General features: G+C 43.5%; 2 pseudogenes across 2 annotated transcripts; both read right to left on the reverse strand.

Annotated features, from left to right (window-relative positions):
- Positions 1-7,263: 7,263 nt before the first annotated feature.
- On the reverse strand, positions 7,264-28,559 carry LOC308164312 (putative ATP-dependent RNA helicase TDRD12; annotated as a pseudogene). Its single transcript has 15 exons — positions 28,518-28,559; positions 17,548-17,733; positions 17,091-17,244; positions 16,447-16,574; positions 15,516-15,707; positions 13,381-13,509; positions 11,585-11,702; positions 11,345-11,484; positions 9,791-10,006; positions 9,525-9,606; positions 9,162-9,340; positions 8,734-8,964; positions 8,250-8,325; positions 7,964-8,136; positions 7,264-7,765 (listed from the first exon to the last, which is right to left on the reverse strand). The product of its transcript is annotated as a putative ATP-dependent RNA helicase TDRD12 (transcript).
- Positions 28,560-28,577: 18 nt separating this feature from the next.
- LOC308164313 (non-structural maintenance of chromosomes element 4 homolog A-like) lies at positions 28,578-51,250 on the reverse strand (annotated as a pseudogene). Its single transcript has 16 exons — positions 51,055-51,250; positions 50,443-50,523; positions 49,456-49,586; positions 49,059-49,210; positions 48,571-48,670; positions 47,653-47,738; positions 47,440-47,534; positions 47,198-47,246; positions 46,568-46,650; positions 45,741-45,803; positions 34,610-34,767; positions 34,342-34,466; positions 34,029-34,036; positions 30,819-30,976; positions 30,551-30,675; positions 28,578-28,585 (listed from the first exon to the last, which is right to left on the reverse strand). The product of its transcript is annotated as a non-structural maintenance of chromosomes element 4 homolog A-like (transcript).
- Positions 51,251-61,679: the final 10,429 nt, after the last annotated feature.

Below are 61,679 nucleotides of genomic sequence, written 5' to 3' on the forward strand. Positions count from 1 at the left end.
TGTGCTCGACACACAATGTGTAAAAGAGAAATAGTAAGCGACATTATTCAGCTTTTCATCAATCAATTCTGATAATTTTCACTAAAGTCGCTATGAAGCTGATCAACTGCCTCCGCTATGACTGCCAGTGTTTCCCCCCGGGAGCTACAGTGAAGCGGATGTGCCGTGTGCCAGGATCAGCACCATGGCCAGCGGCACCACACTCAGCCTGACGTCCCTCCAGTCACCCTGCTTCCAGTGGCGGAGATGTGAACTGAGAGAAAAAGGGCCAATTTTTTTATTTTGTAGTCTGTTGGATACCCTGCAGCTATCCTTTGTGAGAATATGCCTCGTTAATGACCTCTTGCTTCTCGCTTAACTAAATGCTCATAGAACACACCATGCTATTGGACTGGGCTAAAAGATGCATTTATACTGTGCTTTGTGTTTTACAAAGCACAATGACACAGGGTTCCCTAACACTCCTAAACAAATAATTAAAGTTTCTTTAATATTTGATAGGCATAAACTGTGTGTGTGTAACCATTGGTCCCCATAGTGTTTAGTGTTCTCTAAAGCTAAAGGTAAACGGTTGCTTCGTCATGGCTGCAAATGCATTGTATAGGGATGTGGTTTTAATTGTATTTGTCTTTTTTCACGCTAGTCTTTGCTTTAGAACCTATATTGAATTGTCATTTGTGAAATGTTTTGGTGATGACATTGATAATAATAATAAGAAGAAGCTACAGTGGTATATCATGCAGATGGTGCGTCTACATGCGTCCTCTACAGCAACACAATCGAGTCTTTTATACTATCAGCAATTAAAAGTCAAAATAGCCCAAAAAGGCAATAATAGAATACAGCCGAGCCCAAGGGCAGTTTGCATGTGTTGCTACATTTGTTTCCTGTTTCACTGTATTGATTTCCCTCTGGCATGCGTCAACAGGACCGGTCGTAGATTCTGACTCTCCGTCTGATTTGTACATTTTCAATCACAAGATTGCTCAACACACTTCTCAGTGAGAAAATTGATTTTCAAGCACATGATTAAGTTTGTCTCCATGTCACCCGGAGACATTTCAAATAAATACACTTTACATTCAGTTGTATTGCATACAAATGCTCACTATTTTCAGATGAGAAAGACACATTGGCTGGCTGTTGATATTTCCATAATAGAAAACATGTTTTCATTGTTATAAGGGTGTAATAGTCCAATACAGTCAAATAGGTGTTTAGCATTGTTAAATGTTACAGCTCTGTTGGGAGACTATAACAAACAATGAGTAAACCATTTCCTCTATCTCTCTCTATATATGCCTCGTATAATATGATATAACAAAACAAATATACAAGAGCTCAAAGGTTGCTGCCTAATGTATGAATTCTTCTGACAGGTCATTATTTCAAGATCCATACGTGTCTACAGTGTGGCTCCATGCACATTGCGATGAAGTTAAAGGGGAGTGGGTGTCGTTTGGTTTAATATACTGTAGTCAGGTAACATACAGTAGCTGCATTGAAGGACGCGTGAACTTGAATGAATTGTGACTTGAGCAACCATTACAGACGCAGTTTAACTTCCGAAAAAGTGCGCCTCTACTGTACCTACAGTATGGGGACCATGTAGATACTTGTACTTGCGCCTCTTGTGGATCGTTTCCCTTCTCATATTTACAATTACCTTATCTGTCTAAATGGCTAACACCTGGCACACCTACCTGTGGGACTGTGCCCACCGCCCTGGCATACTCTTCTATCGTGTAGGTACCCAATTAATGCCCACCTAGAGTCTCATATCCAGGCGCATGTTGTATATTTAAAGAGCATTAAAGCGCAACAACTGTGATATGGTCAAAGCTGTCTTGGGAGATGTAAACGTAATTGGACGCACAGTCTCGATTACTACACAATTTATTTCGAGCATGGCAGAAACCATCTAGGCCAGGGGAACTATGAGGGTGAGTGTGCAGGGAAGTGTTAGGAAGGATTTCTTGTTCTGATGTACACTTCCATAACTGGGGCAATCATGTAAAAAAGGGGCAATCATATGGACTAAAGAGACATTATCCTACTGCGGCAGCATAATGACTGCATGCCAATTTCAAATAATATTATTTATAGATGTATGCTTCAATTAACTCTATAAAGATACAGTTACTATACAGTATGTTGCAATCTCTGGGCACTTAACTGTCATTTATCCAGCGGAAAGACTTGTTTTCACTTTAGAGTGCGCATAATGACTAGCCTCAGATCATTAGATGTTGTTGTTATGATGTTATCCAATAATGTTATGATACACAGACAGCATTTTAGGACCATGATGTTATGATGATCAGAGAATTGCACAGCTGCAACTTTAGGATGCAGTACACCTCCCCTCCGTCGGCTCAGACAATGGTCTGTACCAGCTCCGCTTGTCACAACTGAACTGGGCAATTTCAAGTTTTTGAAAATGCCAGCTGTAGATGCAGCTTCGCCTTTTATCTGAGCTTTCGTCTGGCTGGCGCCGCTGCTTTTTTCCAGTGAAGCTTCATCCTAGGATTGGCCGCTAATGGTCCCAGCTGTGTGAGTCCGGTTAGCTTGCAGAGACTGCGATCGTCATTGATCCATTGAAGGAGCCTACATACATTACAGGGATAAATCGTAAGTATGGGGCACTAATAGTCGGCGAATAGAATGCCTTTCATTGTTTCACTCCTTGCCTTGTCGACGACTGCATATCACGACCTGCTTCTGTAACACGCTCAAGGTGAATTAGAAACAGTGCCCTCCTCACATCCTCAACTTCTCCCAGATGTACATGATGATGCTGGAGTAAAAGGATGTGAATGAGTGCATTGGTTTACCCATATAGGCTCAGGGGTGAAAGTGGTTTGAGTTTCTTACAGGAACTATAGGCTACTACCCCAACCTTCATCGTTTCATATTGTTCTCCTCCCGCCACCAGCTTCATGCATCCCTGAACACACACATCGTGGTGTTGGTGTTGAAATTAGAAACACTTGACAATAATAATAATATAATGTTTAAATTATTTATTTAAACAGACATTATAACAGACTCATAACTCAGACTCTATAACGTAGACTCTCCTATGTGGACTATCATGTGTGATTGCAACTCTCCTTTTTGAGCAAAACATTTACCACACACTGAACAATTAAATTGTTTCTCTCCTGTGTGAACTATCATGTGTCTCTTCAAGTCTCCTTTTTGAACAGATTTTTTTTAAACACAAACTGGGTAACTCAAGTGTTTCTTCCCAATAACTGAGGTTCATTAATTTCCATCCAGGATCTAGGTCCCTGGGAAAGTGGGAACACTTAAACACTTTTCCACATTTTCCACAGAGGGCTGAAGTAGTTATCCTTGTCTTCTGTGTATTGGCGAGTCATGCAACTTGTTGAGTGGGCTGCTCTTCTTCCTTTGCCTAGCCAAGTCTTCACATAAGGCAGTGGATCCCACTGTCTGCATGGAGGTCCCACAGAGCTGATGAAGAGGAGATTTGCTGCATTTCTTGTTGTCAGTTTGCTCCTATACTCAGTTATGATGTTGTTCATTGTGCTGAACCCCCGTTCACAGTCAGCATTGCTTGCAGACAGTGTGTCAACTGCCATGAGCAACTTCTTCATCCTCTTAGGAATGGTTCTTCCTCCACTTGCTTTGTATTCAGTGAACCCAAGGTCGGCCTCTTGTCCATTCAGATGTAGGACATCACACAAAGCCCTCACCTCATTATCTCCAAATCGAGCATTGTCGTGGTCCCAGTTGTCAGGGTTGAGGACTGCCATTTGTTTGATAAGGTTATTGTACGCCTCTTTTCGGTTGGCTGCAACACTGGCCTGTGCTCTGTTTGCTGTGGTTGTGAAGAGTCTTTATTGTCTACCACTGCTTGGATGAACTGAGCAGAGTTAATGATGGGAGACCTGCCAACTCTTAACTCCTCTCCCTTGAATTCCATCACTTCCTCTGCTTGGCTGGCTTCAACTGCATGTTGTCCTGGGTAGCGATTGAGGCTTTCTATGCGTTTGATATAGATTGTCATGTTGTCATGGGCCTTTGGGAGCGTGGTCTGTCTGTCCTGAAGAATCTCTGACAAGTTCTTAAGTTCAGTCAGAACATCTGCCATCACTGCAAGACTTTTCAGGAAGTTGATGGAGCACAACTTAGAAAGCAGACCTTTGAATTTGGCCCTGTCTCTGTTGTCCCTTGTGTTATCCTCTGATGCTTCACGGAAATGTTGTGCCAAGGCTGGATAAGACTGCCAAACTGCAGAGACTGCCCTGCATGAAGAAGCTACCCAGCGAACACTGAACACTTTTCTGATCCTCCTGAGGGCAATGTCTAGGTTGTGAGCACATTCACTCAGCTCCCGCATGTTTTTGGGTGACTGGCTATATAATGAATATAGGCTGTCAAGGAATGCCTGGAAGTCCTTTGTTCCCCCCGTCACATCCAGGGCCTGGTCCACAGCAAGCTCCAGTCTGTGATTGAGGCAGTGCCATAGTAGGATGCCTGGGAAGTCATCCTGGAGCAACTTCCCAACACCTGACTTCACTCCCAGCATGACACTGGCCCCATCACTGCAAAATCCAATGAGGACTTCCCTCAGCAACTCAACAGTGAAGCCGTTCTTAAGCAAGCAACCCATAATCTGTTCCTTGATATGAGCAGCAGACATACTATCCAGCTCAACCAGGTCTAATGGAAAGGCAATGGGCTCCATGTCTCCATCAACACTAGCATTCAGAAACACAATGAGTGTTGATTTGTGCCCGACACTGGTCGACTCATCAGCCAATACTATGATTTTACAGTTGGCCTCTATTATCTTTTTCAGAAGTTCCTTTTTCATCTGTGATGACACATGCTCAATTATATCAACACAGACTGTTTTGCTGTGCAAAACACGCCCTAAGCTAACATCATTTACTTGCTGCAGGTCAATCAGACTCTCAAAGGCTGTGAAAGGCTTGTTATGCTTGGCCACATAGTATGCTGTCATGAATACTTTGGCAGTAGACTCAAATGCAGACTCCTGACTACTGGCGTTTAAGTTCAGAAGTATGTCTTTATTTGCTGTCTGAAGAATCTTGACAGCTTCAGTATGCGCTGTGGAGTTCCTGTGCTCATGGATCTTTTTCCGCAGTGATGAAAGCTGTACTTCCCTTGAATTACCACTTGGGGCTATCTTTCCCTCAGCCCACTGAGTAGCTATGTTGACCCCACGGGATGCCATGACACCCAGATCTTTTACATCATGGCATGGGCTACAGCCTAGCCTTCCATTTTCAGCATGCAGCCATTCATTTTTCTCCTTGCACTGTTTATACTGTTCTTCTTTCCATACATTAGGGTAAGCAGTAGGAGGGCTAGCAGCATCGCCTGTTCTTTCTTCTGAGTAGGGAGAGGGACCTGCTGCTTCTTGTTGAGTCTCCTCTTCCTCCCTCTGGCCTTCAACTGTTTTAAATTAGAATAACATTTACAACTAAATTCATCAAAAGACAGTCAAACAGTCTCTGTCTTTGAATTGTCAGAACAGTGGGCAGATACATTAATGAACAGATTATTAGTAAAATAAAATATCTCAAAATGTATCCTACAATGTGTAGGATACATACAAAATGTTGTACTGTATGCACACAGACTGTGTTCTGAGTAAGCCACTGTCTAGTTTGCTAGTAAGCTAACTTCATGTCCATTCTCTGGTAAGTTAGCATCATCACCTGTGTTTGCATCTGAGGGTGGGTTTTCATTTTGCAGAGGTTCTGCCTCCCCCCTCTGGCCCTCAATTTGCTCTCTCCTTCTAACTTTAGCCACATTATCTGCTTCTTTATCTCTCTCCTTTCTCTTAAACATTTGACTTATTGTTCGTTGCATGTTTCTTCTCCTCAGGCCCGTCACTATGGTGACGCCCACTCACGTGTGATTATGGCCCATTAGTCTGGAACGCACGTCGAACGTTCGAACGATTAGATTTTGATGGGCCGTTGATGGCCCGGTAAGATTTGTACACGATTTGGCATGACAGCGCCCCCCCCCAACTGGCGACCAGATATAACAAAATAATATATATATATATCATAATAATAATAATTATTATTATTATTAATCTTCTATATTTTATATTAAATGAAGACATTAAAATTGAGAAACAATAGTGTGTTTTTCATTTTGTTGGAAGGGATTCTAGTGACCAATCATTTGAAAAGAAGTTGAAATATTGCACGTTACTGCTTGAATATTAGGGCTACTACTAGCCTTGCTAGCCCCCCTACGGCTACTGTTCCTGTTGGATTAGTGGTGGAGCTGTCATGCCAAAACCTGGCAGCTGCCAAATCCTGGCAGGGCCATCAACGGCCTAATCGTTCGAACGCTCTTGCTAATCGTTTGCTAATCGTTCGAACGTTCGACGTGCGTTCCAGACTAGGGCCAAAATCTGACCGCCTGTGACGTCATTCTACTGCGCTTTGTTTACTACCGCAGCTGATTAATGTGTGTATCTTAAACTGCGAAGACAATTGTAATCTTCTTGCACTTGAATAGCATTAAGGTTGATGCAGGCTTACTAGTCAGCTATATCATATATAACATTTTATATGAAAACACCCGCTAGCATGCTAATTTCACACGTAATTCGCTCTGAGAATGAGAGCTTTATTGAATTGGTATGATTGTATACACGGCATGACTTTTCATACACCTAAACCAGTAGTAAGGCACATGACATGGGCATGAACATCACCGTAGGACCGGAACACCTAATCTTACAAGACTGTTAAAATAACGCACAGCAGACAGGAAACAGAACTAAATTATTATTCGGCTCATAATTCATAAAAATAAAAAAATGGCGCAGTCCCCCCAAAAAATAAAAAAGTGGCGCAGTCCCACTCTTACATTTAACTTCATTTCTACTGGATAGAGACAGTGGAGAGAGACAGTAACGAGGAGAGTAAGGAGGAGAGGGCATATCAGCTCTTTATTGGCTGGATTCGAATGCCAATATGGGCAGATGTGCACTGTAGGCCGTGGTGCGAGACCACTGGACCATCCAAGGCCACACAGAGGTGGTTTTAATCACATTATCACATGATTATTTAATCACATTAACAGGGCTGCATGGCTGCTCCAACCCATTAACATGGGCTGTATGGCTGCTCCAACCCATTAACATGGGCTGTATGGCTGCTCCAACCCATTAACATGGCAGCCAAAATGAAAATCACACGAGCCGCTGAGGTTGACGCAGCCAGTGAAATCGAGCCCTTAGTGTCAGTTTTTGACGCCCCTTCTCTCTGGGCAAGAAGAAGAAACAAACCTCAGTGTTTCAGTGGCGTTTTTCAGGTTGGCTATGAGGCTGTTCCACTGTTGCATCTTTGGTTGTGTTGCGACAGGTACTGGGGCCTCGCATGGCTCCGGGGAAGCCAGGACCTCTGTCAGGGCCTGGGCTGGTTCTGTCAGGACCTGGGGTGGGTCTGTCAGGACCTGGGTGGGTGGATCTGTCAGGACCTGGGATGGGTCTGTCAGGGCCTGGGTGGGTGGATCTGTCAGGACCTGGGGTGTGTCTGTCAGGACCTGGGTGGGTGAGTCTGTCAGGACCTGGGTGAGTGGGTCTGTTAGGGCCTGGGCTGGGTGTGTCAGGGCCTGGGTGGGTGGGTTTGTCAGGACCTCCTGGTGACAGTGCATGCTCTTTATGGCTGCTCTCATCCGGTGGGCCAGGGTCTCCTCGGCAGCCTGCATCCTGTCCTCCAGAGTCACCTCAGAGCCCTCCGGCCTAACATGACACACACACACACCCACACTATTAATGGGGAGCCAGTTAAGTGCTCTCAGCAACTATTGGGGAACTAGGTTGAGATTGAGAACGACAAATCTCTCTATCATATAGAAACGAAATGCCACGGGTCCCCTGACGTGTTAGGAGGTCATTAGGATGTCTGGTGTGTGTGGTGCTGGAAGCCTCATCGCTCACCCCAGGCTGTGAGTGACCTCCCCAGCGCCGGCGGGCACAGACCCCCGGCAGAGCTCCTTCAGCAGGTCTAGGTGGTGCAGGTTGCTGGTGCCCATCCCCGTGTTCAGGATCTCGGCGTGGACGTTGTACTCGTTTATGGATATCTTCAGGCCTGGCAGACGGGTGGTTCTCACCTACAGACATGCCACACAAGGGTTAGGCTAGGAGTTCAGTTGACTTTGAAATGAAGTAGAGATAACTCTGGGTTATCAAGTTGCTATAGTGCTAAGTGTAATGTAAAGCCTACCATGGGATCAACAAAGACGGTGTTTCCCAGACACAGAACGACCTTGGCTTGGTGATGCAGGCCTTTGATCTTCTGACTGAGGAGAGATGGTGAGCCCAGAGTGGGTAAGTTACACCCTTGGAATGTCATTGTATGATGTTCTTCTACAGCAGGGGTAGCCAACACGGTGCCCGCGGGCACCTGGTCGCCCACAAGGCCAACGCTGAAGAATATAACAATGTTTGCGCGACTGTGCAGGCGCAATGCGAGAGAGTTTTTGCAGGGTGAGATGTCTGCAGATGAAAGTAAGCAAGTTGAAAGGTTAGCAAATATAATTGCTGAGTGTTCTGACAGAGAACGTTGGTTCAAATTGGTCGTTATTATTGTGACTAGAAAGTGTCTGATTATAGTTCCATGGTGTGAATAGTGTCAAAGAACTAGCAAGCTAGCTAGCTGGTCTGCTCATCTCCGTCTCTTTTGTACATAGATTTGCGAATCGTGATACTCGAGTCCTGTGACTGTACTGACCTTGGGGTTCCAGTCCACCTCAGCGTCGACGGGCTTGGCCCGGCACACAACCATCTCCACGGCCTGGGGAGGCAGGCTGTGGAACTGAGCAGGCAGCTGCAGCAGCTGGTGGGCCTTCGTCTCCTGCTCGCGCCCCTCGTCCAGGAACGCCACCGTCACGCTGGAGAACAGACACCCGGCCGCCTCTGGCACCGAGGTCACCCGCACTCTGACAGAGACGAACGTCAGAGCGGGGAGACGGTTAGGTCTCTCAGAGGAGCCGCCTCTTTGTTGTCTAAGCACAGAAACACACTCAAACGGGACTTCTCTCTGAGTCACCCGATTGTTGACATTGAGAACATCGTTTCATAGCTGAAATTTGTTCATTTGTATTCATGTTGGGTTTGGTGGGGGGGGGGTTCTGACCTATGATAGGCTTCTTCTTCTTGTACTCCATAGAGGCCTCCCTCTAGCACCTCCTTGGCATACAGCTTCTCCTTGGCGTAGTGAGAGACCATCTCTGCAGCCAGGCTCTCATAACAGTCGTCTTTGTTGCTCACAATGCGGCCATAGAGGGAAGCGGTCTTGATGTGCAAGGGCAAAACCTTGGATGACAAATAGGTAAAAAAGGGAAATATTGCGAGTGTACATACACAGATAAGCATGTTACAGTTAGAGGTTCATCTCATTGTGGAAGATAGACAAGCACCCACTACCACCCAAATAATATACTCTGAATGACATTTGGACCATAGTCAAAAATGTGGTGAATCATAAACTATGATTCACCACTATAGTTCCTGAGTCTTGATGAAGTGGGCGGTCCTGTTTAGGGCTGATGCTGTGTCGATAAGGACAAACACTACTGTCCCTGCAACAGAAAGAAAGTAATTAAGCATTACAGAATTCAGTTCCACTTCACCTTTCTTCAGACGCATACCTACGAGCAAAATAGCCAAATCCAGGGTTCAGCTAATTACAGTTGCATCTTAGCAGATTATTAATGTCAAATCAAGTACATTTTAGGTCAATCCGTCCATATTCTAAACACTGACTTGCAGAAGCCGAAGCTCTTGGGGTAGCTGCAGAAGGGCCTGTCAGTCTTCTGCTCCTCCTGGGCCTGCAGGACCCCCTGGGCGAAGTGGAGCAGCTCGGGGGGCAGCGATGCCTCGGTGCGCTTCAGGTAGCGCATGACCCCGATGACGTGACGGGCGTTCCTCTCAGACAGCAGGAGGACTGACTTCAGGGGGTGGGGATGCACCCTTCTTGTCCTGTTGAAGAAAAGCCTTTGGTGAGTCCAGACAGCAATCTTGAGGTTGAGAAAGCATACCCAATACAATCATGGTGCTGGGAAATGGGGCACATTTCTCAGACGTTTGCAAAGCAACAGGTATAATACGCAAATTAAAAGACCTGTGAACTGGGGGGGCGCTAGTGAGTAGTGGATGGAGTAGACGTGCTTTCGAGAGCTCCTCTCCGTTCTGCCCTTATCTATGATGGGCCGTATCAACACGATCAAGATGGTATCGCCCCCTAGATTTTTTATATTTATTTCAGAATCTCCCAATCTTCCTCACTTCAGCATTTTTTAAGAAGTTGGACTCCATTATCTTTCCATTTGTTTGGGGATATAAAGCTCATCGCATATCGAAAGCACATCTGCAAAAGTCCAAAACTGAGGGAGGATTAGGCCTTCCTGTATTTCGTAACTATTTCTGGGCAGCCAACGCTAGGGCTTTGTCTTACTGGCAATGGGGTTTCCCAGGTGAGGCCCATCTGTATCCACTGACCATCTGAGCGAAGCCTGGTCCTTAATATCGAGGTGACTGACGACAAACAAGGTTTAGCTAGAATCCAATCTTGATCAATTAATGTCAGGTACAAATTGATCCAATTCAAAGTCATCCATAGACTCCACTATTCAAAGACATTACACCGAATTTATCCATCGGTTTCTCCACTGTGTGACAGATGCAAAAATGCAGATGGGTCTCTAGCGCATCTTTTCTGTCTCGGTCCTCATTTGCAAAAAATCTGGTGGTTTTCCAGGGTCTATGGAAGGGACATTCCCCCTGATCCTGAACTGGCACTCTTTGGATGTTCAGAGACTGCTTCCAACTATACGGCTGAGGAACGGTCGGAATGAATGACTGGTATTGTTGCTGCTAAGAAAATTATTCTATTGGATTGGAAATCACCTCCACCTCCCTGCTTCCAGAAATGGCTCTACGGATTAATCAGTATCATGCAGATGGAGAGAATACGCTTCTACAACTCTAAAGTTCCCAATAGATATTTGAACATATGGGGTCCAATTATTGACTCTCAAAGTGTATTCAAATGTTTGATTATATCCTGTAGTGATGCAAGCCTGTACACTTTTTTATTTTTACTTTTACATTTTACTCTTTACTTGTACCCTTGTAATACCTGACGATGTTGCATTTTGGGAATTGCTTTGAACCAAATCATACTAGACATGTATGCCTGGCAGTTTGTTGTTTGTTAGTTCGTTTGTTTGTTTGTCTTGTGTATAAAATAAAATAAAAAAATGACCTGTGAACTCAGTATGCTTGTGAAAGGAGTGGAGGGTAGCTGGTCTGTCCTACCTTGTCAGAGAGGTTCTGGAAGTTGTCAGACATGCAGAACAGACGGCTGCCAAACAGTTTAGGGGAGCTTGGGAAGCCGTAATGCACGACACACGTAGCATCCCTGATGCCCAGGGCCTTCAGACACTCATTGGTGGTGACTGGAATACAGGGGAAATACAGGGAGACATTTGTTGAATGTTATCAATAATATGAAATTGACAAGATTTAAATGTCAAATAATTAATTGATTTAATTTACCCAGAATGACATGAGTGCCAAGTCCAATGTCCTTCCTCCACTGCTCAATCACAAAGTCAAACTGGTATGTTAAACCCTCATGAGCTTTCAGGGAGAATGCAGATGTGCTGGTCACACCCTGAATGACAGATACAAGGAGGGAAGATCAAATAGATGTAGTTAAAAACATGTATTAATGTTTGGTGACAGTGTTATGTAGGAGAAATTGTCCAATAGAGTTATTCTGTGATATTGTTATTACCGTATTTTCCGGACTATAAGTCGCACCCGAGTATAAGTCGCAGCAGGCCAAAAATGGGTCACGAAGAGGAAAAAACCACATATAAGTCGCACTGGACTATAAGTCGCATGGTTCAAGGGAACGGGCTTGGCGGAATCAGCGGGGAAAGAAGACCCTGTTGAGCTTGACTCTAGTCTGGCACTGTGAAGAGACATGAGAGGATTTGTAAGCCCAGGAAGGACATAATTCACATTAAAACTTCTTCTGAAAGGTTAGAAATACTTAAATTATCGAGTGTAAAGCCAGGGCTAGCTAGCGCGTTGCTACAAAATGGCGTCGCGGGAGCAAGCAAACAGGATGGAACAGCCTCTGAAAGGTAATAAATGACTTTAATATCGTGTATAACGTTCATAATAGCGTGTATAACATTCATAATATAGTGCTTAATGTCCACATTGTCGAGTGTAACGACTATTTATCGTGTATAAGGCCATGACAAAGATAGCTTGGTGAAAAACGGAAGTAGTTAGGATGAAGGGCGGCCTACAAACAATGCAACATTGAACAGCCTCTGAAAGGTAATAAATGACTTTAATATCGTGTATAACGTTCATAATATCGTGTATAAGGTCCATAATATCATGTTTAATGTCCACATTGTCGTGTTTAATGTCCACATTGTCGAGTATAATGGCTATTCTATCGCGTATGTGGCGCTAGCGGAAGTAGCAAAATAGCCTCGCGGGGGTAATTTAGCAACATAGAACAGTCTCTGGAAGGAATAAATGACTTTAATATCGTTTATAACTTCCATAACATTGTGTATAAGGTCCATAACATCATGTTTAATGTCCACATTGTCGTGTTTAATGTCCACATTGTCAAGTATAATGGCTATTCTATCGTGTATGAGGCGCTAGCGGAAGTTACTCCTTGGTTCATGTCAGTCAGAGATTACCGTATGTCAGTTCATGTCAGTCAGAGATTATGAATTATTGATATATAAGTCGCACCTGACTATAAGTCGCAGGACCAGCCAAAGTATGAAAAAAACCGCGACTTATAGTCCGGAAAATACGGTATTTTATACTACAGTTGTATGAGTCGAGAAATGTGTTGACCAAATGTGACAATATGAAAAATCCAATAAAATACAGATTATATAAAAATAAAAAAAAACATGTATTAATTAATGACCAATTATTATTTATGTATTTATTATACTTCTACAGTACTTTTTCTCCAAGATAGTGATTTATATTTTGCATGACAAGATACACGTTTACAAAGGTAAATGCTAAACTAAAATGGCACAAACTAATTGTTACAATATTCAGGAGACGTGTAGACATCGGCACAGTGAGCAGACATACGAAATGGCACAACAATCACTGGTCAAATGGCTGAAAAAAATGCCTTTTCAATGGTAGGCATAACAAAGCCATAACTAGGCAACTGGTGATACATCAATAACAACAATGGTCTTTTGGTTCTTCCACTACCCCTGCAAAAGACAGTCTCCCAATATAAGGTTGCAAAAATGAAAAAAACCTCTTCACACAGGAGAGTGTTGTACCTTAAAGACATGCTCGACCTCCTCTGCAGAGTTAGCGATAATGAGGGTCTTCTGGACCACCTCAGGGTTGAAGTCTAACGAACCAAGCAGCACTGAGATCTTTGTGCATTCCAGACACAACAGGATCATCTGTGGGGAGAAAGATGAGGGAAACATAATCTCAAGTGATCGAAGACTGTAAGATTTAACCAGGAATAGCAGATTTTTGGGGGGATCTGTACACCAATTGATTATGCCAAATAAAGTCTGTTTATGACAACACTAGGACACATGGGGTTTGATAGTTGTACCCAACTGTCTTGTGGAGACCCTCTACCCCCATAACCCTTTGATACCAGGACCCAGTTTGCCTTGCATGAAATGAAACTGTGATTAGGACTTCCCAAGGGATAACATGTCTGTCTTTTTTGTACAGATATAGGCAGTTAATACCCACATGTGTTTTAATTCAGCCTTTGAGCCACAAAAACATTATTTTACATGAAGGCCTAAGCATAAATGTGTGATTTATAGTCCTTAACACCCGATGTTGCGCATAGGCAACATTAGCATTTCAAGTGGTTATACCTTTGACAAAACATTTAAATAATAAAAAATGTATACGGGCAACTCTATGAGCATTTTGCATCCATTGAATTTCACAAACGCACTCTTTTGTGTTTACAGACTTGCGATGTCCACCATTTTTCAGAGAAAACTTGATGTAATCATAACAATCGGCCACAAAAAGGTGGTAGAACATTTTATTAGGATCTCTTGCTCAAGAAAATAATTTACTTTTGTGAATTGATCGTGTACAGACATGTCATCAAGTGTTTAAAGTAGGGCTGTCAATGTTAACGTGTTAACACTCCCGATTAATCCGTAAACTTTAGAAAAATGTAACGCAAATTAATCATACTTCATATTACCAAATTCTACTAAGATGCGTAGCATCGATCCTGCTACCTCGCGCATGCTAAGCGAGCGCTCTACCATTCCTCTCACAAGGCCAAAGTGATCTCAAGAGCAAAAGGTATACTTTAACCTGTGTCCTTCTTAGTTTATGTAGGAGCTATAAAAGTATACTGTATTCTGTGATAGCAATTCGAGAATGAAAATAACAGTGATGGGTTTGAAGAAAAAAACTGTCTGAAAGCAAGAAGCAGACTTCTTCTAGTCTTCGGAGACTACGTCTCCGCGTGCTGAAGTACTAAAAGTCGGAACAGCGCCACAAAACGAACTAGTGGTCGAAGACATAAGAGTTTCAGAGTAACTCTTCCCGACTCCGGAGGTCTCTGGTTCGAGACCGGGCGGGAACAACGTTTTTTCCTTTCACCTCTGAGGCGGAGCAGTTACTTACGATAGGGCTTGAGTCAACCGACTAGAATTCAGGCGAGAACAGACGGGTGCAGTCTGAGGTTTGGCAGTTAAGTGCAATTCTGACTGCATAGCTTGAGACTCTTTTACTCTGCACATTTAAGAGATTCTAATCTTATTTAGAAATCATCAAAACTAAGAAATGTTATAATAAAGTAAAACAAATAACAGATTCCTCTAACCAGTATGCCATGCAGTTGTTTTTGTTTTATGCTTTATCTCCCCCAAAAAATACAAGTAAATACTAGTATTTTAAACATGTGATTAATCACAGCCTATTATTGTGATTAACTTGATTAAAATGTTTAATCGATTGACAGCATTAGTTTAAAGACATGGTTGCCTATACAGGGTATATACAGGAATCTTGAGGTTAATTTCAATACCTTTCTAAGACTTTTTAAAGACCGTGTCAATATCCAGACCTCACCGCCACTTGGAGCTGTAACCGTTTACATCAGTGACACCTTTAACTTAACAGTTTTAGTTGTAATAGACACTAGACCACTATCATACAACACCATTTCCGGTTCATCTTTGTTTTTTAATAGAACTAATAAATTCCCAAACTTTTACTAAAAGTTTTTAGGACTCAAACTCTTTGGACAGAGTCTAATTCAGAAAAATATCTACAAGATTCAAGACCTCATAAAATCGTGATAAGACTTAATACTTATTAAGGGTCTTGATTTTCCCAAAATTGATTTATCAACTTTTAATACTTTTCAAGACACCGCGGATACCCTGCTATATGCAACCTCAAAGGTTAAGCTGACCTGGTGCACGTTGCCGTAAAGTGCTGCCTCCTCGGTCACTGTGATGATGATGCAGGGGTTGATCATGTGGTCTGCCAGGAGCCCCACCATCTGGCTGTTCCAGCGTTTGCCCACGGCGATGATCTGCCTGGGGCAGGAAGCCCGCTCGCTTCTGTCGGTCACCTTCTGGAAGTGCTGCAGAATGGTGGCCATCTGAGAAGGAACAATGCAGTCAGAGAACACTCATAGGGAGATGGTGTTGGCAAGGCTAGTTTACTTGTACAGCACATTTCAACAGGGGCAATTCAAATAACTTTTCATATAGCATTAAAAAATACAGAACAAGGAGGAAAATAAATAGATACACATTTAACTATATAATAAGACAATGAATAAAAAGATATAGATAAGTGTTATTACTGCAACTGTAATCAAGCACTGCTTTTTGGTTATCTGGTATTGCCTTCAGACATTTTGAACCTGCTGGTTATTTTAGGCTTCAGTCATAAGCATAAAATGCCCTTCAAAAGGTACATAGAACATAATTGAATTAATGATTATGTTAATTGTAGTTATTGATCAATAGGAAAAATATATCATATATAATGATAACGTTTTTTGGGCATATCGCCCTGCCCTAGTTGACAGACAGTCCTCCACTGCATCAGGCGGTTGTTCCTCTTTAACTTAGTGAACTCCATTCTAAACATCATAAAATCATCTCGCTCTCTCTCTCTCTCTCTCTCTCTCTCTCTCTCTCTCTCTCTCTCTCTCTCTCTCTCTCTCTCTCTCTCTCTCTCTCTCTCTCTCTCTCTCTCTCTCTCTCTCTCTCTCTCTCTCTCTCTCTCTCTCTCTCTCTCTCTCTCTCTCTCTCTCTCTCTCTCTCTCTCTCTCTCTCTCTCTCTCTCTCTCTCTCTCTCTCTCTCTCTCTCTCTCTCTCTCTCTCTCTCTCTCCGTCTGGGGCCTGTGAGTAGAGCAGATCCACCTCGTCCAGCACCAAGTGACACAGCCGCAGGAACATAAAGCAGTGGAAGGCCATCAGACGCACCAGGCTGAAGGGAGTGGTCACAACCATCTGGCCTGGAGACAGAAGGGTTAGGGAATGAGGGAATGACATATTCAAATATCCAACAATATACTATACAGTCAATTGTTGGAATTAGGTATTTTTGCTCTAGACCCAGGGTGCCCAATCTTTTTTGAACCAAGATCTACTAATTGTTGGAATTAGGTATTTTTGCTCTAGACCCAGGGTGCCCAATCTTTTTTGAACCAAGATCTACTTTTCAAGTAGCCACACACACACACACACACACACACACACACACACTTCCCAGCCTGCATAGTAAACGCACAGGGGTTAATTGCCTTGCCACATGCAAGCGCCCTCCTGACCTTCCTATTGCAAGCCGGCCTCTCTAACCTCTAGGCTACCTCTCTAACCTCTAGGCTACCGGCCTCTCTAACCTCTAGGCTACCGTCACCCCCACCGCCGCCCCCCCCCCAATGTTGTAATTCAACCCCCCCCCCCCAAAAACAATTTCTATGACTTCAACTAGAGCAAGTCTAATAGAGCCCCCGAGACAGTAGGCTTACAGTTCTTCTGGATCTTGATCGTCTTGGCTTCGTCCTTCCCTAGTCCCACCAGTGCAATCATGGGGTGAAGGGACTGGGCAGTCTGGCATTCCTCCAGCCGGTCAAACACAGTCTGGGCCTTCTCCCACCCCGGGCACAGGATCACTGCTATGGGCTGGGGGGGGGGGACACCAGACGACAACAACAACAACACATGGGTATCTTCACTCACCACTTGATCGTTTTACTATGGATTTGTAGTAGTCCAGAAAACCACATCTAAAAATCAGCCTTCTGATAGCATGGAAAGTACTGGAGTTGGAACAATATTGTTCTATTGTACATATTTTAGCTAGTTTTAGGCTAGTCTGTTAATAACACAGACACTCCTACATTGACACTATGGAGACAGGCTTGAGCTTCCATCCTCCAGTCTGGTGTGTGTGTGTGTGTGTGCGTGTGTGTGTGCTGGGCTCACCCCGGTGTGTGAGGAGAGGGTGCTGTAGCCTGAGGACAGCTGCATGTGAGCCAGTAACGGGGGGAGGTAGGTGAGGGGCTCGTCTGCGCTGCGGGAGATGAGGACCGTGTCACAGCCCCAGGCGACTGCTGGCCAGCAATAGCTTTCAGCCACCGACGGCCTAGTGAACTTCTGTCTCACTAGGATCTGGAGAGAACACATATGACACATTCTAATGCTTTGGTCCTCATGTCGGGATCCGATGTAATGATCTGACTTTTCTTTCGAAAAATGTGAATACATTTCCGCGTTGTTGAAAATCAATGACACACACGTCGCTAGTCAACTAACACAGCTTGTTTTGTGAGCCTGCTAACAATGTAAAGTAGTGTTATAGTTAACTAGATAGCAGTGGAAATTACTCACCGGCAATCCATTGCCTTGCAGTATTTTGGCTTGACTAGCGAGTTTGTGTTGTGATTCTCAACAACGTTGAAATGTAGTGTTTCAAAAGAAAAGTCCGAACACTTTGATTGGTTGCCGACATGCGGACCAATGATCAGACTGTGTCACATATATTATACACATTCGTCACCACAACATCTGACTTAGACAACTGACAATCAATGAATGTGATTTCACATCTTCCAGATCACATGTAGAAACCCTCATTCAATATTTTTATTAATATCAAATTGTTACAGCCGTAGTGTGTTGCAGGGCTTAAAGTGGGAAAAAATCCTGTGCCTGAAACTTTTTCTTGGGGAGGGGGGTCACAGTTTGAGATATTGGGAGAGCGGGTACAGAAGACAGCTTCTTGTCTCAATGTTTAAATGCATTAATACTATTTTATAGTCAATACAAAATATATGTCTCAATGTTAAAATGCATTAATACTGTTTTATACTCAATACAAAATAAAATAATATATTTAGATGTCTTTAAAAGAACAAACTGATTAAATCACTTAAGGCCAAACTGATTGCATCACTTATCAAGCCACTATCACTATAACAATAGATCAATAGATCTACATCAAGTAGAATACTGATGACTAGTGACCAGTCAAGACCATTGGACTCCAGGATATCTTTGAGCTCCTGCATGAGGGCTGACGAGTTGGCGATGTTTACTTTCCTGCTGACTAGGTGTTGTGTTGTTACTTTGGCCAGATCCTAAAAAAATCGAACAAGGACATTGAGGATTTTGTCCATGTTAAGATTAGTAGCTTTGTCGATATTAATTGAAAACGTTGCTTTTTTAAGCTTTTCACACAGCCGTTTTTTCAATTCCGGGACAAAGGCCATGTGTGTTTAAATAGCTGGCGTGCTGATTGGAAACGGACAGCTTTGTCAGTGCATTTTTGTCTTCTGATAGCTTCTTGCACAAATCGACGAGTGGCTGAGCCATTGTGAAAGACAGATCATGTTCAGCTATAAACGCGCACACTCGGATCTTTTGCTCGCAAACACGGTCGGCCATTGAAGATGAAGTGGTAGGCTACCTGTAGCCGTCGCTCCCGGCAAGGTTGTTGTATGAGCAAGGTTTAAGAAACTTGGCTTCCATTTTAATAGACTCTTACTAAAGTTAGCGAGATAGCGGGCTGCTAAAAGCGAACGTCTCTACAAGCTAAAGGCCAATACACACAGCGTGCAATTTTTGTTGCACCACAACATTCGATTTTGAAGTTTGAATGGAAGTCTATGAGAAAATCTCATCCCAACGCATACGGCCCCGATTTTAATCGCACCGCGAAAATTCGATTCCATTCGTGGATGAATGGGACAAAGCACACGGCGTGCAAGTTTTGTCGCACTGTCAAATTTTGCAAATTTTGTAAAAGTTTGTGGTGCGACGGATTATTGCATCACAATGGGACAATTGGGAAAACTTCAACTGGTCTATCTAAATTAATTGAGTCACTCATAACGGGGAGAGAGACCACTGGAGCTAGCATCAAAACACTAGTCTATTAGGGTACTGTACTGTTATAAACTGTTTAATAACAGCTTCCAATACAAACGGAACCAAATTAATTGTAACAGTTGTTTGTTTCTACCTGGCCCTGGCTAACAAACAAAGAGGTGGCTAGCTGGCTAGCTAACATTTCGGAGCTAGCATCAAAACACTAGTCTATTACGTTACTGTACTCTTATAAACTGTTTAATAACAGTTTCCAATACAAACGGAACCAAATTAATTGTAACAGTAGTTTGAAAAACATTAGTGTAACATACATAATACATACATGCAATTTCAAAGTACAAATATAGTGTTGTCAGGGCTTGACATTAAGCTTTTTCAGTGAATTTATCTATAACTTTGCATACCTGCATTCTTATGAATATGTTGTTTTTGTTTTTGATGAAATACGTGCTTTAGGGAGGGTATTAAGTTATTTAACATGATGGCATGTATTACATGTGAATAAAATATTACTAAAAAAGTATTATCATTGTTGTTATTTGTATTTTGTACTGTGCAGCCAAAAAGGCTATCGTAAATCTTTTAGCAAGTAACGTTATTTATACTTATAATATATACTATACTACAGGTGCTGGTCATATAATTAGAATATCATCAAAAAGTTGATTTATTTCAGTAATTCCATTCAAAAAGTGAAACTTGTATAATGTATACTGTATATATTATATTAGTTTACTCAAAGATCTACGATAGCACGGGGTTGCCAGATTTCTAATCTAGCACGACTGAATGACCAGCCAAATTGTACACACGTTGTATAGACACTGTCCACTGAAAACCGGACATCTGGCAACCCAAAATTAATATTTACTCTACTGTACGTGTATGTAATTTACCGGTAACCTGAATGGATGAAATGGATGACGAAAAGCTCATAACTTGTCAACCAGTCAACCTGACATCTTCAATTGTGGATGGAGCAATCATCTATTTTAACGGTTTGACAGTCAAGGGCAATATATGAACATCACCATCAGCCAGCCACTACACCTAGCCCACAGCTGCCACTATACACATTACTAGATCTACGAATTACTGCATGCATGATTTATTTCCGTGTCATGCCACATAGCTACACGGCACATCTCACATACAAGACGCCTATATTACATAATAATAACAATCGAGCATGTAGGCACAATATTGTAGCGCGAACGCAGGAACATTCGCTGCCGTGTAGTGGTGAGCACCCGGTCTTGCTGACCGCCCCTTGTAGTGGAGTTGTGTGGTGTCCTATGGCCTCGTGTCGGCCCGTATGGTTATGCTGTGGCTCGATATGAGCGTGCTTCTATGTGTGGCTTTATGAGCGTGCTGTGGCTCCAATAGAGCGTGCCTTTTTTGTACACTGTTTGTAATGGTAATTAGGGAAACCAGCTCTAACTTATTGAACTATGCCGTCCTCCGAATCTATGTCCGGCTGATCATCGCCCATAATAATAAAGTGGCTTTTATAATACACCTTTCTGGCTGTGTGTTTTGTGCGCTCCCTCTCCTGACATTTTACCAATACCCCTAAATCAGGGGACCCACATATTTTATCACAATATGTCCAGTTGTATCTTGTAGAAATTGTGGAAGCAAGGCAAGCAATATTGGTAGAGCCTATTGTAATCAGCCTGCCTGGTCCGACTACGTAACAATAAAGTAACAATTGAGAATGGAATGTTGTGGTGCAACAAAATTGCATCGCACGCCGTGTGCATTGGGATGAGATTCTTTATGATTTTCTCATAGACTTCAATGGTGTGAGTTGAAAATGGAATTTTGCGGTGCAACAAAATCGCATCGCACGCCGTGTGCATTGCAATCGAATGTTGTGGTGCAACAAAAATTGCACGCCGTGTGCATTGGCCTTAACATTACACTCATTCAAACTTCTTAAGGCCCGCCCCACTACTCTGCCTCCGATTGGCTAGAAGTCGTTGGTTGGCTTGAGCAATGTGATAGTTCGGCGGAACTGTCTCTTTGCTGAAGATGACTCTTTAAATTACGATTAGGGATAGACGGTTTTTCGGTTAAACCGAAAACCGGGGTTTCTAAAATTAGAAACGTTTTTTTATCAAAACCGTCTGAAACCGGATTATTTATTTTTTTTATTTTTTTTAGAAGAATAAAATAGAATAAGAATAAAACTGGAACATGTCACATATTTGTCGTGTGTGAAAATAAAAATGATACAGTCTGAATCTGCCGCACAATGAGTGAGAGGTTTGGTCAGTTGTGAAGAATAACTGAGGATTAATATCTAATTGGGATTATATTTAAGGGTAACGAATCACTCTATGGGAAAGATAGTTGCCTTCAGTTATTGGTAGATAGGAAAGGTTTTTTACAATTACTCGCTTACATTTAATAAGATCATTTTCGCTGCTCTCTGTAAAGCGCATTGGGTCACTTTTGTGAGAAATGCGCTATAGAAATAAAATGTGATTTGATTTGATATCAATCAATCAAACTTTATTTATGTTCTATAGCACACATCATGCATTGAATGTAACTCCAAGTGCAGTATTTACTAAACCACAATATAATAAAACAAGAGCTATACGGATCAAGAGTGTACTTTGTGCACAGCGCCACTGTGTGTCACAAGTTCACCTTCAGAGCGGGTGTTCAGCGCAGCAGGCAACATTGTAAGTCCGTTCCGAGCGCAGCTGAATCCTGAAAAGGTGAACATGCTCGTGTTTCTTGCGAAGAACCTCGATTAACGGACTATTTAATAGCCTTTAATAGCTTTTATGCTCATTTTTTGTTACTGCCAGTTTTTGTTATTTATTACCTGCTTGCACTCAATTTGCACTCGTTTGTATTTATATTTATAGATGTTTTTGTTTACGTTTTCTATTCTATTGTATATTCTATGTTGCTCAAAGAATAAAACTGGAACATGTCACATGTTTGTCGTGTGTGAAAATAACAATGATACAGTCTGAATCTGCCGCGAAATGAGTGAGAGGTTTGGTCAGTTGTGAAGAATAACTGAGGATTAATATCTAATTGGGATTATATTTAAGGGTAACGAATCACTCTATGAGAAAGATAGTTGCCTTCAGTTATTGGTAGATAGGAAAGGTTTTTTACAATTACTCGCTTACATTTAATAAGATAATTTTCGCTGCTCTCTGTAAAGCGCATTGGGTCACTTTTGTGAGAAATGCGCTATAGAAATAAAATGTGATTTGATTTGATATCAATCAATCAATCAAACTTTATTTATGTTCTATAGCACAAATCATGCATTGAATGTAACTCCAAGTGCAGTATTTACTAAACCACAATATAATAAAACAAGAGCTATACGGATCAAGAGTGTTTGTGCACAGCGCCACTGTGTGTGAAGGCGCTACTGAAAGTGATGACAGAACGCATGTCTCAGAAGATACGCGGTCACTTAGTGACGCAAAGGTAGTTCTGTATTTATCTCTATCTGTATTAGTACATTTATTTTGAAAGCTCTATTTTGACAGCTCTACCATGGGCACTTTTATTTTGATGGGGCATTCTTTGTTGATTGACTTACGACAGTTCAGGACGAGTCAGTCTCGCGGCATGTGGTTTTTATGAAAAGCTTTAAGTATGTTCACTGCATAATTCTAAGTCTAATATTTCAGTGATTATTGAGCAGTATTCAAATATTTAAATACATTGAGCAGCAGCTGAAACTTTGTCTAAGAACCAAGATATTGAGAAAGCAGTTCATTCAATGAAGACGCTGTTCCAAGAGATGATCTTCCGTGCAGGCAGGCGTGCACCCTGGATCAGCGGAGCTGGTGTGTTAAGTGTTCATGTGTTTTCATGTATGGTGTAGCTTACAAAAGTCTGCCTTTCCACTTATATTTGTGAAACTAAGTAGCCTAAATGTGTTGCGACTGTGCTTACGGTGTTTTAATGGTGTTCGACACGAGTGTATTGTAGCAGTAGGGCTCAATTATTTGAAATTGGCGTTTTTTTGTTACTTTTTTTTTTACCTTTTCGGTTAACCGGAAAACCGCGGTTTTAGACTTTGACGGTTTTTCGGTTTCAATAATTGGAAACCGTCCATCCCTAATTACGATGTAAAGAAATAGCATGTGATTTTATTTTATTTTATTGCTCAAAATTCCCCCGTGCCGCCGGAGAACTTTAAGCCCTGCAATATAGCAACATTCTTCAGGATTTCATGCACATTCTACAGCCAGAGACAGATTACATTACATTCTTGTAGCACCTGAAAATGAGAACCCCATATTGCTGCGAGAGACAGACAGACACCACAGTCACACAGAGTTCCCCAACCCTCCATAATGTTATTCATCTTTTTTCCTCCTCCCTCCACCCTTCCTCCATCCTTACGTTTGGTTCTTGCTCTGGAGCTCCTGTAGCTCCGCTCTGGGCTCCAGCTCCTGTTCAGCCTGATTTCTTTTCAGCTTCTCTAAACAATACTGCAACTGGTAGATTTGGGCTTCTATTAAGGGGGGGGGGGACAATTAGAATGCAGGAAGCTCAGTATAAGTAGTAGCACCTGGAGATATAAAAGCAATTTTCATACAATAGCACAAATAAAATCAACCTGATGGATTGCTTAAATAGCAGAGAAATGCATACCTCTCTATGTGATAGTGGTGCTACTGTTAGCCAATTCTCTCTCCAGCTCATCCCTCATGTCTCTCTCCTGGGACAGCTGCCTCTGCAGCTTCCTCAGTCTGAACTGAGGAGTGTTCATCAGATCCTGCAAGGGAGAGCTGAAGAGCATAAAAGTATTTGCAAAAATGTCTGCAGTGTACAGTACATGGGTGATTTAATTCATCAACACTAAATTCAAATGTAATTTGGCAATACCCATGCCTCGGAACAGGCAATGTACCTAGAGTCTGAGTTGCCGTTGTACCCATTTCAACACCCCCAAAATGACATGATCACAGTAAATGGAAAAGTATACCTGACTGAGGAGGAGGCCACAGTGTGGAGCTGCATGAACTGGACCCTCTGTTTGCGGTTGAAGACAGGCGACTCATCATCCGTGAAAGAGGAGGCACTAGACCCCCATCTACTAGCAAAGGCTGAAACATTTGAGAGAGAGAGAGAGAGAGATACTTGCTGTTATTTCAGAACTCTGTGCAGACCACTGCAGGGGCAGTGTTGTTGAATATGAATATGAAACACAGAAAAATGTTGTGACTTACTTTTCCTTTTCTTCAGATACTTCTCCAGATCACTGCTCACAGAGGCCGTTCTCGTCGTCCACAACAAAGCGAAGCATGGTGACAAGCTCAAGCTAAGGGATAAGGAATGAGCCACTTATGTATTTACAAATATAACTTATAAATGACATGCTACAGTATGGAACTGTCATTTAAAAACTGCTTTAAATGCTGTGGTTACTTAGGTCTACAATAATGAGGCCCTGTCCCCTACCTCAATGTTATGCCCCAGTGTGTGAAGGGTATAATGATCATTATACACAGCATGGTGGAGCAGCAGTAGAACCACCTGAGAAAACACAACAGGTATGATTGAGCACACAGGGTGACCCCACTAGTAGTAGCGATGCTCTAGTTCTGTCCAGTTCTGTCCGTGAGTGTGGATTACAATTCTGAAACTTGGTCTGTGTTTGGTCTGTGGTGGTTGATATTTCTCAGATGCATTAATATGCTTGCCTTGCTGTGGGATCATGTGATGTTATAAGGGATTGGGACAGTCAGATTGTGCCTGGAAAATCAATAACTGTCATTTATGCAGTGATAAAGCAGATACCTTTGATAGCTCCATCTCTAGGTTTACACCATTACTGAGATGTTCCCAGGAGACCATAGCTCCGTGGTCTGAACTGTACCTGCAGTCTCCTGAAAAATAGATAGAAGGAGAGACATGTGGAGAGTTATGAGGAAGACTGACGGAGAGAGGGAGCTGGCCATCTGGGGAAATTAAGTAAAAGACTACGGCCCAAATTACACTGGAAGCGTCAACCTCGCCTTACCTCAGCGGCGTGTGAGTTTCATTTAGGCGCCCATGCTAATGGGCTAGAGCTCTCACGTGCACCTCATGCTGGCTCCTCCGACTCGCTTGCTATAGAGTCAGAGTCTGGCCTATTTTTCACGTGTGAGGCCGACGTGAAAATTATCTTAACCAGCAACATAGACTACAGTTTCAATGTCTACATCTAAATATGTCTAACTTTTTTTTAAATCAATACTTCCGCTATCTGTTTCAAAGCAGAAACCCCAGGTAGACTATAATCATATTATGTTAATAAGTTAAAAGAACATCATGCACCATGAAGGGCAGTATTTTTCCAGTGATTTCTCCCTCTCTCTCTTTGTTCGGTAGTTTGGTTATTCTCTTGCCACGGCAACATTGTGACGGTATACATTTCCATCTTGCTTATGTTGAGATCGAAGTCGCATGAAATGACATGTCGTTGGCACGATCGCAAAATATTAAAACCAATAACATTCCTGTGGAAATGGACATGCTCTGAATAATTTGTCCACTACTCTTTCTACCGTTCTCTCTCTTGCTCACACACACATACACACTTTCTCTTTGCTTCTCTCTGTGTTTCCCTGTCTGTGTGTGCATGACTGCGTTTTGCTTATAACCATTGCACTTTTTGAATCGCTCATTAAGGATGGATGACAGTAGAGACTGAACCCAGAACTATTCATAGTGAAATAGTTTGGACTATTGTAACGGTCTCCTTTCTGGTCTTCCGAAGAAAGCGATTGGCCAGCTGCAATGAGTCACAGCAAGAGTTTTAACCAAAACAAGCAGACAAGCTCATATAACTCCTATTTTAGAGACTCTACACTGGCTTCCTGTTAAGTTCAGGATAGATTTCAAGATCCTTCTGCTTGTTTATAAAGCTCTCACTGGCACAGCACCAGAATATCTGAAAGAGCTTTTGCTAGCATATCAGCCCAATAGAGCTCTCAGGTCTTCTGATGGTGGTTCTCTGTGTACCACATGTACAAAAGAAGAGATTTGGTCAATCTGAATGTACAAAGATAGGCCTGGCTGTAGCAGCTACGCATTAGAGGCGTAACAAAAAACATGGGCAGTAGGGAAGACAGAAAGTTCTGCAAAATTCTGCCACGCACACACAGCTAACGCAGCCAGTGTAATTTGGGCATAACAAGGTGCAAGGCATTTGTATTTTGAGTGGACAATCTAACCAGACAGATTAACCTAAACTGATTCTCTTATCCTTGAAAAGTAGTTAGATAAGTAGTCAATTGCACTTGGAAAAGACTGCAAAATGAAGCTTAACTGATTAAGTTAAGGCAACGTATTTAGAAGTGTGCCCCACCTTGAAGGAAGTCAGAGAGCAAGCTCAACCGCGCCTGAATGGGCTGGTCCAGGCAGGACTGAGGGGTCTCCACTCCCTTCCTGTTAGGGAGAAAGCTATCAATAAAGACAAGCACAACACACAAGATCATCTGCACAAAAAGACCCAGATACATGGCTGACTGCTGTGCAGATACATCAGAGAGAATGGAAGCCACACACATCCCCCCAAAAACACACATACTGTGTAGAAATGTCTACCCTACACATAGGGTGCAGAAACTTGGGCACCCCTGGTTTTAATGTCTGTTACAATTAATCTCCAAGTGATTGAAAGCAAACCTGAAAGTTAAACATGACACCTTTCCGCACATTTTAAAGAAAGGTTTCTTTTTATTTCAATGTTTTGTTTTTCTCATTTCTCATTTTTTAAAAAGGAAAAGGGCCCTGTGCAAAGGTTTGGGAACCCTTTTGGATTATTCTTTGTTACCTTTTGAGAAGATGATTACTAAGGCCCAGACCAAGGTGATTCAGTCGTTAGGGCTTCAATGAGTCAGGTGAATATAATTCCAGGGTTGAACTATATATTCTGAAGTAACTCCATGCCTTCTAAAGCCTGACTGTGGTGGCTGTTGTGTCTGGAGTTAAAAACCATGGGTTCCTCTTAACAGTTGTCCAAGGATATCAGAATGAAGAGACAGTTCACTTCCACCATCAAGGAGAAGGCTACAAAAAACTCTCGCAACGTTTCAAACTACCCATTTCCACTGTCAGAAACATCATGAGAAAATGGAAAATAAATGGAACAATTGAAGTCACGGCAAGATTTGGAAGACCAAGAAAAATGTCAAATAGAATGGCCCGAGATCTGGTGAGAAATGCTCAGAAGAGCCCACAGATCACTGCAAAAGATCTGCAAAAAACAGTAGCAGACACCGGTCTAGTTGTTCACAGGACAACAGTACAGCGTACCTTAAACAACAAAGACCTACATGGCAGAGTTGACAGAAAGAAGCCTTTCCTACGACCTCAACACAAAATGAAGCGTCTGAAGTATGCAAAAGAAAACCTTGAGAAACCTGAAGCCTATTGGAACAATGTGCTTTGAACTGACAAAACCAAAATTGAACTTTTTGGCCACAACCAAAGAAGGTATGTTTGGAGAAAAGGGTGAAGCATTTGTAGAGAAGAACAGAAAGACTCTTAGCTGGCTACAGGAAGCATTTGCAAGCTGTTATAGTTGCCAGAGGAGGAGTTACAAAGTACTAGCTGACAGGGTTCCCAAACTTTTGCACACAGCCTTTTTCCTTGTTTTATTATTTTGAAATTGTAAAAAGACAAATCTAAATTAATCTTGCTTCAAAATGTGATGAAATGTGTCATGTTTACCATTTAGAGCTTAGGTTTGCTTCTTTTTACTTAGGTATTAATTGTAAAAGGCATTTTGACTAGGGGTGGCCACATTTTTGCACCCCACTGTAGGAATTTAATGTAAAATATAACCAAGCACATTCGCTTTACTCACAAGTTATGCATTAATCTCAGCAACAACAAGCCATCTTGTAACTGATTGATTTGTAGCAATGGTTGGTCCAATTTCAAGCTGTTGATCTGGAGATGAGAAAAAGGTTTGAGTCTGCATGAACAATTATCAATATCAACTACTAGAGCTTGCTAGCTATGGCCTGTGCCATGTCATATCAAATAGTAAGCTACAGAATTGAGCCTAACTTCTTACTTACCCACTCCAACAGGACCAACACTTTGTCTTCGTCTAGTTCCATGTTCACGACTATCGTCCATTACCAGGCTAAATGGGGAAACATGTCAACACAACAGCAAAAAAGAACAACATGTCAGTCCTGATACACACTTTCCAAGTGCAGATAACTAGCTCCGTATTATCTCGCAACAACAAAATTTTAAATACTAGCTAGCTACTTTAGTAGGCTAATAGAATAACAATAACACAAAGTATGTAGCTAGCTACCAATGACTTAGTTAGACGAATAATGATTTGTAAATGAAAATTCTAATGTAGCTAGTTAGGAATCACATACATTGGCTTTACATAGAGCGTTACGACTTTTTACGATACATTTGCCTCAAAATTGGAGCCAGCTTGCTACTTACTTGCGACGTCATCCGTGTTACCACTAATACTATAATATATATTACATACAGACACCACCTCCACTTACATACATACACCTCCTCCGCAGACATGCAGACATACAGACACCTCCTCCACTTGCATACATACACACACTCAGGGTGCGAAATAAGGGGGAGCTCGGGGAGCTATAGCTCCCCTAGTGGTGACATGAGCTCCCCTGGAAACATGGTTTGTGAAATTTTGGGGGAGCTCTAAAATATTCTAAATTGCGATGGATTTATTCCAAGTTGTGACGGATTTTACCTTGTGTAATATGATTTGTAGAGGCATACAATCTATTTTGATGTTGGTATTAGGTATATAAATGATATATAATAGCCTTTATAGCCTACATATAGGCCTTTATTGGCTACAACTATGCGACAGTAACTTGCAAAAAAAAAAAAGCTGAATCTGCTTAGCCTATGCTCCTGAAAAACATTTAATGACAGAGCAAACACGCTACATTACTAGGGATAATAATTACAATGAGCCATTCATTAAAAATAGAAAAAATAATATTAGGCTATTAAATCTCACTTAATGAGAAAACTGGCATCTCCCATCGGTCACTATTTGTTGGCTATCTGGTGATATGGACGTCTTTGAGTGTCTAGAAAAGTGCTATAAGTCTAATGTATTATTATTATTTATTATTATTATGGACGTCACTTTAATCCGGCAGTTCTCAAGGTTTTTATGCACCAATCGATTCCTCTAGCGCGTTTTTATCACATTCATTGACGAAAAGGACGACTCGCATGTATAGGTGGAAGGGAACATTCATTGTGAGCACGGAAAATGCGAGTCTCTCACAACGGCTTTGCATTGATGAAACCAGGTAGGATGAACGCATAGTTCGCTGTCCATTCCTCTTTAAATGCCCTGTTTTCACCGTCAACTTTCCTCTTTTGACCTTTGGAGAGTGACGTTTCTCTTGCTAGCTAGCAGGTTAAATGTTTAGCTAACTTCACCCTGCACCAAACAACCAATCCAATAATAATGTGACCTTGTAAGTCTGGGAGGAGGGGGGAATCATTATCAGAATAAAACTATGTTAAATAATTATTAGAATAAGTTAGGCTGCGCTACATCGTCAGTCCACACATGTATTATTCAAAACTATGGAAAAGGGTGAAACTACGTTATTGAGAATCACAACACAAACTCACTAGTCAAGCCAAAATACAGCAGCGAAATGGATTGGACTGCTACCTAGTTAACTAGAACACTACTTTACATTGTTACCTAGTTAACTAGAACACTACTTTACATTGTTACCTAGTTAACTACAACACTACTTTACATTGTTAGCAGGCTCACAAAACAAGCCGTGTTAGTTGACTAGCGATGTGTCATTGATTTTCGACAACGCGGAAATGTATTCACATTTTTCGAAAGAAAAGTCAAAGCATTAGTAGAACGGAAAATCGCACGCGCGTTTTGCGCACGGAAAGCCACCGGCCCCGATTTGGCCTTTTTTTTTTTCCGTCAGGAGATTTTTTTTTTTTGCTTTAATCCCTGGGCTCCCCCGCACACCGTGATTTAATTCGCACACTGCACACACTCACACACTACAAAATCGAATACTCTGTGTCCAACTGGAGTCCACAAGCTCACCGCTGACGTTGATAGGGAGGTTCAGGGCTGCTGCCGTGACGATGGACGCACAAACAGTGGCGGCAGCTCCCATGTCAGCCCTCATGGCGTCCATCCCCGAGGGCGGCTTCAGAGCGATCCCACAGCTGCCACCAGAGAGCAGAGAGAAAGGGAGAGAGAGGGTGGACAAGGTATGAGTGAGTGCCTGAAAGGTGATGTCTGTTGTGGTGGAGGTGGTGGTAGGGTGAAGATGATGGCGGTGGTGAAGAAGGAGGTGTGTGTGTTTTACCTGTCGAAGGTGACACCCTTGCCCACCAGCAGCAGTGGAGTGTGTGCTGTTGGGGCAGCTGTTGTAATGCACCTCCAGGAAGACAGGGGGCTCCTCTGAGCCTTTAGGACACACTTAGGAACGCCCCCGTTTTCTGCTCCTCGATCCACTCCAGAGGCCTGGGAGAGGGGCGTTACAAGTTTGCTCACACACACAAAGGTTGGTCAACACACACACACGCACACACACAAACAGAGACGCGTACACACACACACTCACACCTTTTATGGACGGTGACCCAGCCATGACACCACCCTCCAACCCCAACACCCTCCAGCCAGCCATGACACCACCACCCTCCAACCAGCCACAACACCACTACCACCCTCCACCCAGCCACAACACCACCAACCTCCACCCTAAAACACTAAACCCTCCACCCAGCCATGACACCACCACCCTCCACCCAGCCATGACACCACCCTCCACCCTAACACACTCAACCCTTCACCCAATGACCTAGCCATAACACAACCACCCTCCAACCCAAACACCCTCCACCCAGCCATGACACCACCACCCTCCACCCAGCCACAACAACACCACCACCCTCCACCCTAACACACTCCACCCAGCCATAACACCACCCTCCAACCCCACCACCCTCGACCCAGCCATGACACCATCACCCTCCAACCCCAACACCCTCCACCCAGCAATGACACTACCACCCTCCACCCAGCCACGACTCCACCAATCCTAAATAAAATGATTTATTGCCTTCGCTAAAAGTATATTTATTTACAAGTGTTTACAAATATTAGACACCACCACCCTCCCCCCAGCCACGAAACCACAACCCTCCACCTAACCACAACGCCACCACCCTCAATCCATCCATCCACCCAGCCATAACACCACCACCCTCCACCCAGCCACAACACCTCCACCCAGCCACAACAACACCACCACCCTCCCCCCAGCCACAAAACCACAACCCTCCACCTAACCACAACGCCACCACCCTCAATCCATCCATCCATCCAGCCACAACACCAACCTCCACCCATTCACAACCACAACACCACCACCCTCCAACCTCGACCCAGCCATGACACCACCACCCTCCAACCCCAACACCCAGCACCCTCCACCAAGCCATGACACCACCACCCTCCACCCAACCATGACAACACCACACTCCACCCAGCAATGACACTACCACCCTCCACCCAGCCACGACACCACCAATCCTAAATAAAAGGCTTATTGCCTTCGCGAAAAGTATATTTACAAGTGTTTACAAATATTAGACACCACCACCCTCCCCCCAGCCACGAAACCACAACCCTCCACCCAACCACAATGCCACCACCTTCCATCCACCCAGCCACAACACTATCACCCTCCACCCAGCCACGAAACCACCACCCTCCACCCAGCCACAACACTACCACCCTCCACCCAGCCACAACATCACCATCCTCCACCCATTCACAACCACAACACCACCACCCTCAACACCACCACCCTCCAACCCCACCACCCTCGACCCAGCCATGACACCACCACCCTCCAACCCCAACACCCAGCACCCTCCACCAAGCCATGACACCACCACCCTCCACCCAACCATGACAACACCACACTCCACCCAGCAATGACACTACCACCCTCCACCCAGCCACGACACCACCAATCCTAAATAAAAGGCTTTATTGCCTTCGCGAAAAGTATATTTACAAGTGTTTACAAATATTAGACACCACCACCCTCCCCCCAGCCACGAAACCACAACCCTCCACCCAACCACAATGCCACCACCTTCCATCCACCCAGCCACAACACCACCACCCTCCACCCAGCCACGAAACCACCACCCTCCACCCAGCCACAAAACCACCACCCTCCACCCAGCCACAACACCACCACCCTCCAGCCAGCCACAACACCACCCTCCACCCAGCCACAACACCACCCTCCACCCAGCCACAACATCACCATCCTCCCCTCAGCCACAAAACCACCATCCTCCCCTCAGCCACGAAACCACCATCCTCCCCTCAGCCACGAAACCACCATCCTCCCCTCAGCCACGAAACCACCATCCTCCCCATAGCCACGAAACCACCATCCTCCCCTCAGCCACGAAACCACCATCCTCCCCTCAGCCACAACACCACCACCCTCCCCTCAGCCACGAAACCACCATCCTCCCCTCAGCCACAACACCACCACCCTCCACCCAGCCACAACACCACCACCCTCCCCTCAGCCACGAAACCACCATCCTCCCCTCAGCCACGAAACCACCATCCTCCCCTCAGCCACGAAACCACCATCCTCCCCTCAGCCACGAAACCACCATCCTCCCCTCAGCCACGAAACCACCACCCTCCCCTCAGCCACGAAACCACCATCCTCCCCTCAGCCACGAAACCACCATCCTCCCCTCAGCCACGAAACCACCATCCTCCCCTCAGCCACGAAACCACCATCCTCCCCTCAGCCACGAAACCACCACCACCCTCCATCCATCCACCCAACCAACCTCCACCCAGCCACGACATCACCACCCTCCACCCTGCCACAACATCACCACCCTCCACCCAGCCACAACATCACCAACCTCCACCCAGCCATGACACCACCCTCTTACAAGTGTTTACAAATATTACTGACAACAGTCATATAACATTAACAATGACCCAAAAACAACTGGGGATTAACAAAGGGTAGGAGAAGGACCATGCGAACGGTGTCACAACAAAACACAGCCCTATTCTTCCCTACACCTCTGACCTACCTATATCACATACTAACTAACCTACCCGGAACCTAAACTACCTGCTACAGAACTACGGGGCGTGACACCCGCTCGCATCTTACCTAATGTTTTTAGACAGCGGTTATCTACGTGATGTAATGTATACCCCAGGGTATCTTACCTAGCCCTTCTCCCGTGGGGAAGAAAAGAGAAAACAGGGGTCCATCAACACACTAAACCCACAGCTATGAACAAAAGAAACAATTTCTGGTAACAGATTATAAACAAACTAGTCAAACAAAACACCACCCCTTCCCTCTCTCGCTACACATGACAAAACACACATTAAGTAGGAGATGATCTTCTGGGTTTGGATGACAACTGATTGAACACAGGTGAGGGCTGACGAGATAACGATGATGGACAGGACCCAATAACCAACAGGGGAGGAACCACATGCACACCACTTCACCTAGGGGGAGACAGACAGAATGAAAACAAAAACAGACACAGGACATAATACAATACATACAAGTCTGTAACACTTGCATACATACAGACACCACCTCCACTTACATACATACACCTCCTCCACTTACATACATACAGACACCACCTCCACTTACATACATACACCTCCTCCGCAGACATGCAGACATGCACACAGACATACAGACAGACATACAGTCATACAGACACCTCCTCCACTTGCATACATACACACACTCACACACTACAAAATCGAATACTCTGTCCAACTGGAGTCCACAAGCTCACCGCTGACGTTGATAGGGAGGTTCAGGGCTGCTGTCGTGACGATGGACGCACAAACAGTGGCGGCAGCTCCCATGTCAGCCCTCATGGCGTCCATCCCCGAGGGCGGCTTCAGAGAGATCCTACAGCTGCCACCAGAGAGCAGAGAGAAAGGGAGAGAGAGGGTGGACAAGGTATGAGTGAGTGCCTGAAAGGTGATGTCTGTTGTGGTGGAGGTGGTGGTAGGGTGAAGATGATGGCGGTGGTGAAGAAGGAGGTGTGTGTGTTTTACCTGTCGAAGGTGACACCCTTGCCCACCAGCAGCAGTGGAGTGTGTGCTGTTGGGGCAGCTGTTGTAATGCACCTCCAGGAAGACAGGGGGCTCCTCTGAGCCTTTAGGACACACTTAGGAACGCCCCTGTTTTCTGCTCCTCGATCCACTCCAGAGGCCTGGGAGAGGGGCGTTACAAGTTTGCTCACACACACAAAGGTTGGTCAACACACACACACACGCACACAAACAGAGACGCGTACACACACACACTCACACCTTTTATGGACGGTGACCCAGCCATGACACCACCCTCCAACCCCAACACCCTCCAGCCATCCATGACACCACCACCCTCCAACCAGCCACAACACCACCACCACCCTCCACCCAGCCACAACACCACCAACCTCCACCCTAAAACACTAAACCCTCCACCCAGCCATGACACCACCACCCTCCACCCAGCCATGACACCACCCTCCACCCTAACACACTCAACCCTTCACCCAACGACCTAGCCATAACACAACCACCCTCCAACCCAAACACCCTCCACCCAGCCATGACACCACCACCCTCCACCCAGCCATGACACCACCACCCTCCACCGAGGCACAACAACACCACCACCCTCCACCCTAACACACTCCACCCAGCCATAACACCACCCTCCAACCCCACCACCCTCGACCCAGCCATGACACCATCACCCTCCAACCCCAACACCCTCCACCCAGCCACGACTCCACCAATCCTAAATAAAATGATTTATTGCCTTCGCTAAAAGTATATTTATTTACAAGTGTTTACAAATATTAGACACCATCACCCTCCCCCCAGCCACGAAACCACAACCCTCCACCTAACCACAACGCCACCACCCTCAATCCATCCATCCACCCAGCCATAACACCACCACCCTCCACCCAGCCACAACACCTCCACCCAGCCACAACAACACCACCACCCTCCCCACAGCCACAAAACCACAACCCTCCACCTAACCACAACGCCACCACCCTCAATCCATCCATCCAGCCACAACACCACCAACCTCCACCCAGCCACAACACTACCACCCTCCACCCAGCCACAACATCACCATCCTCCACCCATTCACAACCACAACACCACCACCCTCAACACCACCACCCTCCAACCCCACCACCCTCGACCCAGCCATGACACCACCACCCTCGAACCCCCAGCACCCTCCACCAAGCCATGACACCACCACCCTCCACCCAACCATGACAACACCACACTCCACCCAGCAATGACACTACCACCCTCCACCCAGCCACGACACCACCAATCCTAAATAAAAGGCTTTATTGCCTTCGCGAAAAGTATATTTACAAGTGTTTACAAATATTAGACACCACCACCCTCCACCCAACCATGAAACCACCACCCTCCACCCAACCACAATGCCACCACCTTCCATCCACCCAGCCACAACACCACCACCCTCCACCCAGCCACGAAACCACCACCCTCCACCCAACCACAATGCCACCACCTTCCACCCAGCCACGAAACCACAGCCTTCCAGCCACAACACCACCACCCTCCCCTCAGCCACGAAACCACCATCCTCCCCTCAGCCACGAAACCACCATCCTCCCCTCAGCCACGAAACCACCATCCTCCCCTCAGCCACGAAACCACCACCACCCTCCATCCATCCACGAAACCACAACCCTCCACCCAACCACAATGCCACCACCTTCCATCCAACCACGACATCACCACCATCCACCCAACCACAACATCACCACCCTCCACCCAACCACGACATCACCCTTTGGTCGTCTTTTACACGTTCATCATGAATGAACAATAACTAACCGGCTAACCCTTTAAACTGAAACAAAACCCCGGAATTGCTAAACGTCAAACAATAGTCCAAACTTAAATAACAAGATAGTAATACGTCATTGTCGCACGCTCTCCAAACACACAGCCAACTCTGCCACAGGTGTCTGTGGTTTCCTCTCACTCATTCAATCATCTGTCACGCCCCCGTGCACTTCCTCAAACTAAACAACATTTATACAAATTAATCAATGGGCAGAAAGAGTGATACTATAGGCATACATGACTTGCACTGGGCAAAATAATTACACCACCATGCATCACTATTGTAGTGTTTGGCAAACTGTTGCGTCGCTGAGTGAGCATTGGTAGATCCTACTACAGACTTTACACTCAAACAGGCTTTCTCTCTCTCGCTGATCTCCTTATCTCAGGTTCTGGATTCACTACACTTGTCTTTATGAATGAGTTAACATTATTTATTTAGAATGATTGAGATCAAAACAATGTACATTGAATGAACAATACTGTTTAAATGCGTTTACGTAGCACTCATCTGATACTGTGACGGCTATGAGTAGCCTGGTTGTCTGTGTGTTTGTGTGTATGTCTCTTTAACAGCCATAGGAGATAAGTCCAGTCCAGAGGATCCCCCCCCCCCCCCTTGATAATTGCCAATCAACTCCAGCAGTGGTCAATCAACTCCAGCCAATCAACTCCAGCCGATCAACTCCAAACCAGCCAATCATCAGAGGCCACATCATTTAAAAGACATTGACATGAAAGCAGCAGGAGCTGTGTGCCCACCATTCTTTTGTTGTACTACTTTGTTAGTTTGATACTTGTTAGTTTGATACTTGTTAGTTTGATACTTGTTAGTTTATACCTTGTGTTAGAAACCTGTTAGTAATTATTGTTTAAAGAACCATCACGGATGAGTTTATTGTTTATTTTTGTTTGAAGCATTTGTTGTAACTCCAGTTCTGTTTTTCTCAATACCAATAAGACTTTAATTTATCCTTGCTATAATAAAACTCCTTGTTACATAACACCAGTAATACTTTGTTACTTCTTCTTCTCCCTAGCGAACGTAGAACGTAACAGATACACTGCAATACTAATGTATGAACACGTGAGGGCGCTATCATCACGGCCATATAGCAGAAACACTAGGCACGGCGCCATCTGGTGGTCAACTGTCGTCAGCACAACACAAAGCGAATTGGCGAATCCAGAACTTCATGAGAATATTTCCTATTCAGTGGTTGAAACTATCACACATCTGGCACTCCGAATTGTTTCAGCAGCAGTATAAAAAACTGTTATATTTTCCAATGTTTTTATTTATATGAAAGGCCTCCTATTATTGATGAATGTATCCAGCTGTGTAGCAGCACAGTAACATTCCACTCCATGGAATGGAAAAGCAGTGGGATCACCAGCGCCCTCATGTGGAGAACATCATAACCTGCAGCCTGCCACCTGGGTGCACTGATACTGTAGCTACAAGGAGGAAACTAGACTCTCAAACAGTCTGGATAGAATAATGGGGTGACATACGTTTTATTGCATAAAAATAGCAGGAATACAATGACCATTTTAGAACAGGAAGAATGGTTGAACTGACTCAGGCTGTAGAGCAAATATAATAATATCAGTTTTCACATGAATGTTTGGCAGAGACTTTTGGCTATGTTTTGTTGATAGCAAAACATGTCTAATATTGATAATCTGACTCCAATGTAATTATCCTATGTGCTTAGTTTTTTCTCCTCATACAGGGTTAGGGTTACACTGGTCAGATCGCTGTCATACAAAATCTCTGCTAGTCTGAGCAGAACAAGGATAGCGGGAGGATAGAAATTAATAATATTAGTGTTTCTGTGTGTCAAAGCGGGAAAAGCAAGGCTAGATGTATGCAAATAAATGATGTATCAATTTCTTCCCCGTGTATGATACTGAAGGTAAATTTATCAATGTTCAAACCTTTAAAAATGAAAGTGTTGAAAAAAAGTTCTGTGGAAAACGTCTGGCCACAGCACATAGTGAGAGGGCTGCCACACGGTACACGTTTATCATGAATGAAAAATAACAAACCGGCTAACCCTTTAAACTGAAACAAAAACCCGGAATTGCTAAACGTCAAACAACAGTCCAAACTTTAATAACAAGATAAAAATACAATACAATTGACAGATTGGTTTGGTTCTCTCCTTCTCTGTGGTAACATTCTTTCGACCGACCATTGCCAAATACCACACACTATTGTTGAGTATTTCTTCTTGATTATGAATCAAAGAACAGATATTGAGTTTAAGACAATTTAATCAGTTACAGGCAGATATATACATTACGTCTGTTCCCCGTGGACCTGGGCTGGAAAGAGAACGCTCTCTCTCTCTCTCCCCGTTTCGTTCCAGAGGGGAGGGGCCAGCGTGTATGTGTGTCTTTGCCCAACCCCCAGAGGTCCCTGTTGGTCATCTGGTTGCCATAGAACCCTCATTGTTAGAGGGCATCATGTCCTTGCATGCCCTGGTATGTGTGTGTGTTTAAAATATACTACATATTCATACATAGATCATACATACTACAGAAATATACGACACATCCCCCCTCGGACCACCCAGAGGGTGTTCCGAAACTAAACTACCATAAAACAAAAACAAAAACACAAAACCCCACAAAACATCCCCAAAAAAAAATAAAAAAAAAATAAACAACAACAGACAGAAAAACTACACCAACACACAACACAAGAAGCACAATAACACAGACCAACCCAGGACCAGTATTAGGAACCAAAGATATCATAAACAAAAAATAGAAAACAACCAATAATAAAAAGAATTTTGAAAATAACAATCACAATTAAACTAAACACAGTTCATCATGCACAAATCAATACAGAAACTTCCAACGACCGATGTTTTCTTTGTCCTTGAAGCGTCAGGGTCAGAGGTTACTAGCACTTGTACCCAGTTGGAGAACAGCCTTTACCGCTGTCTCAGATTGATAACACTTTCATAGTCAGGAGCTTCCATTTTCGTTGCGCTAGGAACAGAACCTCTCTCCTAGCTTTGTATAACCACCACATCACTTCTCAACTGACCTCAATCACACGATATAGAAACAAACAAACAATACACAAATAATGACATTCAGTTATCATAACACATAATTCTCCAACAGTAAGCATAGGACAAAGGGAATGCATTAATGCATAGATCTTCACCTCAGGTGAGGACTAGTCTTCTGAAAAGTTCATTAACGTGGACTGAGTGACTGATTTTCCAAAAACAGTCAATGAGGCCCTGCCTCCTAAGAAAGTCAAAAATCATGTCTGCTATAATAGGTGCTCCTATCTTAGCAAAATAAGTTTCCCATGCCCCTAAGACCGTTTCCAGCCATGCTATCATCTGCTGTCCATTCCCGTCGTTCCCTTTGATCTGCTGCTTCACTACCCTATTCATAGTCTTTAATCTTTTCCTAACTGGTCGTCGTCCGTCAGTGTCATTGAGGTTCAGGAAGCCGCCTGGTCCCCTCCCACGCTGATCAAGGTCTGGGGAGTCGCCCTCAGCATCATCTGAAGCATGATGCAGGCACTCGCCAGCATCCCCAGTAGCACAGGTGTCCAGGCTTTGGACACTCCCAGGCTGGACCTCCAGACTGTCAACACTCTCTGCTTCGTTGGTTTCTGGTTCATTGGCATCTGGACAGCTTTCCACTGTCCCCTCGGTTTCAGGCACTGCCGGTAATGTCACTGGCTGTAACACTGGCATTGCCACTGGCTCAGGCAACACCACAGCATCTCGTCGTAGCTCCTCCTTCTCAGGTTCTCTGGGGACCTCGGCACCTGTTGGCACAACATCCTGCCTACTCTGTACATCCACCCCCCTGTCCACCACCCGTAGCCCTATTGGGGTAGGGATATGCCCAGACACCACTGGTGTACCCACTCTGATGTTGTTTCTCCAACAGACCCCACATTGACCTAAAGCATGGTCAATCTGTTCCATCAAATATGGACTCCAAAACCCATATTCCTTGGTGATCTTGCGTCTTACCTCCCCCCTAGCCACATGTGCTAATCCATGAGCTTCCCGTATTAACATGCCTATTAAATCTGAGGGTGCTACAACCAACCCCTCATGATTCCTCCATAGACCTGTGTCATCCTGACTTGCCCCCCTTGCTAGCCAAACGTTCTTGTCTAACATAGTTGCTCTACTCTGTAACATCAATAAATCCTCAAGTGTGACCATGCCCTGTAATTGCTTTTCATGTGTGACCAGAAGACCTTTACCTGCCTTGTCTGCTCCTGTAATGGCTTTGGCTGCATCTTCTGCAGCCCTGTTACCTTGTGTGACATGTGATGAGTCAGACCTGTGTGTGGCACACTTCACTATGGCTAATTCCTTTGGCTTCATCATGGCTTGTAACAGCTTCATGATCTGTGCGTGATGCTGTATAGGCGTACCATCAGTTCTCTTAAAACCCCGCCCCCTCCATACAGCTCCATTAAAATGACAAACATTATGTGCATAGGCAGAGTCGGTGTACACTGTCACTCTCCGTCCGGTTCCCAAGTTGCATGCTTCTGTGAGGGCAATCAACTCAGCCAACTGAGCTGAGCAAGGCTGAGGAACTGCCTCAGCCTGTTCTACAATAAACTTTGAATTCTGTGCTTTAACTAAGGAATACCCAGCGCACAAAGTTTCTCCTACCCCGTAACAAGACCCATCAACCCAATATTCTATATCAGCTCCCTTTAAAGGCAAAGCTTGTAGGTCTGTTCTATGCTTAATCACTCTGGCCGTCGATGGAATCTGAACACCGGATGGCACCGTCACCTGACAGCCGTCAGGTGTGCATTTTACTGTACAGTTCAATTGGCATAGAGCATCTCTCCCTAGCAGCCCTGTTGGCGTGTGTTCTGACACAAGTGTTGACAGAGTTGCTCTCTGTCCCTTGTACTCTAAGTCTACAAGCTCAGTTGTAGGAATCAGCTGTTTAATTCCCTCAAATCCGATTGTCTTCACATATTCTCTAGACATAGGGAGGTGCGTGGCGCCTTCAGGCTTCTTTGTCACCACCAGCTGGCACCTCCCACTCGGATCTTCCGGGCACCCCTATAGGCCAGCTGCTGGGCCTCCGTAAGGGTTCATCACTCCTGGAGCAGGTGTAGTAGGAGGCCAATATCCTCCTCCTTGGCTCCCCCCTGCGCCCCCCTGGGGCCTGTTGCAGCAGGTACAGGCTAGATGTCCATTCTGGTCGCATTGGTAACACGGTTCTAGCATCTTCTTCCCTGCTGCTGTCCATCCCCCTGGTGGTGGTCCTTGGCCAGGCTGGTTGTACATCTGGTATGGAACCGCTTGCACCCCTGGTGGCCCTTGTGGGTATGGATACCCCCCTTGTGGCCCCTGTGGGTAGGACTGGTAAGTAGCAGGATACCCCCCTTGTGGCCCCTGTGAGTAGGACTGGTAAGTAGCAGTCTGCACTCCAGGTGGCTGTTGCTGTGGGGCTAAAGCCTGCACTCCCTCTATGTTCCTCTCGCTTTCAGTCAATTGCACATGAGTCAATATTCTGAGTGATTCTTCGTCTTCTGCCTTCTGTATCTGAATATTCTTTCGATATAACTCAACTTGATGAGCTACGTGGTCTATATAAACAGCTTTGTTCATGTGTCGTAGCCCCACCACTTCTGCTAGCTTATCCTTAACTGGGGTAGGAAGCCCTTCTTGTATTTTTTCCCTGATTATGGATTTTTCTAAGGGGTTATCTTCAGCGTCCTTCCCTGTCACACTTCTCCATTGAGAGTGCACACGGGCCACAAAACCCCGGGGATTCTCATCTCCCCCCAGTGGCTTCACAATGATATTGTCTGGGTGAATGTGAGTAGGGTAAGTCTCTCTGATTGCTTTCCACAGTTTGCCTCTGTTTGCTGCGAAGAGCTCTGGATCATAAACTGATGTATTGATATATCTATGAAGTCCTGCCTTCATCAATATTTCCTGCATTGTATCCAATCCTGCAATAAAAGCTAAGAGTCTTTTCAGGTCTCCCATTGCGGCCTGCGTTCCTGTCAGTATCACGTCGACCTCTCGCGTCCACGAATGTCCTCCCTCCTCCAGAACTGGGAGTTTCTCGATCACTTCAGACAGATCTGTATGATGCCACGGATGATATTCCATCTTGTTACCCCGAATCAGCACTGGACAGTTCTTTAATGTATTTGATGACATTTGATGACAATCTTCCTCTTCCTCTCTTTCTCGTTGCTCCTTCAGCCATCTGTGGTGTCTTCCTTCCTCTCTTTCCGCTCTCTCTTGGCGTCTTCTCCCACCTTTCTTTTCGGCTGTGACTATCATCTTCCTGACCCGAGCGTTGTAGCCTTCATCAGCATTGTCGTCATCACTTGAGTCTTCACTGCCATCTTCGCTGTCATCTTCCTCGTCACTCCTGTCGTCCCCTTTTCCCCTTGGCTCCTTCTTCTTCTTCTGGGAATGGTCCTTCATTGCCTTAGCATATGGAGGGGGACTGGAGACTGGACACATGTTTGTGAATGGAATGTTCAATTTCTGTTCCAGTGTTCTGGCCAATTCATTTTTCTTTTCTGGATTCATGTGAGCTGTTTTCTCATTCCAAGCTGATGCTACTTTCTGCCCCTCTACCTTAAAGAGGTCTAAGATGTCTAATTCTAACTTGCGTTTCTCTGACCTATCTTTCCCTTTCTGATTTGCCTTGTGTACATTGATAAGTATCTCCAATGTTGCAATTAATTGTAAATTAAGGCTGCCCTCTTTCGGCCACGGCTGTTCAATGTATGCCCAACGGCTATTCCATTTCGTTGACATTTTGCTAATTTCCCTAACAAGAGGATTCATTTTTTCCACTATAGCCATAGGGGATAAAGTTGCCAATATTCCACTATCCTCACTAATATCTTTTAACACCTTCGTTGAATTTGCTCCCATTTTAAGCTGATTGATTTATACTGCTCAATATGCTGAAAATATTCTATAAGGTGTACTTTTCTCACAACCCACCTTCCTATTGCCTTGTTTGCTAAACAAATGCTAGTCCAATATAACTGTATTAACCGTCCCCACAAAACCCTGCAACTCAGAATAACAGATTTGCCTCTTGTGTATGTCAGTGCAGTATTAACTTAAATCTAATCTCTGTGTAAGTACTTTATACTTAAATGTGTTTCCTAATTGTTTATGAATATGTGTCACTTAATTACTCATTCAATACTTATTACAGTTCTGGTCAACACAATTATTAAATCACAAAGGTTGGTCAACACCTAAGTATTCACTGATTTACAAAAACCCTTTTACTGCTTAATTATCAATACAAACTATTCTGCTATTCCTAATCAAAAGCTGTGGACATGACCTAACTAAAATAAAAGATGTAAATTACAAATATGAATTACAACCTGTAAAGAAATCGACTTGTTATTTGAAAGGAATGAATGATTAATTATTAATTACAATCTGTAAAGAAATCGACTTGAATGAATGATTAGTTAGAATTATTCATTGACACTTCATTGATGTAAACCTGTGAAGTCAATTAGCTATTATCAACATATCATTAGATTGTCACAAAACAATTGATCAAAGTTTTGTGAAAACAGAAAAATAAAATGATCTGAATAATTAATTCAATCAATTTGTAATTAATTAAATTAATTAAAGTAATATATAACGATCATTTACAAACATCATCAATGAAGGAGGGTTGTATTTCATCAATTTACAGAGAGCCAATGTTTTAAAAATGTCTTGTCGTGTTTTGGCCAGCAGATGGAGCTGTGCTCCGGCTAACGCGCATCGATTGCGCATGCGCCAGCTCTTCCATGTAAAATGGAGTAGGGGAAGGAGGGGCTAGTCTTTGTCCTTCTCCTATGAGGGGAAACCCGCCGTGGACTCCCAGATCAATCTTTACAACATAACATTGCTTTTCCACAATAATGCCATCTTCCACGACACAACAACTTCACGATTATCTTTCAATCCAGTTAAACTATTATTTATCTCATTCAAATATTCTACAATGTATTCACGTTTCCACAGTCTCTTCACAGAGATGTCTAAAGGCCCTGTGTGTCCGCGTGTCTGCGCGCGTGCCCGAGCGTGCGTGTTCTTGCTCCGTTTAATGGCGTCCTTTCACACAGACAAAGAGTATGTTTTTCACTGCTACAATACAAAATAGACTACACAGTCCATTTACACTAACACAATTCTACACACACACTCACGATATTCCGTAATACCGTCCAAACAATATCTATTAGTTACTCAACTAATATCTTAACACAATATTACACCAAAAAACGAATTACCAAATTCGGCCCTTATCACCAACCCAGGCTTAAAGACTATGAAAGATGTGTTTCCTTTTCCAACAAGTTACTTTACTTTAAACCTTAAAGTTGAAGGTTGTTTTAGTCTCAAAGAAAATGCTTGAAAACACAGCTGTTGTACACGCGCCCCTCGCAGTTTAAACAGAAAATAGCGCTATTTTCGTTCTTACCGTCTTCAGAGCTGTGGCTTCAGCTTAAGTTTTCAAACGTAGATTTCCCTTTTTTAGACTCCGTTGCTAGGCTCGCCATGTGTTGAGTATTTCTTCTTGATTATGAATCAAAGAACAGATATTGAGTTTAAGACAATTTAATCAGTTACAGGCAGATATATACATTACGTCTGTTCCCCGTGGACCTGGGCTGGAAAGAGAACGCTCTCTCTCTCTCTCCCCGTTTCGTTCCAGAGGGGAGGGGCCAGCGTGTATGTGTGTCTTTGCCCAACCCCCAGAGGTCCCTGTTGGTCATCTGGTTGCCATAGAACCCTCATTGTTAGAGGGCATCATGTCCTTGCATGCCCTGGTATGTGTGTGTGTTTAAAATATACTACATATTCATACATAGATCATACATACTACAGAAATATACGACACTATCAATGCGCTTACATCTACTGAATTAAAATGTAAGACCTTACCAACACCGGCTTGTTTTCTGCAGAAGATCAAATCTGGATGATGTTTAGCCATTGTAGGCGAACGCAGGGCATGCGATAGTTGTGGCGAACTTTCAACTTTGACCCATACAACTCTATGAACATAAAATTCTTCTTTTCTTATATTCTCTTCTTCAGATCGCAAATTATAAATTATCTATCCTACATAGAAATGATCGTGCTATAAAAAAATAATTGTGAATTAACTAAGAAAATATTAATTATCGTCGCTCAGAAAGGTCAGAACTAAACAAATGAACATTTCCCAAAAAATTGTATTAACAGATTCTGATGCCTCAATCTGCCTGAGCCTGTGTGCTTGGAGCATGGATTAAGGGCTCCGTTATGTCAAAGACATCAATGAGTTCCTAGGAGACAGAAAACAACAAAGCATGAGATGACATCAAATAAAACAACCTTTTTACAATCAGCTGGTTGTCAAATGTGTGAACATAAATTATATTAACTTGTTGAAAAAGAGCATTAAAAAAGTCCTTTAAGTTATGAACAAAAATATGATGTTTGGTGTGTGAGATAGATGAGCTTAGTGAGTAAGATACAAAGGGTCTGATGGGTACAGAGCTAGAGTGATGGGTATAGAGCTAGAGTGATGAGTATAGAGCTAGAGTGATGGGTATAGAGCTAGAGTGGTGGGTATAGAACTAGAGTGATGGGTATAGAGCTAGAGTGATGAGTATAGAGCTAGAGTGATGGGTATAGAGCTAGAGTGATGAGTATAGAGCTAGAGTGATGGGTATAGAGTGGTGGGTATAGAACTAGAGTGATGGGTATAGAGCTAGAGTGATGAGTATAGAGCTAGAGTGATGAGTATAGAGCTAGAGTGATGAGTATAGAGCTAGAGTGATGGGTATAGAGCTAGAGTGATGAGTATAGAGCTAGAGTGATGGGTATAGAGCTAGAGTGATGAGTATAGAGCTAGAGTGATGAGTATAGAGCTAGAGTGATGAGTATAGAACTAGAGTGATGAGTATAGAGCTAGAGTGATGAGTATAGAGCTAGAGTGATGAGTATAGAACTAGAGTGATGAGTATAGAGCTAGAGTGATGGGTATAGAGCTAGAGTGATGGGTATAGAGCTAGAGTGATGGGTATAGAGCTAGAGCATCCCTCACCCTCCAGCTCTTACGGCTGATGGAGATGACACACTGCTGTGTGGACGACCCTCCAGCCTCCACCTCCCCTTCCTCCACAGGAGCTGAATCACATGAAGCACTCACATTAATAATGACCCAGTATTATTGAATCACATGCACTCACATTAATAACGACCTGTTATTCCTGCAGAACAACCTGAGATAATTCTTGCAGAATAATGGGAAGGAAGCAACATCAAGAACAGGACTCGTAAACATGAAACCTCACAGATATTACTCCTACCAGGGCGGCTAATACAACCACAACACCTTGTGACGTTAGAATTATAAGGTTCTATCTCCATTTTTGTCAAAATTGAGTTTTTTATATAATCTGATCCATTAGGTGTTTACTAATGCCTGTGTGGTGTTATTTTTTAAATGTTGATTTTTTTTTGTTAGTAATTCATAAAATACAAAGGTTTCATCTCACAAAACATAATGGAATGTAAAAACTTTGACGCTCAATATCTCTGAACTACCCTAAACGGAGATAGACCTAGAACCTTATCATTCTAAGCTCACGACCTGCACACATATTTATGACTCATTAAAGACTCATACACATGCGTACGGAAGGTGTGATGGGAAATGTAGTTTTTTTCTTACCGATACAAGGCAACTTGTCGTTATCCAGGTACATCCTTGCCAAACCATCCTAAGGAACACAAAATATAGGAATACAATAATTCTTCCATTGGCTATGTAATAGTAAATGTAGGAATCTTAAAGTTGTATCTCCCTATGTATATACAGTACTATCTGCATCTCATAAATGAGTAGCAGTGCTGCAGTGGTGGTTGCCCCCCCCATCGATTGATAACTATACCTATCAAACATAAGCCACTCACCCTGATCAGAAAAGACGTATGGAAAATGTTCTCCACTGTCCGCGAGAACGAGTTGGGATCGATCACAAACGCATAATATGAGATAGGTGATGTCGCTGTGAAGAGAGACACAACGGCTATCGATCTGATATACAATTATTAACTTAAATGTAAACATCAAGTCGATATATATAATACAATATAATATATATCAAAACAACAGTCAAAACTCACGGTCATCAGTAGCTTCGCAAGTATCCCAGAATCCTCTCTACCTCCTTCTCAGTTGCCTCCTGGTGGGATTCTTCAAAGTTCATCAACTGCAAGATAAAGTCAAGCAAACTACAGTTAAAAAACATGACCTATTTCCCCCATCTTGGACTCTGGGTGACCTCACTTAAAATGACAAACAAGTGTAAACATGTCGTCCTCCACAAATGATGTAGCGCCACACCGTGTGTGAATTGGTAACAATTAGGTATTCAAACGTATGACTAAAAAGCTACCAGAAAGTGTTGTGCTCCTTTGCTTTTTACAGAGTTGTTGTGTTTATTTGAAAGCGGTCCATAGATTTGAGGTAGGTGGAAAAGTTACCGTTGCTGGCCAAAAGATGGAGTCTGATATGTGATATATAACTAGTAGCACGAGTTATAGTGGTGCTATAAATAGATAGCACTAATGGTGGTCTAACAATGATACTCCACACTGTCTGGACTTGTACCTAGCTGCCTGAAGCTAAACGTTATTCCAACAGCAGTGGAGTTTAGCAGACAGGAAGATGTTAGCTCACGCATCATGTGACTTGGATGAGACGTAGACCCCCCCCTCTAAAAAATACATAAATTAGGTAACATCACTATCCTCCAAACACAAATCGTGAGCTTAGAATTATACGGTTCTATCTCCGTCTACGGTAGTTCAGAGATATTGAGCGTCAAAGTTTTTACATTCCATTATGTTTTGTCAGATGGAACCTTTGTATTTTATGAATTACTAACTCAAAAATGTCAACATTTTAAAAATAACACCACACAGGCTTTAATAAACACCTAATGGATCAGATTATGTAAAAAAACTCAATTTTGACAAAAATGGAGATAGAACCTTATAATTCTAACGCCACGATATGTTGAGTGTGTGAAGTACAGAGACCTGCATGGGCATGGTCCTCTTGGCTTCCTGGCCGGGCACCTTCCTCTGCCTCTCTACCCGTTGCCTTGGTGGAGGTGGCTCTGCCGGGAACGAGCCCAGCCTGGTAGAAAACAGACACTGGGATTAATCAGAGATATACTCTCCATGCAAAAATACAGGGGAAAATCATCCAAGACGATAACAATTAGTTATTATTAGTCAACTTGATCAATTTCTTCCATGCACATAACGAGATGGAGTGGTGTGTGTGTACCCAAGTGCTGCAATAACGCAGGCGTCAAGGTTCACAATAATCCAAAACGTAGGTACTTTACTAGGAAACTCAGGTAAATACAGATACATACGACAGTGAAGGCTCAGGACTGAACATAGGGTGACAATTGAGTCAGGTTTATATGCTGGTCGGATAACAAGACACATGTTGGTCAGTACGGTAGACACCTTTGTCTCGATCCTCACAAAGAGGTGAAGGAGAAGGAGACACTCACATGTAGTGGAAGGTCGGGGCTGTCCTGAAGCAGCACTCTGCTCTCTTAGCCAACTTCTGCCAGGCATCAGCGGGTAGGTAGCCGCCGGTTGCGCCATCCTTCTCTGCTTCCTCCTCCTCATCCTCCAATCGATTCAGCCCCATGAAGGAGAGCTGGGTAATCCATCCAAAACACAAACAGTGTTTCAGCAATCAGACTTATACAAAGTCCTGAACAAGCAAATTTGACAAGACTTGTGACAACCATATCAATAGACATCCTGACATCTGGCTAGTTAAATGCAGATACAATGATATGGTCCCTGACAAAGATACTTTGCTTCTGGGAGATTACTAGAGATGATTTCTATCAGAGTAACTACTATCTTCATCCTCCACCACCTCCTACTCTGACTCACAAGGTTCTCAGTGAAGGCAGCCGGGTCAAAGGTAGATCCCCCAGCATGCAGTTGGCTGGCCTTCTCTTTGCCAAGGTCTGTTGCTAGAATGAGGAGCTGGGCATCCAGCACTGCCTCCCGGGGCTGATGAACTGTGAGGGAAAACAAAGAGCGACGTCATTATTAAAGCAGGAGGGGAAATGGACTGTGAAAGGTGGTGGGAAGAGGCACTTTGCTTATACAGTTCATAGGTCCATATATATTTGGACACTGACAGAACGTTCATAATTTTGGCTCTTTACACCACCACAATAGACTTGAAATGAAACAATCAAGATGTGCAGACGTTCAGCATTGATTGAGGGTAATTTGAGGGTAATCAGATGAACAGTGTAGGAATTTCAACAGTTTCTACATGTGACCCCCCTTTTTTTAATATAGTAGGTTAAACCCTGAACACCATGGATTGAATAGGTTGGAAAACCCTAAAACAAATAGCACACAAAGCAAGGTGGGTAAACTCTATTCACTAAGATAAAAAGGTTCAAACAGTTTACTTGCATTCACTGGACTAACATCACTGATGCCATCGTTGGTATTGTGTGGTTTAAATAAAGTTTAGTAAACCAAGATAGACGAGAGACGCACACAAATAAACAGGTGAAGTTGTTTCTTTGAACAGTAAAGATAATGCACATTATTTAGAAACTATAACCACAGCCCTGAGGTTACAATGTTTGACAATAGAAAACAGGCTTGAACAAAGCCACTTACTCCGCGACGATGGCATTTCATAATTCAAGTGCAACTCCCAAAATAGATCTATCATGTACCGAACAGATGGGCTCACTAACATTGTTTACTTCTTCTTCATTCTGGTTTCTGCCTTTTCCATGGCGTAAAAGAGACCGTCGATAAAATACTTAGGGCGAAAATGAACTTCACAATTTTGGACTCCGGCCCATGCCTTATGCAGAAAGGTGAGAGAGAATATTTATCATAGCATACCTTCTTTAAAAAGTTTGTTGGCCTCCTCCAGAACCTCAGTGAGTTTGTTGTTTTTGGGTTTCAACATGTCCTCTCGGTTTTCTGTGAACAGATATAATCAATGGTCAAGCCAACTCAGTATCCCTGAAAGGTGTCAAAAATAGTTACACAAAGTGGGGGAAATATGGCAGTCCTAAACAAGACTATCATGCTTTATACAACAGTTAGTTCCGACCAAGTAATTTGATTGGACAAGAGGCATTCCATGAGTGCTGATATACAGTATAACAGCACTGGGACCTTTAACTATGTATCACTCCGCCGCACAGATGTTCTACTAAATGACCGTTAATTAGACTACATGTTTGTGTTCAGGTTACTAGGCAACCGTCCATTTGAAGTTCAGTTGCGGAACTATTTTTTGTTTATTTTTATGATTAAATAAACAAACAAATCATAATCTGTTGTCGCTTATTACTGTTAACTAATAAATCGCGCTGTAGAACTGTTGTATAAAAGCAATATCACACTCGAGGTCTGCGGCCTCGTACCTACGACCGAATCACAGCCGTGCTGATATTCAGTATAACACACTCCCTCTCGTGTGATATTGCTTAAGTGTCCTCCACTCACGTTGAACCGTGCTGATGAGGTCTCGGTACTTGCTCCGGATCTCACTCCTTCGAGCCAGGTCATCACCATCATCCATCATGTCTACCGGACTGCATCCTGCCTCATCATCATCACCACCTGTGTCTCCGCCCTTCTCCGCTCTCCCATCCTGTCTGGCCATGGACTCTTCACCTCTGTTTACTGCTCTCCGGCTCATCTTGGACGAATTAGGTGTTCTGTGGTCTTCTAACCTCTTTTCCTCTTCCAAACTGAGACGTGATGGGGGGGGGGGGGGGGGGGGGGGGAAACGTTTGGATTAGTAAAGAAGTGTAGCTAACCCTTCTGTGGTGGATGTTGGATTAAGAATGCCACGGTGATTCACCTAGACAGATATATATATATATATATATATTGTAAATCGATTTGCATGAAGGCTTCGGTTAAATGTAAAAATAAAAATAAATAAATAAATCAAGTATCGAACAGGCAACCTTCAGACTAGGGCTGCAACTAACGATTATTTTGGTAGTCGACTAATCTGTCGATTGTTTTTTCGATTAGTCGCGATTAGTCGTGTGGCCGCGGCAGTGGCCGCGGGCTCCAGTGCATGTTGTACCTCACCTTCTCAAGTCTGCACACCTGTGAATGTCACCCTGTTGTCCAGTCTCTCTGGCTTAACATACGTTCCCATTGCAAATTCAAATAATGACTCATGAAATATTTGAATTTGGACCTTCCAAAACATTTAATACATACAATAATCAATCTTTGTTTCAATGAAACAAAATAAATAATAAACGGATTTATGCTTCTGCGTCACACCGACGACGCGCCCCTTCCCCGATTACTCACTCAATCCATTGCGTCGCAGTATTTTGGCTTGACTAGCGAGTTTGTGTTGTGATTTTCAACAACGTTGAAATGTATTTCCGTGTTTCAAAATAAAAATCAGAACATTTTGATTGGTTGCCGACTTGCGGCTCAATTGACCAGCCAGTGTCACATATGCCCATGTCGGCATGGGTTCAGATCCATGCCCTGCTGCAATACCCTCTCCTCCTTACTTCCTGTCTTTCACTAAAGTCTCTGTTATGTGATTAAGACAAAATAATTGACGGTTTCCCTGATTATGTATAGCCCACATGTTCTTTCCATGCACACAGCACAGTGTATTCTTCTCTCACCAGGGTAGATTTCACAGTGTGGGAGGTGTAGTTGACGGACAGACTTCTGAGGGCAGTCTATGTTGAACAGGGGTCCTGCAGGCCTCTTGCCACTCTGGGCTAGGAGCCTCGTGTCCCAGGGGACTGTCTCATAGAGCACCTCCCCCTCCCCCTTCATCCCAAACACCAGGCCTGTTATACTGCACTGGAACAGACCTGCATGGGGGCACTGGAACCTGTTGAACATACAACAATGACGAATGATATCCACCAATTCAACTATTTCGACATAGTAATCTCTTGTAGTAATCCCATACAGTCAGAAATATATGTATAATACACAATATAATGACAAAAAACAAGTTACCAGTATCTTCCCTTGCTCTCATCATCAAGGATTTCAGGAGTACATTTTTTGTGAAAAGTCTAAAAAGTAAAAGCAATTGATATTGAACCACATACTTAAATTATGAAATAGTTTTCATTTTCTTTTTACTTCCTAAATTCTCTCTATCCTTCCAGGTGAAGCTCTTACCGGGGGAGAGTCAGGCATAAACATGCTCAGGCTGAACATGTTAAATTCTTTGAAACTTAACACGACATCAGGTAAGTTGTTGTGAGACAGATGTACTCTGACATCTTCCGTGCTGTTCTTGGAATCGCCACTAGGGGGCCAACTACGGGGGCGTGGCCTGAGGCTGGATGGTCCTCTGTGTTGAGGCGAGGTTGAGGCAAGGTGAACAGTAGGTTGAATGGGTTCTGGGAGGGAGGGAGGGAGGGAGAGAAATAATCATACATTTGGAAACAACATGTCTGTCTATTATAGTCTGTCTAGTATACATACTGTATACACATATAAGTGCATACTCGCCACACACACACACACACACACACACACACACACACACACACACACACACACACACACACACACACACACATGCATTATGTTGATATAGTAGACATGCAGAAAGAAAACTTCCAGAGAGTTCCCTCACCTCTCTCCTCTGCTGTCTTAGCTGAGTTCTCCACATCCATCCTGTCAAAGAATCATAATCAAAAGTGAAACAATACAAATAGTTGTTCTACTGCACAGGACCAGACCTGCCTGGGGAACTGGAACCTGTTGAACACAGTGACCCAGTCTGATCATTTGGTCTGCTAGTGACCCAGTCTGATCATTAAGTCTGCTAGTGACCCAGTCTGATCATTTGGTCTGCTAGTGACCCAGTCTGATCATTAAGTCTGCTAGTGACCCAGTCTGATCATTTGGTCTGCTAGTGACCCAGTCTGATCATTAAGTCTGCTAGTGACCCAGTCTGATCATTAAGTCTGCTAGTGACCCAGTCTGATCATTTGGTCTGCTAGTGACCCAGTCTGATCATTAAGTCTGCTAGTGACCCAGTCTGATCATTTGGTCTGCTAGTGACCCAGTCTGATCATTTGGTCTGCTAGTGACCCAGTCTGATCATTTGGTCTGCTAGTGACCCAGTCTGATCATTAAGTCTGCTAGTGACCCAGTCTGATCATTTGGTCTGCTAGTGACCCAGTCTGATCATTAAGTCTGCTAGTGACCCAGTCTGATCATTAAGTCTGCTAGTGACCCAGTCTGATCATTTGGTCTGCTAGTGACCCAGTCTGATCATTAAGTCTGCTAGTGACCCAGTCTGATCATTTGGTCTGCTAGTGACCCAGTCTGATCATTTGGTCTGCTAGTGACCCAGTCTGATCATTTGGTCTGCTATGGTGCTTTTCCACTACAGGGCCGGCCCGGGTCGACCCGGGTCAGCCCTGTTCTTTGGCGCTTTTCCATTGAGCGGCCCGTGTCAGCACGGCACGGTAAAATAGTTCTTGTTCGGGATGGGTAGGGAAAGTTGGGGAAAGGTACTTTTTTGCCAGGCTGCGTGTGACGTGTGACGCTGCACACCGTTGATTGGTCAATGGAAATCGTCATCCCATGTTCATAGATTTCTTCTCTGACCGCCATCTTTAAATACCACAACAGATTTCGCTCTAGGAAAATGTCACTTACTGTTTCTGTAATAGCTTATTAATAAAGATTCGAAAAATTATGCTGACCATCGTATTATCTTAGTTTAATGTCATTTCAATGCATCATAGAACTTTTATTTACAACAAGCATAACAAGAAAATCGCTATTATGGCGATGTGCTGTGCCTATGCTGTTCCTCAGTCCAGCGGCAGTCAAATGCCGGTAGATTCGTGTCTTGGAGGAAGCATGATACTCGCTCAGAGTTCATCTCGCTTTCCCCCCCCCCGTTGATGTATTAAACAATCTAAGCAATCTAATCAGAGCAGTTGTTATTATGTAATATTATTGATGGATGTGCCCTTTTTGATGGAGAGCAGTGAGCTGATGACTGGATGTGAGCATGTATTTGACTAATGCCGATAGATTCGCGTCTTGCTCCGAAACCGGAGCTGGGAGCAGTCGGTGCAGACAGGATTTTACAGCGTTCCTTAAAACTACCGTAATTCATGAACTATATGCCCAATCTAAAAGATTCAAACAGTTTCTGAAAGCAGAGAAGTTGCACTTTTTGAACAGTTGAACTTTTTTAGGCTTATTACGGTAGTTCACCAACAAAAAAAAGCACAGTGCTCAACGTGTCAGGAGAAATAAAAAAAGAATCATGTCGGCATTTCCCTGGTTGCGAGATCTAAACTAGTCTACTAGAACTGAAAGCGGCAAGTAACAGGCACTTAACGTTACATGTTGTAAGGCTGATCTGTGCACGATAGTGCTGCATTTTGACATAATTCTTATCGCATTTCCCCCCTCTGATCTGTATAGCGGGGGGGGGGGGGGAATCTTATGACACGTAACTACAGTCCCGGGTCGCTCAGTATAATGGAGAAGCGTTTCTGAAAGTACGGCACGGCACGGCTCGGATACAAATGCGGCCCGGTTCGGGTCGGTAGTGGAAAAGCGCCACTAGTGACCCAGTCTGATCATTTGGTCCACATGTCGGCAAGAAAAGAAAGAAAATACGAATCACAACACAAACTCTCTAGTCAAGCCAAAATACTGCAACGTAATGGATTGGGTGAGTAATCCCCACTGCTACCTAGTTAACTAGAACACTACTTTACATTGTTAGCAGGCTCACAAAACAAGCTGTGTTAGTTGACTAGCGATGTGTCATTGATTTTCAACAGCGCGGAAATGTATTCACATTTTTCGGAAGAAGAGTCAGATCATTACATCGGATCCCGACATGCGGACCAAAGTTGGTAATGATCAGACTGTGTCACATATTTAAATGACGAAAGCCCTTGAATTGAATGTCCTGAGTCATTAACAATGTTGCCCTCTCAGTAGAATTAGAGTTTTGAAAAAGAGCGTTCCAACACTTCCTGTAACACTTGTTGAGCAGAGCAGAACAGATATCAGCATACAGTGCCAACTGTAAGTATTGGGACAGTGAAGAATTGTTTCTTATTTTGGCTCAATACTGTTTTGGATTTAGAAGTTTGGATTGTAAATCAAACAATTATTAAGAGGTTATGTATAGATTAAGAGGTTATGTATAGATTAAGAGGTTATGTATAGATTCTCAGCTTTTATTTGTAATGTCGGGTATTTGTGTACATATTAGTTTCACCATTTAGAAATTACAAAAATATGTTTATATAGTCCCCCTATTTCATGGCACCAAAAGTATTGGGACAGACTAATGTTTTGTTTGTTGGACTTTTAAATGAATGATATACAGCCAGTGATTCTTGAAGAATGTAACTTTAAAATCAGCTTAGTTCAACTGTCTTACCCCATCAGCACCCAAAATACAAGCTTGTTTTAAAACACGTTTTACTTGTTCATAAACAATGTAACTATAAAAAACTAGAACACTGTGTATCTTTAAAACATGGTTAAAACTATAATTTAACCATAGCTCCGTCCATTACAGTAATTTACGTTAGATTCCTCCAGCCCCATCCCGTAGCTGTTTACTAAACAGTGGCGGAGAGACCACTTGGTTGTCGTTTGAACCCCAGTTTGCCCCTTTAAGCACAATGACCCGACCAGACACTGGGTATCTTCACTGGTGATGCTCTGACAGGCCTGCCCAAACCATACCACCACATCCACCATGTTTCACAGATGAGCTGGTATGCTGTGGGTCTCGGGCAGTTCCTTTTTTCTCTAAACTTTACATGTGCAATCAGTTTGATACCTGATAATATTATAATAATAATAATATATAATATTCATTTTCTCTGTCCTATGTTTCCAGAACTTTGCAGGCTCTTTTAGGTACTTTTTAGCAACGTATAACCTGGCCATCCAGCTTTTGAGGCTAACTAGCTTGGGTTTTTCCTGGCTCAAAATAAGGCTCTTTTCTGTGCGCCCACAAACCTGTTATATTGTATAATGATACTGAATACAAATAATTATACATGAAGAAAGACCAATTTACCTGCATGTGTCCTGGCTCTGATCATTGGTAGTAGGTGTAAATTCCTTGCAAGAGCTCTAAAGAATGAGACAAAATGCAACCAAATGTTTTTTTGTTAATGATCCCTCCACACACACACACGCACACACACACACAAACACACACACACACACACACACACACACACACACACACACACACACACTTGAGCAAGACTACTGTAGTTACACAGCAAATTACCAGGGTAGGGTTGGTCGTCAGAGGTGTGAGGCTCTGTAACTCTTCCATCTCTACGTCGTCAGATGGTAAACTGCTGCTAGATGAGGGCAAACTGCTGGACACTGTTTGTTTTGGGGAGATGAAAGCTTCTCCTACCAGCGGATCTGGAACCTCCATCTAGATGCAAAACGACAGCACAGGTAGAATCTTAATTTTGTGACAACCTTTCCTTATGTGTAGTTGCATGCTCAGAGCCCAAACATTCTCTTTCTTCCTCACCATTACAAGTTTATCTGTGATCTTTTGGATTACAGTGGCTTTGCTGCTCGACGAATATGAATCTCCTATCATAGGAGAGAAGATGAGAGGGAAACAGAAACAGTCAGTATCACCAATAGTTTTCCAGTGGCTTTGCTGCTCAATATCTGTTACACTGGTACAAGGCACCAGAAATGCTACCAGTCAGTTCTGCAAGAGGAAGGTTCTGTAAATCCCTCTCTAGAGGAAGTTTCTCTCTGTTTTTATAGCTTCATTAACATTTTCAGCTGAAAGATAGTCTGCACTTCTGATAGACTCAACGTTCTAACGACTATTACTTATATTGAACATATTTATCTATCTTGCTGTGTCACCTCTTCTGTCACCACTGGTTCTGGTTCATGTTCCTCAGGGTCACCAGTGTGGCCTTCACAGCTATCTCAGGGACATAGTAGCTCTCCTCCATCTTATCAACTGTGTCTAGCATGTCAGATCTCTGGGATGGGAGGATAGCCACGTAGCCGATAAGTCGACAGGTGAGATTGAATTCTCTTCTCTTCTATTATGACTTAATCTAAATTTTCAGCTGAGAGAAAGTCAGCATCAGCGAGAAGTGATAGTTTATGTGTGAAGGAAAGCCTATGATACACTCACGGTTTTGTAATAATCACATGTATCTGTCTTGTTGTGTTACCTCTTCTGTAATCACTCTCTACCTTCTTAGCGAGATCAAACAGTTTAATCTCACTTTCCTCACTGTTCTCTTATGACCGCAGTGGTGCACCATGTTCTCCAATCATCATTGTGCATTATGCATCATTGTCAGTCTACATCATGTTATTCAAGGCAACTCTGATATGAGATCGCTAAAGTATGTTTGTCTCTGTTTTCATAGCTTCATTAACATTTAGAGTTGAATGATAGTCAGCACCAGCAAACAGGGGTGATCTTTATGTGATGGTAAACTTCTGATACACTCAACGTTCTAACGACCATTACATGTAATAAACATGTACAGAATATGTACAGAATCTTGCTGTGTTACCTCCTCTGTGACCACTCTCTAATGTCTTGACTAGGTCATTCCGGTTCATGATCCTCAGGATCACCAGTGTGATCTTCACAGCCATCTCAGGGTCATATCTCTCCACCATTTTATCCACTGTGTCTAGCCTGTCAGCGTTGTCCAGCTGGGTCTCTGGGATGGGAGCAAAGCCAGGGAGCATCCCACTAGTCAGATGAGACTGAAATATCTTCAGCCTGTCTGTGTCCAGCTCCTCCAGAGTGTCCAGCAGCAGACCTGGTACAGTGAGACAGAGAAGTGTCATACATGTTAAATATTTGAATTTAATTGGAGTAGCCTATAAGTCGACAGGTGAGATTGAAATATCTTCAGCCTGTCTGTGTCCAGCTCCTCCAGAGTGTCCAGCAGCAGACCTGGTACAGTGAGACAGAGACGTGTCTTACATGTTAAACATTTCTCATGTCATTTGTGGTATTGATGTACTGTACTATTCTCAGTCTACTGTTTATCATGTTTTTCAACACAGTCCTGGAATTAATGATACCCAAGGAACCTGGTCTTCCAGTTATTATGACTTAATCTACGTTTTCAGCTGAGAGAAAGTCAGCATCAGCGAGCAGGGGTTCTCTTCATGTGAAGGAAAGCATATTATACTACAATACACTCCAACCTAACAAGGAACTGCACTCTTAAGGAACAGATGTATCTGTTACCTCTACTCCTTAATTTCCCAGCGAGATCAATCCGTTTCATCTTCCTCAGGATCTCCAGTGTGATCTTCACAGCTATCTCAGGGTCGTATCTCTCCATCATCTTATCTACTGTGTCCTGCCAGTCAGCGTTGTCCAGCTGGCTCTTTAGGATGGGAGCAAAGCCAGGGAGCATCTCAGTAGACAGGTGAGACTGAAATATGTTCATGTCCTCAGTGTTCAGTTCCACCAGAGTGGCCAGCAGCAGACCTGGTACAGTGAGACAGAGATGTGTCATACATGATAAACATTTAACTTGTCATTTGTGTTATTTATGCATCATTGTCAATCTAAATCATGTTATTCAAGGCAGCTCTGCTATGAGTTCACTAAGAGGAAGCTTCTCTCTGTTTTCATAGCTTCATTAACATTTACAGTTGAATGATAGTCAGCACCAGCAAACAGGGGTGATCTTTATGTGATGGTAAACTTCTGATACACTCAACATTCTAACGACCATTACATGTAATAAACATATTTATGTACAGAATCTTGCTGTGTTACCTCCTCTGTGACCACTCTCTAATGTCTTGACTAGGTCATTCCGGTTCATGTTCCTCAGGATCACCAGTGTGATCTTCACAGCCATCTCAGGGTCATAGCTCTCCACCATTTTATCCACTGTGTCTAGCCTGTCAGCGTTGTCCAGCTTGGTCTCTGGGATGGGAGCAAAGCCAAGCAGCAGCCCACTAGTCAGATGAGACTGAAATATCTTCAGCTCGTCTGTATTCAGCTCCTCCAGAGTGGCCAGCAGCAGACCTGGTAGAGTGAGACAGAGACGTGTCTTACATGTTAAATATTTGAATTTAATTGACTTATTAATCTACAATCATCAACCAACTCTATGTTTGACAAAGCTGTCCTGCAAGACAAAGTTGCTGTTTGTTATTGTGCCTTCATTTACATTGATACATTCAGCCTAGAAACAGTCACCAAGCAGTGGTAGTTTATGTGTGAAGGAAAGCCTATGATACACTCAACGTCTTGTAATAATCAGATGTATCTGTCTTGCTGTGTTACCTCTTCTGTAATCACTCTCCAACTTCTTAGCGAGATCCAACAGATTCATCTTCCTCAGGATCTTACAGGTGATCGTCACAGTTCTCCTATGACCATAGACGTCCACCATCTTCTCCACTGTGACCTGTCTGTCAGCATTCTCCAGCTCCCACATGGAGATGAGAGGAAAGCCTTTTAGTCTGTAATTAGTCAGGTGAGATTGAAATGTCTCCAGCTTCTTTGTTTCCAGCTCCTCCAGAGTGTCCAGCAGCAGACCTGGTACAGTGAGACAGAGACGTGTCTTACATGTTAAACATTTCTCATGTCATTTGTGGTATTGATGTACTCTATCATTCTCAGTCTACTGTAATCATGTTTTTCAACACAGTCCTGGAATTAAAGATACCCAAGGAACCTGGTCTTCCAGTTATTATGACTTAATCTACATTTTCAGCTGAGAGAAAGTCAGCATCAGCGAGCAGGGGTTCTCTTCATGTGAAGGAAAGCATATTATACTATAATACACTCCAACCTAACAAGGAACTGCACTTGTAAGGAACAGATGTATCTGTTACCTCTACTCCTTAATTTCCCAGCGAGATCAATCCGTTTCATCTTCCTCAGGATCTCCAGTGTGATCTTCACAGCTATCTCAGGGTTGTATCTCTCCACCATCTTATCTACTGTGTCCTGCCAGTCAGTGTTGTCCAGCTGGCTCTTTGGGATGGGAGCAAAGCCAGGGAGCATCTCAGTAGACAGGTGAGACTGAAATATGTTCATGTCCTCAGTGTTCAGTTCCACCAGAGTGTCCAGCAGCAGACCTGGTACAGTGAGACAGAGATGTGTCATACATGATACACATTTAACTTGTAATTTGTGTTATTTATGCATCATTGTCAATCTAAATCATGTTATTCAAGGCAGCTCTGATATGAGTTCACTAAGAGGAAGCTTCTCTCTGTTTTCATAGCTTCATTTACATTTAGAGTTGAAAGACAGTCAGTACCAGCAAACAGGGGTGATCTTTATGTGATGGTAAACTTCTGATACAATCAACATTCTAACGACCATTACATGTAATAAACATATTTATGTACAGAATCTTGCTGTGTTACCTCCTCTGTGACCACTCTCTAATGTCTTGACTAGGTCATTCCGGTTCATGTTCCTCAGGATCACCTGTGTGATCTTTACAGCCATCTCAGGGTCATATCTCTCCACCATTTTATCCACTGTGTCTAGCCTGTCAGCGTTGTCCAGCTGGGTCTCTGGGATGGGAGCAAAGCCAAGCAGCAGCCCACTAGTCAGATGAGACTGAAATATCTTCAGCTCTTCTGTGTCCAGCTCCTCCAGAGTGGCCAGCAGCAGACCTGGTACAGTGAGACAGAGACGTGTCATACATGTTAAATATTTCTCATGTCATTTGTGGTATTGATGTTGTGGGGAGCATGGCGCGTTCTGGCCTGCAGAGGGAGCCAGACTGTCGTTGGGGAGGGGATGATGAGCTGATTGCGGACAGGTGTCAGTGATCAGACTCGTTATCCCACTGGTCTATTTAACCTGTGTGTGTCTGTACCCTCGGGAGAGCGAAGGAGGCGGTGAAAACCGGTCGAGAGAGCGAGCGAGAGAGAAAGACTGTGCAGCACCCGCAAGCCGATCCCAGCAGGAGGAGTGGAGCGGGCAGAACCCGAAAAGGGGGGAGCTCACAGCCGGGCGTGACGGGCGAAACCAGCCGTGCGCTGCCGGGACGTATCAACTTCAGTAGTAGTCGGGAGAAAATACTCTGTTCAGCACGCCAGGGGCGTGGCTGAAC

The sequence above is a fragment of the Nansenia antarctica genome (assembly GCF_963989245.1).
Source record: "Nansenia antarctica genome assembly, chromosome: 8".
In the NCBI taxonomy this organism is placed as follows: domain Eukaryota; kingdom Metazoa; phylum Chordata; class Actinopteri; order Argentiniformes; family Microstomatidae; genus Nansenia; species Nansenia antarctica.